We start from the raw sequence: 72,089 nt of genomic DNA on the forward strand, positions 1-72,089 counted from the left end.
GATATTTTAACCCTGAAAGCTCTCCACTCCCATGGTGACAAATGACTTCCTCTCATTAGAGCAAATCTTCTCAAATTAGAGGTTGACAAGTGATCATTCTTGATTAGTGGAAAATCCTCTTCATTGGGGAGATGACCTGTGGATCTTCATGCATTCCTTGCCTATGCTTAGGTGGGCTCCTCATACTTCTTATGCCATGTTCACTATTTACACTCTTTTTTTCTATTTATACCATACTCTACTAGGTCCAATACACACTTCATGACTACTTTTTCTCTTTGTAAATATGTCATGCTCATTACTGTTGTTGCTATTATATATTCTGTTATTAATGAATAATCAACTCTAATAATTGAGACCTCCATCGCATTCAATTATGACCAAATTAGAATTTGTCCACATGACGCTAAGACTGTTACTCGAGATTTCATCCCTCACATCAAGTTCTATTGGTGATTTAGGATAGATGAAAAACACATGATATTCATATTTGACACGAATAGGAGTGGTGCAAGCATAAAAAAAATGAAAATGAAAATGGGTGTCTTAATTTACCATTAGTTGATGAATTTTTCTGTTTTGTTTATTTTACCTTAAAAAATTGTTGGTCTTTAGTTGTGGGAATACTAAGGTGCACTTTACTTCTTCTTCAGTCAGTGGAGGACGTCAGGGATTTTGTTTTGTTGAATTGAAATATGCTTGCAAGAATGCTGATCAGGAGTTTACATTGTAGCAAACTTCAGTGTCTGAGCCTAAGGGGCTTTACATCTGTAACTCCTCAACAAGTACTTACACCTGGGGATGCCTTGAGAAAAGCAAGGGCTTTTACTGAGGAAGACGTTCTTCAGTACTCCAAGGTGAGTTTTGATTCTAATCCTTTGCACATTGAGTCTGCTGCTGCCAAAGATGTTGGATTTAAGGTCTAGTGTTGCATGGGATGCTTGTGGCTTCTCACTTTCCTCTTATCATCTCAACACATTTTGTAAGTTTAAATGTATTCCCCTCTTCAAACTTTTATTGCTTCCTATGGAAAACCAAGAGATTGGCATTTAACTCTATCATTTCAACAAACTAAATTTTTTACCTCTCTGAACATTGATACTTGTCATTAGATTGGGTCAACTTGAATGATAGACTTTATTATAAAGTGCTTGACAGATGTGAATTAAGACAATAATATTGAATCATTCTCATTCTTTGTGATAACTTTCTTAAACTCCTCTCCTTCCCTGACCCCTTCACTTTTCTAATATCACGGATAATTGCAGCCTGGAGCTGTGTATGTATCTCAAAACTTGAATTTTAAGTTCCCGGTCTATATTGGAGATGAGATTATTGGTGAAGTGCAAGCTACTAATCTTAGAGAAAATAGAAATCGATATCTGTAAGTTTATCCCTGTTGGTATTTTTGTGCATTCTTTTTTAAGCAAAGACTAGTTTTTGTTTCTAAATAAATGTTTATCTATGTTCAGTGCAAAATTTAAGACAAGGTGCTTCAAGAATGGTGAACTTGTTGTCATTGATGGTGAGGTTGTGGCTTTGTTACCAACCTTGACGGTGGAGCAAGAGCAACACAAGGAACCTTAAACCAAGGGAATGGTTGACATATAAGTAATACAGTTGTTGTTTTTGTGTTTTAAGGGAGACTTGTAGTCATTGATGGTGGGTTGTAAATTTTTTTTTTTATCAGTAATGAATAAATAAAATTAAAGGAGATACTTTAGGGGTATCCCAACCCATATACATTATCCAGAAGTGGATTTCCTAAAAATAACCAACATCGGCGACCACCGACTACACCTATGGGTAACACCGTTTCATCGATCGGCGATCTTGTTGACAGAACGCCACTTCATCAACCGGCGATCATGGTGACCTTTGCTTACCTACGGCGACCACCGACTACACACATGGAGATCGCCGTTTCATACCCATAGATGGGTTGTAAATAGTATTTTTTTTTGCAAAGAATTAAAGAAATTAAATTAGATGGGACATTTTAGGGGTGTCCCAACCCTTATACAAACCCACCTAAAGTTGGGTTAAGATACCTGTAAAAAACCAATCCTATTACTGCGTCATACACAAACCTTGTTTAAAGCTTCTTACAAAGTCTGCTTCTAAACAAAACCTAAGCATGACAACAACATAACCAAACACTAAAAACAGGACCCCCCATAAACTTTCACAACCCAGCAGCTTAGAGCTCGCTTTCAAAAGCCACAAAACTAAAATACTATATGTTCAAGCTCTTACTTACTCTAATAGCAAGTGCTTTGTACAACAGAACATTGTTATTAAAGATTCCATATGTAACCAAATAATTTAACATGAAACCTAATTGAACAGAATCATCACTGGCAGCAATGGTGCCAGGCATAATACCACAAAGAATTGCCTTGGCTTTATCTAACTCCAGAAGGATTTCGGAAACCTCCTTTCATCTTTTCAGCCCCATCTTTTTAGCTCTGAGGTGATTTACCTATTTAAATCTTCACATACCTTGAATGATACAATCTTCGGACCCCCACTTACTCTTCCATCTACCTTCCGAGATCTTTTCACACTTCATTCACCCTTTATAGGATTAATACAATGTTCCCCACCAGCTATACCTGCACCAATAAAACAACCTTCTCCACCTCTCAAACTAAATCATAGAGACAAAAAAACCATAACCTTAGCCTTGAGTAAGTTATGCAATATTTATTACAACATCCAACAAAACATGCAGAAAAAAATTGAAGGTTGTAATGGCACCTGTGATATACATGTTGCAATTATGAAAAATTAAAAGCACATTTATTCACTTAACTAGTTACCATGTTAACACAGGTTACAGGTGATAAAATCCAATCAGAAAAGGAGAACATAACTTTCTTTTCTTTATGTTTCAACCATACCCATGATTGTACTTGTGCCATGGTAAAAATCTCCTCTGCGTCTATCTTTGCTTGGTTAAAGATAACCATGTTTCTATGCTTCCATATACACCATACTATTGAGACCCAAAGACTTTTCCATAACCTATTGCCTTCCTTGTTAAAGCACATACAAGAGAATTGTTCAAAATGATTAATCACCTCATTGTGGTTCACTGAACAAATTCCCATCCAGCTGAAGCACATGTTCCAAACTTTACTTGATTCCCTACATGAAAGGAGGATGTGTGCAATTGTCTCCTCTTCCCTTCCACATAAAACGCATAAAGTATCTCCTAATGACACTCCCCTTTTGTGCAAATTCTGTTTTGTTGCTAACCTATTCGAGAAGGCCCTCCAAACATAAAACATGGCTGAGGGCATGACCATTAAATTCCAAAGAGAACCAAACACTGATACCCCCCCAAACCCATGGTTACCTAACTTATTATAAGCAGATTTTACCGAAAAAGTGTATGATGGAGGGTCGTTCCATGTCCTTGAATCCTCTTTATTAGGTTGTAATGACACCTGTGATATTATTGACATAAAATCCTCTACCATAGTTTTTTTCCCATTCAAACCAATCTCTTCTCCAACTGAATTTCCACTCCCACCCATCTGCGTTCCAACTTCCAAAACTATCAATGAGTTTGCCTTTAAGCTCAAAGTTATTGTATATTCTTTCATATCTTACTTTAAGTTAACCATTGGCTAGCCATTCATCTTCCCAGAATTTGACCTTCACCCCTGATCCTACTTTCCAAACCATATTCTGATTGAACCAGTTGTCTCCTTGGTCTGAAATACTAACTTTGAATAAATCTATCCACCATCTAGATGTGAACCTGTTTCGTTTCGGTACATAAGAGTTTAACAACCACCTCAAACTATACTTAGATTCTAAGACCTCCTTCCAAAGTCCATACTTTGTGGAACCCAGTCTCCATAACCATTTTGCCAAGAGTGCCTTATTAAATAAGTCGATACGCCTAATACCTAGACCTCCCTCCTCTTTCGCTTTACAAATATTATCCCAGCTAGTCCAAGCAATTTTCCTCCCTTCCGTTCCCCACCCCCACAAGAACTTTCTCTGTAATTTTGTAATCTCCTTGCACACTCTGATTGGTGCTTTAAAAAAGGATAGGTAAAAATGTGGTATAGCATTGATAACAGATTTTATAAGACACACTCTTCCCGCAAATGATAGGTTCCTCCCCTTCCATACAAAAAGTTTCTTCCTTATCTTCGATACCACAGGCTCCCAAAAAAGAACTCCTAAATGGGTTACCACCTATAGTTAAACCTAAGTATGTGAAGGGTATATCCATTAGGCTGCAATGAAGTATTTCTGAATACATTTTCACCTCATATCTATCAACTCCAATTGCGCCTATCTTGCTCTTAAAGAAGTTTACTTTGAGACCCGAGCTTAATTCAAAACATCTTAATATAGCCTTAATGCATTTAATATTTTGCACGTTTGATTCACATAAAAAAAGGGTATCATCAGCAAATTGGAGTAGATCCACCTCCACCTTTTTATCCCCTATTTTAATACTTGATAGCAAGTTTTTTCTTGTCGCTTGTTTTACTAGCCCAGATAAACCTTGTGTGACAATCAAAAACAAAAACGGCGCCATCGGATCCCCCTGTCTAAGACCTCTAATTGGTTTGAATTCTTTTGTCGGGCTACCATTTACCAAAACCGAGACAGTAGTTGATTCAAGGCACGCTCTAATCCACTGAACCCATTTTCCGCAAAACCCTATTCTTCCCATCATGTAGAATAAGAACTCCCAACTTACCGAATCATATGCCTTCTCAAAATCAAGTTTCACAATCACCCCCTTTTCTTCCTTCTTTTCAAATCGTCAACGACCTCATTCACAACAAGGACACTATCTAGCAATCCTCTATTGGACAAAAAGGTTGATTATGATCCATCTATCACCTTCCCAATTACTTTTTTAATCCTATTAGATAGCACTTTTATCAGAATCTTGTACAAGCAACCGACGAGTGATATAGGTTTGTACTCTTCAAGGGATTGAGGATTCTCAGACTTTGGGATCAACGTTAAGAATGAAACATTACAGCCCTCCGGAATCTTTCCCTCTCTGTGAAAGAATTGTACAACTCCCAACATATCCTTTTCTAATACACACCAGTTGTTTTTAATGAAACTGAAAGTTACTCCATCCGGGCCAGGACTTTTATGACCATCGCAATTCCAAATGGCATCCTTTATTTCTTTTTCATCGAACGGGTCTGTCAAGAGTCTATTATCAGATTCAGATATCTCCTTAAATTCCACATTATCCAGCCTAACTCCAATATCTTCAATAGCCGACATCTTGTTTTTGTAAAACTCTTTAACCTTCTCCTTAACCTTATTTGTTTCTTCCACCTAGTTACCAGAGTGAATACAATGTGCTCCTTTTATCTCATTTCTCATCCTCCTCCATTTGATAGAAGCATGAAAGAATTTTGAGTTGGAATCCCCTTGCTTAATCCATAGTGCTCTTGACTTTTGTTGTAATAAAGATTCGTTCCTCTCATTTATTGCCTGTAACTGGCTCAAAAGTTCTCTTCTTTCCCTGATCTTATTTTCATCCAAACCATCTGCATCATCTCTCATATCCAACTCTTGTATATTCCTCAAGATATCAACTTTGATCTTATCAATATGTCCAAAGACCTCTTTATTCCATCCTTTCAAATCACTCTTTAACATCTTCAGTTTCTCTTTTAACACAAAAATTTTGTTACCCTGAACCAAGTAACTTTCCCACTTGCTTTTAATAAAATTTTCAAACTCCTTATTTTCCTGCCATATGTCAAGAAACCTAAAAGGTTTAGGACCCCAATCTACCACATTTGATTTTAACACTAATGCACAGTGGTAAGATATTTGTCTATCTATAACATATTGTTTACATCCTGGCCATTGTTGTAACCATTCAAAAGTAATTAAGAATCTGTCAAGCCTACTCTTTGCTTTACCATTAGGTCTATACCAGGTATATTTTCTTCCAATACAGGGTATATCCACCATTTTCATATTATCAATGAAGTTATTAAAACCTTGCAATTCTCTCTTGTTACCATTGGAACTATTTATCCCCCTACGTTCCCTTTCATTTCTTATGGAGTTGAAATCCCCCAATATGCACCAAGAGTTACTAGGTTCCCTTTGCCTAATCTCTAATAAATCTGCCCACATTTGCCTTTTCACGTGCAGATTACAAGAAGAATACACATTTACAATAACAACAGGAATATTTTTCTCCTTAAAAAACCCCAAGAACACTATAAACCATCTATTGATGAAGTGATTAGAACACTGGAAGAACTTTTTATGCCAAATAGTAAGAATACCCCCTGACCTATTAGTTGGTTCGCTATAAAAATAATCAATGTCATTATCTCCCCATAACTGACAGTAATTATTTAAACTAAAATTTGCCATTCTTACTTCTTGCAAACACAACATTCTAACATCTTCCTTTCTAATCAATTCCTTAATATACCTCCACTTCACTGGACTCCCAAACCCTCTCACATTTAACGTAAGAATTCTCATTGGTGACCCATATCCTCCCCACTTCCCTTTGGATTTTCATAATCCTATCTCTTTTTTCTAATTCTTCTAAGCTTACCATCACATTTCTTTCTTACCTGCATGTAGCCCCTAACTGTTTACCCAGTTCCCATACTCTAATTGTTTCTAGACTTCCATGTTTTAACCAAAACAAACGATTACATTTATTTATAGCCATATCAGAAACAAAATTACTAATTTGGGATAGAGTTGACCTTACATTCTTGCGTTCTTCCCGTTTGCTGCTTTTGCTTGACTCGCCCGCCCAAAAGACTCTTCTTTCCGTTGGAGCGAATGAATTTGTTGTGAACGGTTCGTTACCTTGTTTTGTTTGGTTGTCCATATCATCCGCGAACAATTGATACCCTTTTTTTGTTGGTTTGTCGAACAGTACATATGTGTCTCTTATTAATGGGTAGAGCGATGACCGCGCCGTTGCCGATATTCTCATGATGTGCGGCGGCGATGTCGATCCCAGGTTGTCCACCCTGATCTGATTTGTGAAGATCGTAAAAAATTTCAAGCCTGATATTTTGCGTAAATCCCATACTCTTCTAATATAACAATTATTTAACCATTCTCTGGGAGTCTCTTCTGCTCTAAAGTGGATAGCGTGCAAACTTTCTCTGTTATGCAATTGTGCTCTGTTTCCATTCTCATACTTGACCATGTTTGCATACATGTTTGTTCATTTTGCCCTCCACACTTTTTTAATTTCTTTCTCTAGCTCTAATGCCTTCTCTTTCAGCTTTGCATTTCACTCCTTTCTTGTTTCTGCTGCTCTGTTGTATTTTGGTCTATTAACATACAATTTCCAGCTCCCAATCCATATTGTATTCAGATGATATTCCAGCTTCATAACATTATGTACTCCCTGAAATCTAACAAATTCAAACCTTTGCTTCTTTATGTTTAATCTGTTAGAAATGAAAACATCACTCACCCTTCCCATTTTCGAAAGATTTTCCACAAATCAGATTCTTTGAGATCGATGGGGAAGTTAGAGAAGAAGAAAGGTGTTCCTCTTTCTATTCAAAAGTTAGCTTCATACCAGTACCTATTTTCTTGCACAATGGTGGGTTCTAAATAGTGATCCCTATCCTGAACAAAAAGAAATTGTTCTTTGTTATTTTGTTGTTGATGAAAACACTATTTTTTATTGTTTGGTAAGTGCCTTTTTATCATATTTTACAATGCACATTGCTGTTCCAAGTCAAATGGCACAAAGAGACGAACTTATTGATAAATAAGTGATAAATAATAATATTTGAATTAATGTAAATCTATAAAGTTTTATAATAACAATAAAATTTTAATCTAAAATATAATGGAAAGTACCAAACTCCTCAAAAGTAATGCAAACCACTTTAAATGCCACAGTTCAGCTTATCACTACAAAATAAAATGAGAATAAGAATTAGAGTTGATAGTATGATAATGCACTTTTTTAGTGTTTGATGTTCTATTTGAAGAGATACACTATACCAACACACAGATAAGTACTATTTGAAGGTTTAGTTTCTTAGTTTTTTAGGTTGTTTTTGCTTTTATTTTTAGACTTCTCTATTTTTCTTATTTTTACTTCACAAAAAAGTTTTTTAAAATACAATTATTCTTCGTTTTAAAATCACCCTTACATTGAGAGTTTACTCATATTGTAATTTTTTAAAGCTTTGTCCAAAACATAACCATATTCTGGTGAAGGTGTTGTTGGAGCAGCACTCTCTTCCTTGTGAAGTTAAGTTTTTTTGAGAGTTAAGACTTAACATCGACAACTAATAAAATACAATTGAAACGATCTATAACATACTATTTTTCAATATTAATGAGGTGACTGTTGTTAATTTTTCATTATATATTTTTGTTATTTTATCTTTCCAACCAAAACATTAATTAAATAATATTAAAATATTCCAGGACATATTTTAAGAAATGAAAAAAATAATTTTTTCCTTTACTATCTTAAAATATCTTCATTTTAAAGAAACAACTAAATTTATGACAAAAAAAATTCAAAATAATCTCCTATATTAAAAAAATGTAAAAACTTGTGATTTTTTTTTTAAATTAATTATTTTGGAAAGAAAGTTATTTAAAAAAAACTTATAACCACCGATAATCTTTGTTCTCATTTTATCTCCCCAATCAATTTTCTTGCTTTAAATAAATAATATTTTTAAAAATCCAGGTATTATTTTTTATAAATTTAAAAAGAAATTGATTTTTTTTACCATTATAGTTTTTTAAAATAGAAACTACTAATTCTATCGTAGAAAACTCTTAAAAATGATTTCATTTGTAAATTATAGTATTAAATAGTCTAGATATTACGTTTTAGAAACTAATTACACGTACTTATTAAATGATTATAAATCATATAAAATTTGAACAAAATTAATTTATGTTCCTTTTTTCTCATAAAATTTAACTATTATAATAATTTAGTAAATATATATAACCAGTAATAAGATACTATTAATATATTGATATACTTTTGTAATCAATTATTTTGATATAGAAAGATTAAGATATCTAAAGAAAACCTATGTCTACTGCGAAGAATGTTTATATACACAGTAATCTACTTGGATAACATTCTCTCAATATTTCGACCAAATTATACTAATTCTCACTGTTTTTACTGTTTTTACTGTTTTTAACATTTATAATAACTTTATTTCTGATGTTTCTTCTTTTACAATTAAACCATGTTAATATAACAAAAAATATTATAATAAATACTTTTGAAACAATTAAATGTGTATAAACAAAAAAATAGATTTTTTGTCATTCCCTCTATCTTTCTTCATAGACAAAAGACTAAAAAGAAGTAACTCCCAAAATCATAGGAAAGAAACTGTTCCATTTTATTTGTACCAAAAAAATCTTCATTTTTAAAGCATATACCAATTTGGTGAGAGAAGAAGTGAGATAAATGAAATGAGGAAGCCATGTTACAGTAAGAAGATTCTCACTCTTATTGTTAAAGTTTGGGCAAGATATATAATAAATACAACCCTTTCCCCTCTTTTGATCCCACCAAAAATAAAAACAAGAACCTCTTTTTCTTATCCTTTCTAGTCTGTCATCTTATGTATGTACAACATCATTTGGAGACAAGAAAATGTGTCTCCCAAAGTCTGCAAGATCCACCAAAGGAAGGATGCAGTGGTGTATACCTACCATACAGAATCATCATCAAAGAAACCTCAAAACACTAAGCAATCACCAAATCCTCTTCATGAGGCATCATCATTTCTCACCAAATATACAGAACAAACAAACAATCTTCCTCTTTCCATTCAAACCAAAATGCAGGCCTGTTACTTCACAACAACTCATATTCTATGTTGTCAAGACTTGTCATCAAGATTGGGGATGCCATCAAAACTCTATGCCATGTGTATTTACCAGGCATATCACCACATTCAAAACTGCACTTATTCATGCCCTGCCAATGCCATATATAAGAACAAAGCTTAAGTCCTAGACTGGAGTGTGATAATCATGTGAAGAAGAGTGCAAAAGCAATACAAGAAACTGCACTTATTTCTTTTTCTATATCTAACATAATCTAACAGATGTGTAAGGAGACAATCAACTTTTGGATTGTGGCACCTCCACTTCCTAAATTATAGAAGAGCAGTACTATTTAAAAACAGGGTAGCATTGTTACAGTCCATCTAGCTAGTGTTATAGCATGTACATTCAGAACAGTTCAACAGATCTACCCTCAAGAATAAACAAAATGCTAAATTTGATAGACCATTGGACAATTTTGATGAAGATCATTGAACTTCAGCCCATCTCATTTTGACGGACAGCTTTTGCTAATGATGTCATTTAATTTAAATAAAGAGAAATAGTTGAGTACTGCAAATTAATATAAAAAATGCCAAAAGTACTAACTCTGCAAAATTTTGACTCCACCAAACATCCATACAATCAAGTAATGAAAAGGTGAGAAATAGATCAAACAATAGGTACAAACTGCGTAATAGAAGTGAACATAATGAAGCATTAGTATTTGAGAATGAGTTCAATCTTTGTACTACCAAATGTGGACCCACAAAGCATTCAATCTTTCCAAATATTATTTTTCGTAGAAATTAAGAAATGATGTTTGAAACCAATTCCAAGTTTCTTTCTATCATTTAAACACCGTTTATGATACTTCAAATACCTGAATGAAGAACAATCACATGAGGAATTTTGAAAATGCAAACTATATGGCTATATCTTACTACTGCTTGTGGGCAGAAAGAGTATTAAGCATTATCACTTACTTCTGCTGTTTGAAACCGTTTTCTTCCAACCCCAGAACCCCCCATGAGGAGAACTACTCAATTTGGAAGGCTTGAAACTGCAAAATTAAGATAATTAGTGAAATAGTTGCTCATCTCATGCTCACTGAAACATCTATTACTTTATAACTTTTAATAAATATTTACTTGATATTCTTCTAGTAAAGAACAAAAGTGAAAAAAGGGCTAAGAAAAGCTATATAACAGAAATTAGCACCGGGAACAATCATTTTGAACTGACCTGTGATCTTCAGGAGGCGTAGAAGCAAATAAAAACCCAATCGAGTTAGAACTTTTATTCCTCCATACAATTGAACACTTTTACAGCACAAGGTTCGGAATCCTCCTTAATATTCACTTTACTTTTTTTACAATAATTACGTTCCATTTTTTACCATTTCTATTAATATCTATTTCATACTTACATCTAATATCCGATTTATTTCATAAAATATTTTTACTTCTATTAAAAATAGAAGATGCACTTGGATTCACCCACTCTCATAGATTTCTTAAAAAATATACTATTTCAAAATCAATTTTTGAAAAAAAAAAATTTACAGCAAGTTTTCTCAATTAAAAAAAAAATAAATATTCCAAAAAAAAATAAAAAATCTGCACCTCAATTAAATAAAAGAAAATCCAATTTAGTGCAGCCCAATAAAATAGAAACAGAACCCTAATTCCTTAGATAAGAACACTAACAATGGAACCCTAATTCCACACCACCCATCTCTAATCTTATATGATGAACGACACCTCCGTCACCACCGTCGACCTGCAACCGGCGACCACCGTAATCGCCGCTCGAACGTACGAACCGCCACCACCCTGCGACCTAACCGCCACCACCGCGTGACCACTCCGCTCGATCGCCACCAACACCGCACTCGTTCAGAGAAGAGGAACCACCTCCGCGCACTCCACAGAAGACGCAAGGTGAAACCAAAACGAAAACAAAACGCGAAATCCTAAAGGTCAGTTTATTTCATTTAATTTTCCCCATTTAGAAGGACACCGTTTTGGGTTAAACCCTAAACTCAGTTGAACTCGCTAACTCGGAGCAAACTCGCGAGTTTGAGCGAGTTCACTCCGATTCTGTCAAGTATACTCAGAAACCGAGTCTACTACCGAGTTAATTCGGTAAGATATGTAAAAACGTGAAGTCGGATGAGTTAACGAGTTGACTCGCGAGTTTGACAACCAGTAACTCTAACTGATCATAGAAGTAAAGCCCATCATTTATTGCATATTGGAAATGGATTTTGATTCTTTGCCACCCCTCTATATCCTTGTTTAGGATCACCACTCTGTACATTAAAATGCAAAATTATCAAATAATCAGTTCACAGTAATAAACATTCCAACAAAATATGTTTAAATCAGTTTTGAACTTGTTCATTCAAACCAAAAAATAGACAGTACGTAGTCTTTTTAGTTATAATAGTGTATAGTGCATTAATAGATATGTGGTTCCAGCCTCTGACAGCAATCAAACCAAAAAGACCCTCAATTTTTTTAAAATTTTCATCGGCGTGAATATTTGGGTAATCAAAAATATAAAATTGAACCTTATTTGAATGATAACCCACAATAGAGGAAAGGATAAACATTTGAAGTTATTTTTAATTAAATTAGCAATACCAATACCTGAGTGACAATTACTAGTCTCTGAACATCCTGTTCAATGACAGCCATCTCATCATCTTCATCGTCAATCCTTTTAGGCAGAAAAAAATCATCAGATAAATGTTTAAACAAAAGAGAGAAAATGCAAAAAATGACACGGCACAAAAATCTCTTAATACTATTCCGCATCAGATAAGAGAAGTATTTTAACATCTCAAACAGAATATAAACACAATGTTTTGTCAAGGGGGGAAAGAGAGGAATATTTGAATTTCATATTACATAGGAATAAAGAAAATCGTCTTTAATTACCTTCAAAGAAAATGGTGTAAAATATACAAAGGAAAACAAGCAAATTAAGTTTCAGAATCTATGAAAGACACTTGTTGCATATTCCTGAAGAACATTATAATCTGAATTTTAAAAGATGTCTATGACTTATTTTTGAAAAATCATCAATGTTATATAAATAATATACTGACCAAATTAAAAGGGAAATAGGAATGAGCTGATTTAAGGTCCATGTCAATGTGGGAAAAAAATGTCATTACTTGAAAAAGATGTAGAATTTGAAACTCCCAACAAACATGAAACTGCGTCTCATTACTTTTAAAATGTTTCTTAAGAAAATCTATGTACATAAACATTTGAAACTACCAACTCCCAAGATTAATATCTGAGACAAAGAACAAAAATAGAGTACAATCACAGAAATCTGCTTATGAGCAAAAGTAATTAAAGCAACAAACTAGATTCTGCTGCTAATAAAAAAAAATAAAAAAATAAAAAAATGTCCTTAATGAAAATATAGGCAAAATACAAAATGTTAAAATAATTTTTAAAATTAAAAAAATTAAGAATAATTAAAATATTAATATTTAGTGGGTATAGGGTGGAGCAATGTCAAAAAATCATTTTCCCTTTTAAAATCAACAACAGTGCAAATGGGAACCCATCCTTGGTCATCCATCAAGGAAATAAGGTAAAGGTCATGCTGCAGATTTTTATCACTGCCAAGAGATGGCTTCATCAGAGTCAGCAGTTTGCTCAATAAACTATCTCTATCATATGAATTACTGACTCACTTGAAAAGTAATGGAATCAACAGGTATTATTACAGGATTTCCAAAGAAATTTCTAATGTTCATTAGCTAGCTCTCCCAAGTTCAAACACTAAAAATCAGTTCCACTTTGTCATCTCTGACAATAATTCTCCAACCATACCATCTAATGCAATTGTTGAAATCTAAAAGGCTTGACATCTATACTACATTATATTGTTGTGAGATGTCTTCAACTATTGGCTGCAGCGTAGCTGTTTGTTAAAATGTTTCAAACAATAATCTAAAAGAAAATTTACCTATTTGTTCTGTGTTTTTTTTTGCAGTAATGACGTACACTGCAGTTTATAATCTCTTTGACTCTCTTTTAAAACTGTAGTTGCTACATCAAACAAATGAAAAAGGGTGTCTTAATTTATCATTAGTGGATGAATTTTTCTTGTCTTGTTTGTTGGTCTTTAGTTGTGGGAATACTAAGGTGCACTTTACTTGATTTCCAGTCAGTGGAGGACGTCAGGGATTTTGTTTTGTTGAATTGAAATATGCTTGCAAGAATGCTGATCAGGAGTTTACATTGTAGCAAACTTCAGTGTCTGAGCCTAAGGGGCTTTACATCTGTAACTCCTCAACAAGTACTTACACCTGGGGATGTCTTGAGAAAAGCAAGGGCTTTTACTGAGGAAGACGTTCTCCACTACTCCAAGGTGAGTTTTGATTATAATCCTTTGCACATTGAGTCTGCTGCTGCCAAAGATGTTGGATTTCAAGGTCCAGTGGTACATGGGATGCTTGTGGCTTCTCTCTTTCCTCATATCCTCTCAACACATTTTGTAAGTTTAAATGTATTCCCCTCTTCAAACTTTTATTGCTTCCTATGGAAATCCAAGAGATTGGCGTTTAACTCTCTCATCTCAACAAACTAAATTCTTTACCTGTCTGAACATTGATACTTGTCATTAGATTGGGTCAACTTGAATGATAGACTTTATTATAAAGTTCTTGACAAATGATATGAATTAAGACAATAATATTGAATCATTCTCATTCTTTGTGATAACTTTCTTAAATTCCTCTCCTTCCTTGACCCCTTCACTTTTCTGATATCATGGATAATTGCAGCCTGGAGCTGTGTATGTATCTCAAAACTTGAATTTTAAGCTCCCGGTCTATATTGGAGATCAAATTATTGGTGAAGTGCAAGCTACTAATCTTAGAAAAAGTAGAAATCGATATCTGTAAGTTTATCCCTCTTGGTATCTTTATGCATTCTTTTTTAAGCAAAGACTAATTTCGCTTCTAAATGAATGTTTATCGATGTTCAGTGCAAAATTTAAGACAAGGTGCTTCAAGAATGGTGAACTTGTTGTCATTGATGGCGAGCTTGTGGCTTTGTTACCAACCTTGACGGTGGAGTTAGAGCAACACAAGGAGAACCAAGGGAATGTTTGACATGTAAGTGATACAGTTGTTGTTTTTGTGTTTTAATCGAGACTCGTAGTCATTGATGGTGGGTTCTAAATTGTGATCCCCTATCCTGAAAAAAAAAAACTGGTCTTTGTTATTCTGTTTTGCTGATGAAAACACTCATTCTTGATTGTTTGGTGAATACCTTTTTGTCATATTTCACAATGCACGTTGTTGTTCCAAGTCAAATGGCACAAAGAGATGAACTTATTGGTATTCTTGCCTTTTCAACCTTCTCTTACTAGTGATTTTGAAGCAAGTGTTTATGGTATTAACAAATAAGATTTGATAAGTTTCGCACCAACATGGTTTATATCTTTTTCTGTATCCTCTTCTTTTCTTCTTCTTTATATAGGATTCATTTTAATATACATTTGCAGCAGTTATTTATACAGACCTAATGGATAAATTTGTGTTTTTTTTGTAATTTTTTAGTGAAAATACTTCATCCAAAATTATTTCATTATAAACTAACCCCCCTTTTTGTTTTCCTTGTGTGATAAATAATAATATTTGAATGTAAATCTATAAAGTTTTTATGTATATAGTAACAATAAAGTTTTAATCTAAAATGTAATGGAAAGTACCCAAATTCCTAAAAAGTAATGTAAAGCACTCTTGTTCTTGTTGGTTGACTCCAATCACAACCTCTAGCTCCGTCTGTATCTTGTTGTTCTGGTTCGTAGCTTCGCTGAAACAGAGGGGGTTCTATCTGTTGATGGTGCTCCAACAATCAAGTCAGTACAAGACTTATAAGAATTTAAGAAGTAATAGGTTTCAGTCTTAGAAACAACATACCTTAACTTGGGGTCTCAAACCCCTTTTATAGTTTACCTCTTGTAACAACTTTCTATCACGAGGATTTAATCTGAATTGAAAGCCTACTCAATAGGAAAATATTCTGTTCAAGGGCATACTCTCATGGTGCTGCAACCAGAACGAAATCTTTACTTTAGGGAGTGCATAAAATAATAACAGAATAACCACTAGGGTACCAACTCGTGTACTAGCATCAGGGTTCAGTCTGTTTAGGCACCCTCTTTGTGGTGTTATGCTAATTTTCATTATACATGCAACCTAACCTCTACATGCTCTAAAACACATGGGTTTAGGTTTAAAAGAAAATACTTACTTGACCTATACTCCATACGCACTAAGTGCACCCTTAGGCCCGTAACTACCCTTCATTAGCCACTTGGGCTTCATGCACGAAGGATTATCTTAGTTATACAGAAACAACTTACTTACACAACTGCACCCCAATCACATGACCTACTACACTAGCCCATTAGCCGAGCTGACTTGCATGTCGTCACATACCGAGATCTGACCACTGAGCTCTGCTCTAGTCCAGTACAACTTCAATTTCACAGGTCAGCTTATCTCTGCAAAATAAAATGAGAATAAGAATTAGAGTTGATAGTATTGTAATGCACTTTTCTAGTGTTTGTTCTTCTATTTGAAGAGATACACTATACCAACACACAGATAAATACCAATACTATTTAGCTGACCTTAATGTTACAAGAAACATAATCCTACAAATTTATCAAAATGGTCCAATTCAATGGGCATTTTTAAAAAAAAAAAAAAAACTGAGTTTAAAAACTTTAAAAATGAAAAAAATTGTTCTTCCAAATGCTTTTTCGTTTGAATTTCTTTTCTCTTTCCTACTACGAAAGTCTTTTATATTTTTTAAAAACGTATGATTTTTTTAAGAAAATCTTTTAAAGTTGGACATATGTGCACGTTTTGATTATTTTTAAACTTTTAAGTTTAGAAACCGTGCTCAGTTGCACGTTTTAGGTTTAGTTTCTTAGTTTTTTTAGGTTGTTTTTGCTTTTATTTTTAGACTTCTCTATTTTTTGTAAAATTGTGTTTTAAAAACATTTTTTTTTATATTTGGGTGTGTCTTTTCAATTTTATTTATTTGAATATTTTTTTTAAATGGCTTGTGCTTTTTTATTTATTTATATCATAACAACATTTTTATAATTTAGGATGATTTGTAAATTAATGAAATTATTTTTGTTAATGAAATGAATTTGAGAACATTTAAACAATAATAGTAAATGGAATAATAAAATATTTATTGTAATAAAATAAATTGAAATAATAATAAAAGTTGAATAATAACAACTAAAACATTTATGTGATAGTTAGTGATAGGAGGTATTCTTAGGTGTCTTTGCCACTTCTACCACAACACCTATATATTCATATTCAATGTCAAAGTGTTACAATGACTCCATAAACATTTGATAACAGAAATAATGATGAAGAAGATGAAGATGACAATGATGATATGCTACTATGAATTCATACAAATTCACACACTAGTTGTAATATTACCTTAAGTATCTGTTGAATAAAACACATGGAAAATCTAGAAGACAATGCTATCTTAAGGATTTCAAAATTTTAAATAATAAATTTTCTTAAAAAAATCGTACTTTAGATAATGATTTCAAAAGAAAGTTTTTAAAAATACAATTATTCTCATTTTAAAATCACCCTTACATAGAGAGTTTACTCATATTGTAATTTTTTAAAGCTTTGTCCTTTTACTATTTGCAAAACATAATCATATTCTGGTGAAGGTGTTGTTGGAGCAGCACTCTCTACAAAAAGCACTACAACATCTCTTCCTTGTGATGTTAAGTTTTTTTGAGTTAAGACTTAACATTAACAACTAATAAAATACGATTGAAACTATATATAACATACTATTTTTCAATATCAATGAGGTGATTCTTGTTAATTTTTCATTATATATTTTTGTTATTTTATCTTTCCAATCAAAACATTAATTAAATAATATTAAAGTATTATAGGAAATATTTTAAGAAATGAAAAAATAAATTTTTCCTTTACTATCTTAAAATATCTTTATTTTAAAGAAACAACTAAATTTTTCCTTTACTATCTTAAAAGTGATTTCATTTGTAAATTATAGTATTAAATAGTGTAGATACTACGTTTTAGAAACTAATTACACGTACTTATTAAATGATTATAAATCATATAAAATTTGAACAAAAATAATTTATGTTCCTTTTTTTCTTATAAAATTTAACTATTATATTATATATATAATAACCACCTATGAAGGAAGGAGAAAGTGTGGATGACATGTTTAGAAGAATGCAAAATCTTCTTAATGGTTTAGAAGCCCTTGCACAAAGCTTCTTTAAAGCTTAGATAAATCTTGAAACCCAAGGAAAAACAACTATCATTGAGGCTAAAGATATTAAGAAGCTTACATGGGAGGACCTTCTTAGAATTATGAGAGTTCATGAAGTCCACCTATAGGACTGAGAAAAGAAAGAGTATGTGATTGTTGTAGAGAAAGGACTACAAGCAAAATCGTTCTCAAAATAGATGATCACCAAACAAAAAGAAAATAAAGAAAGCATATGTGGAGAGTAGTCAGATTATTCAACAAATTATGAAGTATCTCTCATATCCAAAAGACTTAAGCAATATCTTAAACCAAAAGGCTTAAGCAATATCTTAAACCAAGGGGACAGGGAAACAAAATATTTCTTATTAAAAAAAGAAGTTTTTATAGTCAAAAGGATGAAGATTCATCACAAGACTTCGTTTGCTTCAAATGTAACAAGCCTAAACACATGAAACATGAATGTCCCAAGCTGAGAAGAAAGCAAGGTCAAGTAAAAAAAATTTGATGGCTAGTTGGGGAAGACTCAGACTCAGGATCATACTCTGGCACAAATGAACATGCCAACATCTCTCTTATGGTGGACACAAAAGAGGTACCATATAAATTGATTTATATCCTGATCTTGTATCTGATACATCATGCTCATCATCTGACGAAGATGAGAGCATTAATATTTCTTTTGATGATCTCCTTGCTAGTTGTAACATTAATTCTACAAAATATCTTGAGTTCAAACAAAAATTCAAAACTCTAACTTTGGAAAAGGATAAACTAAAAAATGATTAAGGTACAACCAATGAAAATATATTATCTCTTGAATAGACGAGAAAGGCAGATGCTAAGAAACTAGAAATATTGTAGGGACAATAATATGTAATAAGCATGATTTTCAAAAGTTCGTTGAGAACTCTAAATCTTCACTTTGAAAAATCTAGACACGCACATGATATGTCTGAACTTGGATGTGATCTAAAAGAAATAAAACAAAAGAAAAATATTTTTATAAAATGTTTCAAAAGTAATTGTCAAAACTATGGGAGATCTGGACACACTCATGACAAATGCAGTCAAAGAGAGATATTACACTAAGCTAAGAAGAAATAACCCAAAAAGATTTGGGTACCTAAACAACTCATAATTTCCATTGTAGATCTGTTGTATAGGAAAATATTAGAAACAAAGTTGGTTCCTCAACATTGGATGCTTACGAAACATGTTGAGCACCAAGTCTACATTCCTAGACCTCCAAAAATACGAAAATAGAAAAGTAGCCTTTGGTGGAGTTGGAAAAGGTAAGATAACAAGTATTAGACAAATAGGTATATCCTCCTTAGTCTGCATTCAAAAAAATTTATACGGGAAAAGACTAAAACATAATCTACTAAGTATAAGTTAATTATGTTGTAGTCGATGTAACCATAAATGGAGCATCACCATCTAAACTAACCCAACCTTATAAGAAGATGACCCAGAGCAAGAAATAATATTAAAGGCTAGGTCCAACATATCAGGACAGGTTACAAGGCCCCACCATTCCTCAGAAGATCATCAAGAGCAGAACACCAGAGCATGGGCCACACTACTAGCTATTCTTTCTTTTAATTTTTTAAAGATGAAGTGTTAAAAAGCATAAAAATTGGGCTTATTCATGGCCTATAGAGAAACCCTAACATCTGGAAGGTCTCCCATGTGCAACCCCTAGTCACACTTTCCACATTAAACACGTGCTTAAATGTGAGAAGCATGACTATCTTAGATCCACTTTTAATGACACGAAATTAGGAACCTTAAGCATGTTTAATATGAATTTGAATTTCTCTCCACGCTATAAAACTCACGGAACCTACACTATAAATAGGTTGCCACCCCCTCATGTAATTCTCAACATTGAATTTTGAGTAAAGAAACTCTCTTTGAGTGAATTTCCGAGCATTCTAAAATTTCCTCAAAGTCTTATCTTGGATGGCTTCAAGTGGTGACTCCTCTTCACTTATCTATAATCCCTCCTCCAAGTGGTTTGACTACCTCCATGCTTCCACCTTCACGAATCCTCTTCACCCATCTACGTGTCTTCATCCTTGCTATCTTGTCTTGTGCAATTCATTTTATTCAATGTCTTTACTTTTTGCTTCTTTTCATTTCTGCAATTCATCATTGATTAGAGTGTGTGTATTTTTCCTTTTCCTATTTGAAGAGAACCTTCAAACTTACTTAATCACATGGTTAAGTTCATGTCCATTGGAGATCCTCATTGAGTTGTCACCATAATTATCAATTTAATTCCTAATCCAAGTGAAACCTATAAAATTATGTGCAATTCTCAAATAAACTGATTTCATGTGGTATTCAGTGCATGGTTTATTTGAGCTTAAATTTTGAGTTGGTTTATGCCTTACAATTCATTGTCAATTTAAATTCTGCCTTTACAATTCATTGCCAATTTCAATTCTGCTTTACATTTTCTTGTCAATTTCAATTTCTCCTTTACCATTCTTTGTCAATTTTTATTTAGCCTTTACAGTTCCTTGCCAATTTCAATTCGGCTTATTAAATTTTTGTCATCTAAATTTCGTATATGTTTGTCTTTTAAATTTCTATTGTCTACTTTGCTTGAGTGTCTTATGTTCTTAGTATTCTAGGATTGTTTTCTTACGACTTATTTGATTTTAATTGTGAAGAATTAAAACAAATTTGAAGTTGTCTTAAGTAGTGGTTGATTTAATTCCAAACATAGAATGCAAGTGCTCACATAAATTGAATCCAAATCCAAATTTAGTTTTAGAGTTTGAAAAGTGAATAAAAAATTTGCATGAAAAGAATATGAAAAAAATTGAATCAATAGAAACAAAGAAAATTATGTGCATTCACATTTCAAAATCAAGTTGCTAAAAAGGATACTATATGTGTGAGAAATTGTTTTCATATATTGTGGAGTTTTATCCTTCTTACTTTGTTTATTTCTAAATGCTTCATAGTTAAAATTTAAGTTTTCTTAGAGTCTTTAAAGTGCTTTGTTGTTTGTCTTCATGCTTTCGTCTACATTCAATTCCTATTTTGGTTTAGCTTTCTTGAATTAGTCATTTTCTTGTTGGTCTCTAAAATTCCTTAGTTTTGTGTGGAGGAGGTTCATTGCTTTCATTTTAAGTGCATTGAAAAGTTTTATCCCTTTTCATTTGAAGTTTTTTCAAGATTTTCACTTGGTGGTTTAAGAACACTTCTTGCTTTATTTTGAGTGAAGAGTGATCTTACCTTATCTTTTCTTTTATTTTACTAAAATAGTCGAGTTATACACTTGAGAGAGTTGTGTTTTAATTTTTCCTTATTTGTGTGATAAATTTGTTTGATTCATTTTGTGAAAACATGTCTCACAGTCATCCCGAGATTCTTCAAAACCACCATCTCCTCACAAGGCCAATCTAATGGTGGAGCTTAAAGAAACTAAGAGGGATTTGACTCAAAATGAGGAGAACATGAGGCAAACGATGGAGAGATTACAATGACTAGAGGACTCCCAAAATAGAAAAAATCATGGAAGAAGATGGGAGCCTAGAGGAGCAAGATATCAAATGCATTATGAGAGCCGAGAGGAAGAAGATGAAGATTAGAGAATGCAACACTATGGAGAAAGGTGTCATCATCAAGATCACAAGAGCCTAATTTTAAATTGCCTTCTTTTAATGGAAATAATGATCCTAATGTATACTCAGGATGGGAAGCTAAAGTAGAACAAATTTTTAGTGTGCATGATGTAGATGACAAACAACGTGTAAAATTAGTTTTCCTAAAATTTGAGTTCTATGTCATGCAATGGTGGTATAAAACTGTAATGGACATTGGACTAAACAAGAGGCCAAATGTAGTTTCTTGGAAAGATTTAAAGCAATGTATACGGGAACGACTCGTTCCTTCTCATTATAGGAAGTAACTCTTGTTAAAGCTACAACAACTTCAACAAGAAAATATGAGCGTAAATGAATATTTTAAGGACTTAAAAGAAATTATTTTGAATAAAGTAAATATGCATGAAAGTGATGGGTCAATGATAGCTAGATTTGTGAGTGGCTTAAGGAGAGAAATTCAAGATGTTGTAGAATTGTATGAGTATACCACTTTGGAAAAATTGGTTCACCTAACCATCAAGGTTGAATTACAACTTTTAAAGAAAAACTATTTCAAAACTACTGATAATGATGAATTTTACAAATCATCTAGGTTTAACTCTCCTACCTCTTTAAAAACTCCAAATGAGGATGAATGTGAAGTACCTTGTGAAGGCGACTTATTGGTGGTAAGGCATATGTTGGGTAAACTTCAAAACATTTTGATGAAACTCAAAGAGAAAACATTTTTCATACCTGTTGCCTAATCAACATCGAGTTATGTTGTTTAATCACAGATGGGGAAAGTTGTGTTAATGTGGCAAGTACAAGAGTAGTGGAGAAACGTGGATTATCCACAATCTCTTATACAAAGTCCTATAAATTACAATGGCTTAGTGAAGATGGTGAAATAGTTTTAAACAAACAAGTCTTCGTAACATTTGTCATTGGAAAATATAAAGATAAACTTTTGTGAGATGTTGTGCCAATGGAAGTAACACATTTTTTTTGGGAAGGCCTTGGCAATTTGGTAGAAAAACTTTACATGATTGTCTTACCAACAAAATTTCTTTCAAATTCCATGGGAACAATATTATATTAAAACCTCTCTCTCCAAAATAAGTTATTGAGAATCAAATAAAAATGAAAAAAAAAGAGAAAATGAAAAAGGTGAGGAAAGTAATAAAATCAAAACGGGTCTTATGATCTCACCACACGCAGTCAAAAAGGTAAGGTTGGCCTGTCTGAAATTAAATATTTCCTATCCTACTAGGTATTCTCCTTCCTTATCTTCTCCATCTTTTGATAGTTCTAAATACTTAAAGTACTTGCTAGAGAAGTTTGGGGATGTTTTTCAAAATCCTCCTAAAGGTTTACACCTTCTAAGAGGCATTCTACAAATTCACCTTTTCCCTAAACATTCTTTTAAAAAACCACCTGTATACAGAACTAATCCAAAAGAGCTTCAAAAGATCAATGCACATAAGTTTTATTCACCTCACAAATCTATAAACATTATTATCTTTAATGTGAATAATCTAATTATGTTATTTATAGAAGTTCTAAATTCATGGATTAATTTTTTCTAACATGGGGAGCATGATATAACTATGAAAGAAGCATCACCATATAAACTAGCCCAACTTTACAAGTAGACGACCAAGATAAAGAAAAAGACTATTCAAGACTAGGTCAAGCATCTCAGGCTAGGACACGAGGCCCCAACATCCCTTGGAAGATAATCAAGAGCATAACACCAGAGCATGAGCCAGAATACCAACTATTCTTTCTTTTAATCTTTTTAATATAAGCAGTTAAAAAGCATAAAAAATGGGCTTGTTCATATAGATAAACCCTAACATTTAGAAGGTTTCCCATGTGCAACCCTAGTCACACTTCCCACATTAAGCACATGCTTAAATATGAGAACTATGACTCTTTTAGATCCACTTTTAGTGACACGAAATTAGGGAGCTTAAGCATGTTTAATTTGAATTTGAATTTCTCTCCACTCTATAAAACTCACGGCACCTACACTGTAAATAGGTGGCCACCCCCTCTTGTAATTCACAACATTGAATTTTGAGTAAAGAAATTATGCTTGATTGAATTTTCGAGCATTCTAAAATTTCCTCTGACTCTTATCTTGGATGACTTCAATTGGTGACTCATCTTCACTTATCTCATCTCTCTTCCAAGTGGCATGACTACCTCCATGCTTCCACTTTCATCGAATCCTCTTCATCCATCTAAGTGTCTTCATCTTTGCTATCTTGTATTGTTCAATTCATTTTATTCATTGTCCTTACTTGTTGCTTCTTTTCAATTTCGCAATTCATCATAAATTAGAGTGTGTGTATTTTTACTTTTTCTCCTTGAAGTGAATATTCACACTTAACCACATAGTTAAGTTCATGTCCAATGGGGATCCTCACTGAGTTGTCACCATAATTGTCAATTTAATTTCTAATCCAAGTGCCTATAAAAATATGCGCAATTCTCAAATTAACTCATATCAATAGTGGTTATAAGTTTCTTTTGACAAGAACAATTGCTTAGTATCATTTGTTGGACAGACAATCGTCTCAGTCAGATGAAAGGAAAACCTTTATGAGAATGATCTCTTGGATTTAACCAAACAAAATGTCACCTACTTAGTATCCGGAAAAGATGAGATATGGCTTTGGAACAAAAATTGTGACATTTGAATCTAAATTATATTTCAAAATTTTCGAAAGAAAAATCTTATTCGAGGTCTATAGAACCTCTATTGAAAAACTCATATTCTTTGCCAACCCTACTAGAAGGGAAAAAATTCAATAGCTCTTTTAAACTAAAAAGAAATTGTGTTTACACCTTTAGACCTCTTAAAGTGTTGCATATAGATCTATTTGGTCCAACGAGAAGCTTGAGTCTGGGTGGTAAGTGATATGGTCTGGTCATATGACTATTCTGGATATTCATGGGTTTTCTTTTTAGCTCGCAAGAGTAAGTCATTCCATGTCTTTTGAAATATTATGCAAAAGAGTATATACTGAGCATGATTATTGTATCTCTATCATAAGAAATCAGAATGGAACTAAGTTCGAAAATGGAGAATTTCAAAAGTTATGTGAATAAACTATATACAACACAAATTCTCTTCATCGAGAATACCTTAACAAAATGGGGTTGTGGAACGAAAGAACAAAACTCTCTAACAGATGACCAGGACCATGCTATGTGAAAACTCTGTAGTTAAACACTTCTAGGCATAGACAATCAACACTTCTTACTATGTACTAAGTATAATGTTGGCAAGACCAATCCTAGAAATGATAACCTATAAATTATGGACAAATAGAAAATTCAACATAAGTTATTTTCATTCTTTTGGATGCATATGCTATATCCTAAATACCAAGGATAAAATTGGAAAGTTTATTTTCAAGGTTGATAAATGAACATTTCTAGGTTATTCAAAAAAGTCAAAGGCTTACAGAGTATACAATTCTCGAACTTTGATTGTAGAGAAAATCATAAATGTGAAGTTTGATGATGTTTCTCAGATAGAAAACCGTCAAATCTTGAAGATGACTTTACATATATGCAAATTACTAATCTGAGTGAGAAAAAAGTCAATGTTGATTCATTTGTAGATGCAGTAAGGAGATCAATTGGAAGCAAAGCAACATATGTAAAGGATGCATCGAATGAAGAACCCTTTGTGCCATCTCACCTTAGGAAGATCATTCATAAGAATGGAAATATGTCTCCTCACACCCACATGATCAAATTCAAGGAGAAAGACACGGTGACATAAGAACCATATCTTCTTTCAGAAATGAAGTTGATGGAGATCAAGATCAAGATCAAGAAGAAATAGAAGCCAATAATCAAAGACAAGAGGAGGTAGAGGCTCAAGTTGAAGACGCTGAAAGAGTCATTAGCCCACCTCAGAGGCTTACAAGGAGCAAGTTTAAGGAATTAGGAAATAGTGGAATATTGTTTTCTCTTTTTATAGTATCTTGTGTATTAAAAGGTTCTTAGAGGGAAACATTAGACACCTCTTTTGTAAAAGCATCTTTTAGGCTTTAGTTTAGAAAATTCTAGAAGCTTGGGGAGTGAGCTTAGTAGGGGCGTGAGTGTAGGAGTCTTTTGGGTAGCTTACAGAATAAGCTTTGTAAATGACCGACCCTTGCTCCTATAAAATGAGGGCTTAGGTCCTTCTTAATTCAGATTTGATAATTGAAGTAGCAAAACTCTCCCAAATTGGTGATTGAGTGTGTGAGAACTTGTCTTCTCCTCTTCCTAGTCTCATCTTGAGAGCCTTGGTTCCCTCAAGTGGCAGCATCCCACACTTATCTTGGAGCTTTCATACTTCAAGTGGCGTTTTCATCAACCAAGTCTTCATTCACATAAGTTTCCTCTCTTCTCCATGTCTTCCTTTCATCTCCATATTCATACGAATTCAAAAACATGTCTAGTTTCCTTCTATTCGGTGTTTTGAGCTTAATTTCATATAGTGTTCGATTCTTATTCTCTTTTGTTGGATTCCATTGTTTCTTCTTCATTTCTTACTGATTTGTTCGGTGCTTTTCATTTTCTAAGCAATTTAATCGGCTCATTTGCCTCCTTATCTCTTTTAATCGGTTCAATTGGCAAGAATGGGTCTTCCATGTGAGTTTGGTGTTTGGTGCAAGTTTTGGTGAGTTCTTGAAACATAGAACATTGATCCATTTCTATTAAAAGGGCCTATTCAATCTCCAACTCAAGTTGATTCCATAAAATGTCAAAGAATCATCTATATCTTGCTATTGGAATCATATCATGTGGTATCTAGAGTTTAGGTTTATTCTTGTTTAATTTTGAGTTGTGTTGCACTTTTAATTCAAGAACTCTATTTTCTTGTTGTTTATCTTTCTATTTTTAGGCTTAATTTTGAGTTTTATTGTTGTTTTCTTAATTGTGCCTATCATGTGTTTGTGTCTTTTCCTTTTTGAATCCATACAAGTTTTGTCATAGTCATGTTTTTCCAAGAATGTCATCACTTCTTGTAGTCCTTTTATTGTATTTTTTGTTTCTTGCTTTGGTGTAATACAATTTTTATGAACTTGTTTCTTAATCCTTTGATGTATTTAATTTTTAGTATTGAGTTCATGCTTGTATTTTAGATCTATACAAGTTCTTATACATCACTTCTATTATGTCTTTGCTAGTTCTTAAATTTGTTTTTCATTTCTGTTAGGATTCCTCTGTTTTCCAGAAAATGTGTTAAACTGTTTTGCCTTATTGCAATTGATTTACTTACTGGAATATTCTGAAATTCTGGATTTATGTTCTTCAAAGTGTTATAAAAGAATAGAAAAAAGAAGCACTTCAAAATTCAAAGTACAAAAAAAAATGATAAATCAAAAACAAAAAGTGTGCAATTCTGCCGAAAAAAATACGGTAATCTGGCAGCGATTTTAGAAAATTTATCTCAATTAATTGGCTTACTGTTTCCATTGTTGAGCTAAGGTCTTGAACTTTCTGTGGTTACAATTTCATAATCCAGTTCGCTTTATATCATTCCAAATAAATCGGTGAACATCAAGCACAGTTTGCACAAAAATATTTTCCAGTAGTTCTGTTTTTGTTTTCTTCATCTACTCTAGTGCTTTTCTTTAGGTCTCTTTTGTGTGCCTTCTATTTCATTGAGTACCTTATTTTCTTGCTTGTCTTTTCTTCATTACTCTTTGAGTTTGTCATATATCTTGTTTTCCTTTTGCTATAGCCTTTTCTTGCTTATACCTTTTCTTGTTTGTCTTTCATTGTTCATTGGTTTTATGGTAATTTGCTTTGAGATTGTGTGCTCTTGCTTTGGCATCTTTCATTTGAGGTTACAAAAGGCCTCAAGATCAGATTGGTAAAGGGGAGTATTCCTTCTTTGGAGTGTTTTAAGTGACACTTCACTTTGGCATTTTGCTCCAATTTCTTTTTGCTAACCTTGTTTTCTTAACATTGTTTGTTGTTTTGTTTTCTGTTTTCTTTTATAAATGGCTTCTTATTCTAGTGGTGATTCTTACAAACAGCATTCTCCTAGTAAAGCTTCTGTTCTTGGTGAACTAAAAGAAGCAAAACGAACCATTACTCTCCAAGATGAAGTTATTAGACGGTTGGAGGAAAAATTGCAAAGAGTTGACATGAAGCACCCTAGGTCCTCTCATTCTATCCATGGAGAACGTCATTCTCATAGACCTTCATCTAGAGGATCTTCCAATGATCATGGCCGTGAAGAGGAACATAGAAGAAGGAGACCTCATCCCCACTTTCATGGATATAGACCTCATGCTCATGGAGATAGACGACAACGTGACGATGGATATCACCAAGACTCCAAGGCTAAGCTTCCTTCGGTCAAAATTCCTAGTTTTAATGGGGATAGTGATCCTAATGTGTACCTAGATTGGGAGGCTAAACGTGAACAAATCTTTGATGTCCATGAGGTCCATGATGACAACAAAGTTAAGCTAGCCTCCTTAGAGTTTAGTGATTATGCCATGAAATGGTGGCATAGTGTTGTAAAGGACATTATCTATCACAAGGGTCCTCCTGTGGACTCTTGGGACTCTTTAAAGGATCAAATGCGCCTTAGGTTTGTGCCACCACACTTTAGGAAAGACCTCATGTTGAGACTCCAACGGTTTCAACAAGGCACGCTAAGTGTGGATGCTTATTTCAAAGAATTAGAAACGCTTTTGCTTAAGGTAGATATGCATGAGAGTTTGGAAGCTATGATAGCTAGGTTTGTGAGTGGTCTAAGGAAGGATATTCATGATATTGTTGATCTTCAAGAGTATTCCTCATTGGGTTCTTTGGTTCATCTTGCAATGAAGATGGAAGCCCAACTTGCAAAGAAAAATACTTTTAAAAATGTTCCCAATGATAGTTACTACAACAATTCTTGGAAGAATAAAAAAATCTTTTTCCAAATTTCCTTCTAAAGATTCTTCTTTCAAACCTAAGGAATCTAAGCCTTCCACTTCTATTCCTAAATCTCCAACTAAATCATCTAGTAAGAAATGTTTTAAGTGTATGGGTTATGGTCACATTGCGGCTATTGTCCTTCTAAAAGGAATATGTTTGTGCATAATGGCATTGTGATAAGTGAGCATGATTCGGATTCACCTAGGCATTCTTCACATTCTAGAGCATCTAGTGAGAATGAGAGTGAGAGTCCACTTGAAGAAGATTTGTTAGTTGTGAGAAGACTTCTTGAACAAGTTTCACAACCTTTTGATGAAAGTCAAAGGGAAAATATTTTTCATACACGATGTCTTATTCAAAACAACATTTGTTCTTTAATAATGGATGGGGGTAGTTGTGCTAATGTGGCTAGTACAAGAATAGTAGATAAGCTTGGATTTCCTACTATCTCTCATACAAAGCCCTACAAATTGCAATGGCTTAGTGAAGTAGGCGAAATTATTGTGAATAAACAAGTCCTCATCCATTTCTCTATTGGAAAATACAAAGATGAGGTATTATGTGATGTTGTGCCCATGGAACCAACACATGTTCTTTTAGGAAGGCCTTGGCAATATGATAGAAAAGTTTGTCATGATGGCTTTACCAACAAACTCTCTTTTGATTTCCATGGTCATAAGGTTACTTTGAAATCTCTCTCTCCAAGAGAAGTCCATGAGGACCAAATTCTTATGAAGAAAAAGAGGGAGAGTGAGAAAGTTAGAAGTCCTAAGCCTACGCTTCTTGTGTCAAGGCATGAGGTCCAAAGGGATATAATGGCTCACAATCCTATATTCTTAGCTATCCCTAGACCTTTTAAGTTAGAACCACTTGTAGATAGTCCTCATTGCTTGGATAATTTGGTAATAAAATTTCAAGATGTGTTTCAAGATCCTCCAAAAGGCCTTCCACCTTTGAGAGGGATTGAACACCAAATTGATTTGATTCCGGGATCTTCTTTACCTAATCGTCCGACCTATAGGACCAATCCAAGTGAGACCAAGGAAATTTGCCAACAAATTGAGGCTTTAATTGAAAAAGGTTGGGTTCAAGATAGCATGAGCCCTTGTGCTATGCCTATTATCCTTGTCCCTAAGAAAGATGGCACATGGAGGATGTGTTCGAATTGTAGGGCTATCAATAACATTACAATTAAGTATAGGCATCCCATACCTAGGCTTGATGATTTGTTGGATGAATTGCATGGTTCCAAATTTTTTACAAAGATTGATCTTAAAAGCAGCTACAATCAAATTCGTATAAAACCGGGTGATGAATAGAAGACGGCCTTTAAGACCAACTTTGGTTTATATGAGTGGTTAGTTATGCCCTTTGGTTTAACTAATGCTCCAATTACTTTCATGCGCCTCATGCATCATGTTCTAAGACCTTTCATTGGTAAGTTTGTTGTTGTTTATTTTGATGATATCCTCATTTATAGCTTATCTTTGAATAACCATAGGATGCATGTTAGACAAGTCTTAGAAACCCTTAGGAAGGAACATTTGTGATGTGATTCCACTAGCCATATAGAGAAAGGTTTTTGACTTTCTTAGGAATCACCTTGAGTTGGACATTATAGAGGCACTTTTCTTAGAGTTGGATCATTTGTTCTAAGACAAGAACTCACCAAAAACTAGTACCAAATCCCAAACTCATTTGGATGAACCAATTTTAGTCAAATTGAACCAACAAAGAGAGGTAAAATTGAAAGGACCGAACAGAATTGAATAAGCAAACATATGAACCGAACAAAATTGAAATTAAAAGACAAGAACAGAATATAGATGCTAGAAAAACAGAAAAACTGAACCAAACAACTCAAGAACACAAGACAACATGAACAATTGAAAGAGAAGAAAGGAAGGAGAAGAGAATGCTCATGAAGATGGAAGAATGTTGGATGATCTCGCCACTAGAAGTGTGGAATGCTCCTAGATGAGAGTGATGCCGCCACTTGAGGACTCCAATGATCCATCAAGATAGAGAAGAAGGCTCCAAAAGCTCTCCAAAGTTCACTCAAAATTTGAGTAGAGTTTTCTTAGATTAATTCCAATCTGAAATTTACAAAGAGAGCACCTCTATTTATAGCCTAAGGTGCTGAAATGTAAGCTACACAAATTCAAAAAAAACTCCCTCCTAAAAAGCTTCTAGAATTTGCGCCTAAAACAAAGCATGAGGAAGGTGTGATCCCTTCTCTCACTTTGACACCTCCTTATTTACTCCTACACCTATCTACTAACACACCCCCCCTAAAACTCCTAACTAAAGACTAAAAGATGCTTTAACAATAGAGGTTTCTAATATTTCCCTCTAAGCACCTTCAACAATATTCTTTATTATTTAATACTTGGCCTTGCTCTTCATGAGAAGAACTTGGGCTTTTTGGGCTTTGGCCTTCTTGGGCTTGGGCTTGGGCTTTGGGCCTCATCTTTTGCAAAGAATAATAAGAAGAACTTTAAATGTGAGGGCGAATGATCTTGTCCTTCATTATTAAAAGCCTTCTTTATTTGATTCGCATCAATTTGTATGCTAACCTTGCTAAATGTATGTTTGCACTTGATCATATAGAATTTCTAGGGTTTGTTGTAAGTAGCAAGGGGGTCCATGTGGATCAAGCTAAGGTGGTGGCCATTCAAAATTGGCCTACGCCTACAACTATGAATGAAGTCCGAAGTTTTCATGGACTTGCTTCTTTTAATAGAAGATTTGTACCCAACTTTGGTACAATAGCTGCACCTCTCAATGATATAGTGAAAAAGGATGTGGTTTTTCAATGGGGAGAAGCACAACAAAAGGCTTTTGATGTTTTAAAAGAAAAATTGACTAATGCTCCCATTTTAGCCCTTCCTAATTTTGCTAAAACATTTGAGATTGAGTGTGATGCTTCAAGTATAGGCATTGGGGCTGTTCTCCTTCAAGAGGGCCACCCCATAACTTATTTTAGTGAGAAATTGAAGGGTAGTCATCTCAACTATTCCACTTATGATAAAGAATTATATGCACTTGTTAGAGCTTTGTTTACTTGGCAACATTATCTTTTTCCTAAAGAGTTTGTGATTCATAGTGATCATGAATCTCTTAAATATTTGAAAACCCAAAACAAACTTAACAAGAGGCATGCTAAGTGGGTGGAATTCCTTGAGCAATTTCCTTATGTGATCAAGCATAAGCAAGGCAAAATTAATATTGTGGTCGATGCACTTTCTAGACGATATGCTTTGCTAAATCTTTTGGGTTCTCAATTTCTTGGGTTTGATCACATTAAGGATCTTTATCATGATGACCTTGATTTTTCTCTTATCTATCAAGAGTGTATCAAAGGAGGACACAAAGATTTTTTTATACAAGATGACTTTCTTTTTAAAGGAAAACGTCTTTGTGTTCCTCAAAGCTCCATTAGATTATCTCTTGTTAGAGAAGCACATGAGGGAGGTTTAATGGGTCACTTTGAGGTTGCAAAAACTTTGGATGTGTTGCATGAACATTTCTATTGGCCTCATATGCATAAACATGTTCATAGTTTGTGTGAAAAATGCATAGCTTGCCACAAAGCTAAATCTAGGTTGCATCCACATGGTTTATATACTCCTCTCCCTATCCCTTCAATACCTTGGGTTGACATATCTATGGATTTCATCTTAGGATTACCCAAGACATCAAAGGGAAAGGATTCCATTTTTGTGGTAGTGGATCGTTTTTCAAAGATGGCTCACTTTATTCCTTGCCACAAAGTGGATGATTCATGTCATATTGCAAACCTCTTCTTTCAAGAAGTGGTTCATTTGCATGGGATTCCTAGAACTATTGTGTCTAATAGAGATTCCAAGTTCTTGAGTCACTTTTGGAAAACCTTGTGGGGAAAGCTTAGTACTAAACTTTTATTTTCTACCACTTGTCACCCACAAACCGATGGTCAAACCGAAGTGGTAAATAGAACTTTGGGACAAATGTTGCGATGTTTTATTTCCAGGAATCCTAGAGTGTGGGAGAATTTACTACCCCATGTTGAATTTACTTATAACCGTGTAGTAAATTCTACCACCTCACATTCTCCTTTTGAGGTTGTCTATGGGTTCAATCCCTTAACACCTCTTGATCTTCTTCCTATTCCCATACTTGAGGATGTCTTGTGCAAAGATGGGGATGAAAAGGCTTCTTTTGTGAAAACTTTGCATAAAGACATCAAGATGAGAATTGAGAGGAAGGTTGGCAAGTATGTTGAACTTGCCAATAAAAGGAGAAAAGCATTGTTATTTGATGAGGGTGATTGGGTTTGGCTTCACTTGAGGAAAGATCGTTTTCCTACTCCAAGGAAGTCCAAACTAATGCCTCGTGGTGATGGACCTTTCCAAGTCCTAAAGAGGATTAATAACAATGCTTATGAGTTAGATATGCCTGATACATACCTTGGTAGTCATACATTTAATATCAGTGATCTAACTCCTTTTTCTGTAGGTCTCCAGAATTCGTGGTCGAATTCTCTCCAACTCCGGGAGTATGATGGAGATCAAGATCAAGAAGAAATAGAACCCAATAATCAAAGACAAGAGGAGGTAGAGGCCCAAGTTGAAGACGCTCAAAGAGTCATTAGCCCACCTCAAAGGCTTACAAGGAGCAAGTTTAAGGAATTAGGAAATAGTGGAAGATTGTTTTCTCTTTTTATAGTATCTTGTGTATTAAAAGGTGCTTAGAGGGAAACATTAGACACCTCTTTTGTAAAAGCATCTTTTAGGCTTTAGTTTAGAAAATTATAGAAGCTTGGGGAGTGAGCTTAGTAGGGGCGTGAGTGTAGGAGTCTTTTGGGTAGCTTATAGAATAAGCTTTGTAAATGGCCGGCCCTTGCTCCTATAAAAGGAGGGCTTAGGTTCTTCATAATTCAGATTTGATAATTGAAGTAACAAAACTCTCCCAAATTGGTGATTGAGTGTGTGAGAACTTGTCTTCTCCTCTTCCCAGTCTCATCTTGAGAGCCTTGGTTCCCTCAAGTGGCGGCATCCCACACTTATCTTGGAGCTTTCATACTTCAAGTGGCGTGTTCATCAACCAAGTCTTCATTCACATAAGTTTCCTCTCTTCTCCATCTCTTCCTTTCATCTCCATATTCATACGAATTCAAAAACATGTCTAGTTTCCTTCTATTCGGTGTTTTGAGCTTAATTTCATATAGTGTTCGGTTCTTATTCTCTTTTGCTGGATTCAATTGTTTCTTCTTCATTTCTTACTGATTTGTTCAGTGCTTTTCATTTTCTAAGCAATTTAATCGGTTCATTTGCCTCCTTGTCTCTTTTAATTTGTTCAATTGGCAAGAAATGGGTCTTCCATGTGAGTTTGGTGTTTGGTGCAAGTTTTGGTGAGTTCTTGAAACAGAAAACATTGATCCATTTCTATTAAAAGGGCCTATTCAATCTCCAACTCAAGTTGATTCCATAAAATGTGAAAGAATCATCTATATCTTGCTATTGGAATCATATCAAAAGTTGAAGTGGTCATGATATCACAAATTGTGCCAAAAAATATTGTCACTTGAATATGAGATTCTTGTCATGGAAGAAGAATTGAATCAATTCACTAGAAATTATATCTAGATTCTAGGGTCAAACAAAAACATATATTTTATCATACCTCTTAAATTGAAAGAAAACCCATAAATAAAGAAAAAAAAAGAAACAACTTAATAAAACTTGTTTAATTTCTACCATTATTTGTTTGAAATTTGAAATGAATCGAAATTGTCAAGGTAAAAGAAGTAAAAAAAAACAAACTTGGTGTGTATTTGTGAATATCTTTATTAGAAAAAGACATTATGATTTGTTATCATTGAGTAATTGCTTCTACCATTAAGAAAAGTTTTTTAAGACTAAAACATTTAGATCTTATTGAGATCAATGTTGTAAAAAAAATATTAGAATAGCTTAAATACAAACTTTGAAAATAATCGTATGATTCATAAACTTGATTTTAGACATAAATTGAACATAAGGTGAAAACTTATATAGGGCCAACAAGGTGTGCACAAAAAGAAGACTGTTTCTTCCTGCACCTCCATATCTTCTTCTGCCACCTCCATACACAACATGAAAATACATTTTTATCCTTTTCTGTCACCCCATATACTAGTTTTCGGATTATGTAATCCGAAACACATTTAAAAAAAGACTTCTGGATTACATAATCCGGAAGCTAAATAAGACTTCCGGATTATGTAATTCGGAAAGTAATCATGCATCTGAAAAAAAGTCTTTCAAATTACATAATCTGGAAGTTAATTATAAATTTGAAAAATGACTTCCAGATTATGTAATCCAGAATATTATAGAGGGACATTTTTGGAAATTCGAAAATATATGGAGGTGAGAGAAGAATGTATGGAGGTGCGGGAAGAAACAGTCCAAAAGGAATGTTGAAACCCGTGGGCCGTGAGGTTGGACCCATGGGTTTATGAGTGTATATCAGTCCAAATCTTTGGTCTGTCGTGAATGAATGAATTATTGTTTCTTCCTGCACCTCTATATATTCTTTTCCCATCTCCATACATTTTCATATTTCCAAAAATAACCCTCTGTAATATTCTGGATTATGTAATCCAAAAGTTTTTCTTCAAATTCATAATTAGCTTTCAGATTACATAATCCGAAAGTCTTTTTTCAGATACATTATTAGTTTTCGAATTACATAATCCGAAAGTCTTTTTTCAAATGCTTGTCTGGATTACATAATCCAGAAACTACTTTATAGAAGTGGCACAAAAAGGTTAAAAAGGTATTTTCACATTGTGTATGGAGTGCCAAAAGAACATATATGGAGGTGCGGGAAGAATCAGTTTGAATGAATTTGTGTAGATTTTTGAAACATGTGGGTTTTAAGTTTCAACAACTAATGTCTTGCCATCTTGCCCTTTCAAAACCTTTGCCGACTCTATCGCTTAGTTTATTACGCGTGAAAAGCGAGGGAGGACGTAAAACGACGTTACTTTCAATCCTTCTCTCCTTTTGTTATCAACATTTAGGCTCAACTGACCCGAATTCATATATGTTCACTCGTTTTAATTCGGTTTATTTCTTAGTAATTTAAACGTTTTATAATTTTATTTGAACTACCACATGTTAGTGAGTTAAGTAGTATCTTATTTTTTCAACTTGCTTCATATATTTGTTCTAATACAATTAAAGTGAATTGATGCATGGCACTATAATGAGAATATTATCTATTGTACTAAACATTAATTACAATTAAAAATATTACAAAGATAATAAGAAAACTATATAATTAAGAAAACAAATAAATTAAATATTTAAATTATTCAAAATATTTATTGAACTATACACTTTAGTTTAAAACAATTAAAAAATAACACATCTTTTTCTTTTCCATATCATATAACAATTTATAATTATATAAATTTCAAATCAAATATCAAATTATAATTACATATGTGGTGTGAGTTGATTTTAGGATTGCACATTTTAATTGATTGCTCTTGTTTATGATTTTAAGATTAGCAATTTAAGGTGAGAACCCTAAGAAAATTCTCACTGGACACGAATTTAACCAAGTGGTTAAGTAAGTGTGAAGGTTCACTTCCCAAGGACAAAGAGAAAACGACAAGAATAAGGTGATTATGATGCAAGGAGCGGAATTTGAGAAAAATGGAAATAAAGGATGAATGAAGGTGACCAAAAGGAAATGAAATAAATAAGAACATAAACAAATAACATAAATGGCGCAAGGAAGGATAGAAAAAAAGATGAGTTGAAGGAAGCTTATGGTGAGAATGGTGAAGATGAACACGCAACTTAGATGGTGGGAACTCCAAGATAAGTGAGGAAGAGCCGTCACTTGAAATGCTCACACACTCAAGATAAGACCCAAAATATTTAAGAGACAAAGCTCACTAATCACTTGAGCAGAGTTTCTTTACTAGGTGAAAATACAAGAGGCAAGGCACCCTATTTACAAGAATGGGTGCCTTGGTGGGCAAGTTAAGGAGGGGCATAAAAGTAATATGAAGAGGGCAGCCAAGGGGGTTGACCATGGTCAAAATCGCCCTTTGGCTAGGTCTTCTAGAAGGTAGGGAAACCTTCCTAAACCTAGATGCCTTGTCTTGAGAAAGTGAGTTTTGTACCAGTCCATTTCGCTAAGCACACTCCCTTTTATGCTCTATGAATCTACTTTAGCCTATTTTTCTATTTGGATCCCCAAAGTGAGCCCAAATTATTTACAAACATATTTTTATCTTTTAAGAAGATCAAAAGAAAGAACAATTGATGTTCTGGTCTATGCCCAGTTCTTCTTCTGGTGAGGTCTGTTATTTGGTGAGGCCTTGACTTGATTGCTGAGATGACTGCTCTCAATGTGAATTATCTCTTGAGTCTTTGGTCATCTGTTTGGCTACTTGGATTATATCAATATGTATTTGTGAGGTGGAAAAAAGAAGATTTTTTCCGTGGACTGAGCTTTGTAGTTTGATGTTTAAGTCAGAAAGAGAATTTAATATTTGTGAACATAAGGATATATTTAGTTGACTATACTTCCTGGATAATATTGACTTTTATAGATCTTGACTAGGTAAACCCTTGATAAGGCATTAAAATGGTTATTGTGACCTTTGTGGAGTTATTTGATTGTATAAAATGCCTTTATTGCTCGGTTATAGTTTTAAATACTCGACTATTGAGTTAAATGCATTGTAACGAGCATGAAATGTATTTTATTTTCATTTAAGATAGGTACATATGTTGAGTCAATAGACGAATCAATATCCATCATATGATCTCATGAAATGAGCATCTATATGTTTTGATGATAACAAACACTATAAGGTGTGTTGTGATATGACAAAACTCATTCATGTGCAGTACAAGATCAAACAAAAACAAAAAAAAGTGAGCAAAACACATTAGATGAAACATCAAGAGAGAACTTGTTAGACAAAATAATGATAACGTTTATTAGATGATCTAGTCTTAATGTTCATTTTATAAAATGGATAATTCAAAGAGAACATTGAAAAGAAATAACCGTTATGTAGAAAAGACCATCAGATGTAAAAGCATCACATAAGACAAAGCGCTTCTCAAACAAAGGACGTAGCATACGAATCTCGCGTCATATAAAGGATCAGACAATACAGTTGAGAATGATCTCAATACACGATCGTAGTGTTGATAAACTATTTAGAAAATTACATCACACAAAACCCCTTTGGGCAACACAAGACAAATGCACAAGTTCATAAGCATCAAAATCACACCGGAGACTATACATATCAAACGATACAAGAATCGTCCAAGCATCCGATAGAAGACGATAACAAGGAAGTGTTCACGCTTGAACTTTAAACTTTTAGAATATTTATGACACTGAAATTATGTTTTCCAAATATTATTTGGTATTAATAAATTATAGAAAACATTATTTTCAAATAAGATTAATGGATTAACAAGTATTCTAACATTATTTGAGAAGACTAAATCTAACCTCTACAAGTACAACGAGTTTTAACACCTCTCCAAAAATAACTAGTATTCTAACATCTTTAAGTACACCAATCTTAATATCTCCCCGAGACGAAGACCTGTCAAGATATGAGAAAAACACTTTCAAAGAGATAACAATGAAAGCTCACTGGGTATAATTCACAAAGTGAAGTATTTACAATGGTTAGCTCACAAATGATAAACTAGAGGCTATAATTACAACATATGTGAATCTTATGTTTTATGCAAAAAATCATTTTCTTGAATTGTTTTATTTTCGTTCTTCTTGTTCTTCAACTTTGATCTCCTTATATTTAGAAATTAGGACCCTTGATGTTTAAATTTGTAAAATCATTTTGGTATTAGACATTCTAAAAGGAAACTTTTCCTTTGCAGATTACTTGCACTTTAAGCATTTATATGTTAATGTTGGACTTTGAAAACTTTTTATACTGGTATATATTTGAATCTTGAAGCTTGAATCTTCCATACTTGAAGTTTGCTTGAATCTCACACAGTAACACTTTATAAGGAAACTTCATATTTAATCTTATTTGTTCATGTATAGTGATGAAATTATTTCTATAAACAATTTGAATGTAATTGAAAATAATAATCAACATTAAAATAATTGGTTCAAATCATAATCATATACATTTAAATTCAAAATCTTAATTAAAAAACCCTCTATACCAGTAACCAACTGGTAACATAGATTCAAAAACTTTCTATGTCTTTATAAATTCAAAAGGTTAAATTGTATCAAAATATATATTAGAATTAATTCATCAAAACATAATCTTGAAATTGAATCAAATCTGTAATCAAACATGTTTCTATTTTTCAAAATCTTTCTCGTTTAACATTGCATTCTGAAAACTTTCCAGATTGGCACGACTTTTTAACGTTGTAGCATATCAATATCTAAAATAGTTTATATTTCATTTAGAAGATATATTTCATTAAAATATAATTAAGAATGATAATATACTAAGTTTTCAAAAGTCTTTGTCTTTCATACACATTATGAAAACTTTCTAGAAATAGTTCATCAAGTCATTGAAACAACTCTTTGCTTAAAGAAATTAATTATAATCATTGTGGGTTTAGTACAGGATTAAGGAACAATCAGAAATCATATTTAAATCAAGAAAATTAAGTTTAAAAGGCTCTTGATGCATTATATCCTTTATCACAAAAAGGATGACAAGATCGTCTAACACGAAGATGAAGACTAAGTCGTCTAACATGTTTCACGTTTAGATATCGTCTATCTATTTGCATTCCATAGAAATTTTCTAGCAAGTCTAACAAAAGGAGACCGTCTAACATGTTTATCACAACAAGACTGTCTAACACGTTTTGCATAGTTAGACCGTCTACCAGATTAGACACTATGAGATTGTCTAGCATTCTAATATTGTAGATCTCTATTAAGTGTGGCTTTTATACATGTACATCAATTAACTTTGTTATACCTTTAACACATCTTATTGAAAATTGTCATGAGACCGTCTAATAGGTATTAGATAATCTAGCAAAGACTATATCGTCTAGTTCCTAACCAATTTTCAATTTTCTTATTTGTTTGCATTTTCTATCTTTACTTTGTTGTTTTTAATTTTGTAGTTTTTGTTTCTTTTATTATTTTTATTCTAATTTTATTTGTGGATATGGATTTAACTTCTTTGATTAACCAACTTTCATATGGTTATTATTCTTCATTTCAACATAATCAACAAAAACAATTATTAAACTAATTATGAGCGATAATTTCAATGAGTCATATTATAAACAACCTTATTATAAAAAATGTGTGCCAACCATCCTTTCAACAAATAACGTCTTTAAAGGAGCTTATAAGGTAATTGAGTGAAACTAACATGAAATTTCAACGAAGTATGAAGGATAGACTCATCAATTTACAAAAGCAAGTTGATCTATTGAACATTCTTCTGCAAAAAAAATTGACCCTCCAAGCGATGAAGATATCATGTCATTTGCTACAAATGCAAGGGTTAAAGAACTTTCAGAAGAAGAAATTTTTTAAGATACTCAAGACTACACTATAAATGAAGATTTTTCTAAGGAAAAGCTAAATTCATGTCATAATTTTAATTTACATGCTTTACTAGTGATTTTGGATATAGGTTTCTAAAAGCTATGAAACATCACGTTGAGGACCACTTTAACATCCTTGATGGCATTGTGAATGATAATGTGCTTCAGTTTCTAGAAGATTTTACTCTTTTTTTATCTTATTTATTGTATTAATGTTGAGATAGAAGAGTTTACACTACTATAAAATCATTAAATAAAAACTAATTTTAGAGACAAAAAGTAATTAGTTGTTAGAGTGAACTAAATTATATACAGAGACTAAAAAAGTTATTAGCTATCAAGGTTTTGACTTCCAATTATTTAGATTCTAAAGTTGGTAGTTAAAACATTGACAGCTAAATAGATACCAATTTAGAAACTAATTTAGATATCAATAATATTTTATTCTCTATTATAAAAATTATTTATTTATTGTTTCTAAAATTAGTTTATATTTAATAATTTTTGTGTGTGTTATATCATCTAATGATGTAGATTCTAATAATAGTTGTGATGCAAATTCTGATAATAATACATTAATAGATACCATTAAGCCAAAATCCACAACTTCAACCATAGCAGCTACATATGCATACGATGGAATGCTTTGTAATAACAGTTGTGATGCATGTTCTAAAACTAATACACCAGTAAGTACCATTGAGTCAAAAGGAACATGCTTAACCATAACAGCTACAAACGCATCTCAATAGATTTATAGTTATTGAAGTCTCGTGCTAGACTGGCACCTCACTCTCCAGCCACCTTCTATAGAATTAAAGCCTTGCACTTATTTGGATAGAATTTAGAGGCTTCTAGTTATCATGTCTAGCAACCGTTTGGAGGATCAAAAGTAGGAGAAGTGGCTACAAGATTTCAAAGAACACCAACTCAGTGCATAAGAAAAAGGATCAGATCCAACCTCACCTAATTCTCAATCTTTACAACCCAATCTAAAGATATGGCTAAAAATAGAAACAATGAAAGAGGGAGGATTATTAATCCCACTAGAAGAATTTTGGGAGATTATGCTTTGAAACAATAACCAATATAATTTTCAAGCATAGCCATTTCTGTTGCAACCAAATCATTGGAAATGAAGTCGTGTACTGCAGTGTACTGCAAGATGTTGTCGGGAGGATCAAACGCCGTGTACTGCAAGATGATGTTGTCGGGAGGATCAAACGCCGTGTACTGCAAGATGTTTGTGAGCACACTCCAGGGAACGGTGCTGGAATGGTTTGTGAGCCTGCCTACAGGTCACGTAACCAACTTCCAACAGTTTTCAAAGATCTTCGTCGAGCAGTACATCGTGAACAAGGCACCGCCCAGGGTGTCTTATGATTTGTTCGATATAAGGCAGTATCAGGGAGAGTCCCTCAGGGATTACCTGAATCGTTTTGGGGCGCAAATGGTCCGATCGCCGGCCAAAGATGAAGAAATGCTAGTCTATGCATTTAAGAAGGGCGTGCTGCCGGGACCATTCTACGAAGCATTGATCAGGGCTCACCCTGCCACGTTTGCTGAGGTCCGGCGACTTGCGGTGGCCCACATCGCCGATGAGAGTGAAATCGCCGAGAAGAGAGGAAGCGTGGCTCCCGCTAGGCCACGCGCCCAGACCAGGATCCAGCCACAGAGGGTGTTGGAGACAGCGGCGGCCAGGAGGGATCAGAGGACTCGCCATCCTTATGATCCAAGGAAGAACAAGGGCAGGGGCCAGAGACGCCCGCAACCAGCACGCCGGGAGTACAATCGCCCGCCTAAGCACAAGTTTGTCATGGGATTAGCGGACCTGATCGCCATTCCCAATATATCAGCTAGGTTGAAAGCGCCCGAGAAGGTGGGCGACAAGGTGCTGGGACCAAAGCCAGACGCCTGGTGTGAGTTTCACCAGGGCTTTGGCCACACCGTGGATTCATGCTTGCTTTAGGATACCAGCTCGACGATCTGGTTAAGAGCGGGTTCCTAAATGACTACTTGCTGGATAGAAGGACGGGGGGCGCGTCGAGCTCCCAACCAACAGGTGGAGAGGCTCAGCAGCACGAGATGCCTACACACTGGGAAATCCAAACCATTGCAGGGGGTTTCTCGGGTGGTGGATGCACCGCATCACAGAGGAAGAAGTACGCAAGGTCTGTGATGACGGTAGATATGTTTGAAGACCACTCGCCGGATGTGGACATTACGTTCACCAGGCAAGATCTTCGGGACGTTGTGCCTCATGACAACGATCCCATAGTCATCTCGTTGATCACAGCAAGAAGGAAGGTCCACAGGGTTCTGGTGGACCAAGGAAGCTCGGCAGACGTGATGTTCTGGCCGACTTTCACGCAGTTGGAGCTACCCCTTGACCAGCTGAGGCACTATGGAGGGTGTTTGTATGGTTTTGCTGGTGACTAGGTAGAGGTCAGGGGGTACATAGAGTTGAGGACTACGTTTACAGATGAGGCGGGTTCGAGAACAGAGAAGATCAAATACCTTGTCGTAAATGCTCCCTCAGCATACAACATTCTGCTGGGAACACCCACGCTCAACAGAATAGGTGCTATACCATCGACACGGCACATGAAGGTGAAGTTGCCGTCTATGGACAGGGTGGTGATCACCATCAAATCCGACCAGAAAGAAGCGAAGAAGTGCTATGAGAATAGCCTGAAAAACAAAAGGTCTGTGAGTTACGTGACAACCACCCCGCCTCCTGGTGTGAAGCCCAGATCGACGGTGATAGAAGAGACCGCCGGAAGAGACGTGGAGATGGTGGATGCTGAGCTAAAGGAGGGGAACGCTGGTCTGGAAGAAGAGGAGGCAAGGAATCGCCCTGAGGAAGCGAGGGAGCTGGGAATCGCCAGGGCGGTGATCGCCAGAGAAACCAGGCCAAAACCTGTCGAGCAGTGGCTCGAGAGAGAGATCGGAGGAAAGATCTTCAAGCTGGGAAGATCTCTGGAGGTCGAGCTCCAGGACCAAATCGCCAAGGTGATAGAGCGGCATCTGGATGCGTTTGCATGGTCCGCTTCGGACATGCCCGGGATCGATCCCGACTTCTTGTGCCATCACTTGGCGATGGACAACTTGGTGAGACCAGTGCGACATAGGAGAAGGAAGTTCAACGAGGAGAGGAGGCAGGCGATTAGAGAAGAAACGCAGAAACTCCTTGCTGCAGGCCATATCAGGGAAGTCCAGTACCCTGAGTGGCTGGCCAATGTCGTGCTGGTGAAGAAGAGCAACGGAAAATGGCGCATGTGCGTCGACTTCACCGATTTGAACAAGGCTTGCCCAAAAGATTCGTACCCTTTGCCAAGCATAGACGCCCTGGTGGACAATGCTGCAAGGTGTAAGTTGCTGAGTTTTCTGGATGCCTTCTCGGGGTACAACCAGATAAAGATGCATCCCATGGATGAAGAGAAGACTGCCTTCATGACCGAGAGATCGTGCTACTGCTACAAGGTGATGCCTTTTAGGTTGAAGAATGCGGGGGCCACGTACCAGAGGTTGATGGATCGAGTACTTGCACCGATGCTGGGAAGGAATGTGCAAGCGTACGTGGATGACATGGTCGTGACCTCGCCAGAGAAAAGCAAGCACGTCGCGGACTTGGAGGAATTGTTCACCACGATCGCCAAGTTTAGGTTGAAGCTGAATCCGGAGAAGTGCATCTTTGGCGTGGAAGCTGGGAAGTTCTTGGGTTTCCTCTTAACTGAGAGAGGAATAGAAGCCAACCCTGATAAGTGTGTCGCCGTCTTGGTGATGAGGAGCCCAGCCACTGTGAAGGAAGTACAACAGCTTACAGGTCGGATGGCCGCCCTGTCTCGGTTCGTGTCGGCTAGCGGAGAGAAGGGCCATCCATATTTTCAGTGCTTAAGGCGGAATAACAAGTTTTCCTGGACGAAGGAGTGTGAGGAAGCCTTCGTCAAGCTGAAGGAGTATCTGGCGAGCCCGCCGGTTTTGTGCAAACCGCTGGTGGGAACCCCTCTCAGGTTGTATTTTGCTGTAACTGAGAGGGCGGTGAGTGCGGTGCTCGCCCAAGACCAAGATCAGGCTCAAAAGCCTATTTATTTTGTTAGTAAGGTGCTGCAGGGGCCCGAAACGAGATATCAGGCCCTGGAGAAGGCTGCGCTGGCTGTGGTATTTTCGGCGAGGAGGTTGCGCCACTATTTCCATAGCTTCACGATACTGGTGATGACCGACTTGCCCATCCAGAAGGTCTTGAAGAAGCCTGACGTCGCTGCGAGGATGGTGAAGTGGGCGGTGGAGCTGTCGGAGTTTGATATTAAGTATGAGCCCCGAGGCCCGATCAAGGGGCAGATCTTCGCAGACTTCGTGGTCGAGCTCTCATCTGAAGCGACACGAGATGAAGGGGATGATATCGCCAAGAGCCTTTGGCGACCAGGAGAAATTCAAGCAATGGCAAGAAAGTCAAAGACCCGTTTTGATAAAGCAGATCGGGTGAGCGGTGTCTTAAGCCATTAATTGAGTTGAAGTTCGTTATTTGAAGAGCGATTTTACGCTAAGGTTCATTACCTTGGGGTTACAAGTTGTTAGAGTGATTGTTGTTCGAAAGTCAGTGGTTCGAAGCAGTTAAGTATATATCCGCGCCTACGAAATTGCTAAGTTAATTTCTTTGAAGTAAATCGTGCAAGGAAAGATAAAGCAGACAGAGAAGTTATAAGAAGAGGTACAAAGACTTTATCATCAAGTAAACATCAGTTCCAGGTACATATACAGAAAAGGGGAAAGTCTATTACAATCATATGTAAGGAGAAAGCATAAAAGTAGTGGATGGAGGGACTCAATCAGTCTTCAGCAGGAACAACCTTCCCATCCACCACCTCGTTGTTGAGAGACACCATGGTAAGATCTAGGTCGGGGTACAGGCAGGCGAACTGTTCCCGGGCGGCCTCGAATCCAGCAGCAAGAATCTGGGCAGAGCTTAGCTCAAGTTCTTCGATCTGTTTCTTTAGCCCCTCGTTCTACTGCTTCAGCTCTTCAGCTTGTTTCTTAAGTTCTTCAATGGTTTCCTGAGCTTGAAGAAGGTCTTCAGCAACCTTCTTGGATTCTGCCTGCACCTGGGCCAGTTCGGCGGCGATCTTCCCGTTTTCTTCGTTGGCTTCAGCGAGCTTAGCCATGATGTCGTCTCTCTCCTTTTCCACCTTCCCCAGGAAGACCTCCCGATCGGCTGACCTTTGTTCGAGCTTCTTTAACTTGAAGGCGTCAGCTTTGATCAACGTCTCCATGTCAGCCACTTTGACGCGATAAGGTACTAGCTTGCTCTCCAGCTCAATCTTCTCTTGAGCCAAAAGCTGCACCTTATGGCGTAGATCGGTGGCCTCCTTGCGCGCCACCCGGAGCTCGGTGCTCATGGCATCTTCTACTCGGGAGTGCTCAATCTCGGCGAGTGTCAGATTGCAGGATAACCTCTCCGCCTCAATCCTTATGGTGTTATTTTCAGTTCGGAGTGCGAAGAGGTCATCCTGGAGCTTCCTGGTGGAACTCTCCACAGCTTTAGATATGATGGAGGGGAAATCCTCCGCCATCATCTTCAGTTTTGCTGAGAAGGGCTCCCACATCCTCTTGACCTCAAGAGAGAGGTTTGCTTGTGGAGGCACCGGGTGGGCTTGTTGTTGGTTTTCGCCGCCACCTTCTTGAGTTGGTTGTTCTTTGGGTGCTTCTTGGCGTGGCAGCGACGTCGGGGATTCAGTAATAAGGATTGGAGAGTGATGAGCACCTTCATCCCCGACTGGTGCAGCGTTTGCGGTTGAGGCGTTTAAAGGAGGACCCCCTCCAGCTGATACATAAGGCGTGGAGGCGCTCGGGGGGTGTGGATGGTGGTGTTGATGTTGGAAGTGGGGGTGGAGCAGATGGTGAAGAAGGCGCCACCCTTTTCCTCTTGATGATGAGGCCATCTTCAGTCGCCTCATCATCTTCTTCTTCTTCCTCGTGGACTACTTGGGGGGCTTTCCTCTTTGGTTTCCTGAGGATAAGCTTTTTGCGTTGGTTGGCGGGCTGGGCCTCGGGAGGAGTTGGGCCTTTGGGTGGCGATCTGCCCTGTGCAGCGGCGATCTCCACCACCGAGTTCGGCACGGTTTGGGAACTCGTAGGAGATGAGTGTAGTAGTGAGGAAAGTGATGTTGGCGTCTGCCACACTCTTCCAGAAGAAGCATAGGTCCTTGTCCAAAGCACCCATGCTATCAGGACTCCTTGGCCTCCTGAAGCTGCCTTTGGACTCTTTGTTCCCCTTGTTTACCCAATACAAGGGGAAACCGTTGAGCAGAGAGGCGTCCTTGTCGTTCGAGCGCACTTGGACAAACTTGCCCTTCCAGTCTTTGTAAGATTGCTGGAAGATAGAGAGGATTGACCTCCCAGCAATCCCATTAAGGCTCACCCACAGGCGATCTCCTGGGTGTTTGGCTTCGAAGAGGAAGAGAAAGACGTCCACTGACGCTGGCAACCCCAGGTGGTCGCACATTATCTGGAACGCCCGCACGAACGCCCAGCTGTTGGGATGGAGCTGGGCGGCGGCGATGTCGAGCTCGGTAAGAAGCTCCCTTTATAAACGAGTGAAGGGAAACCTAAGTTTCACCTTCTTGAACAGAGTGGTGTAGACGAAGCAGAACAACCCGCCGTTGTTCCCTTTGTCATCGGCGCACACTGCATGTCGGGGGGGCAAGGTAGCACCATCATCTTTTCGTCGTGCTCCTTGTGGAACGATAGGTGAGGCTCGTCCCCTTTCGTCAATCGAAGAACCGCCCCTGCAGAGTTTACTGAGGAGGTTTCCTTCAGCAAGGTCGAGGTAGCCCATGGGTATAATTTTTTGAAGTCGGGGGAAGGAACGGAGGCTCCTCCGGCGACGGGCGGAGTAGCCTGAGCCAAGTTGGCGCGGGAGGGTGCAGGCCTCTCATTTAAAGAAGTCAATATGTGTTTGATGTCAAAGAAGAAGATGATGCAAGTAGTGTATGTTCCTGTACTTCTTTAAATGCTGAATATTATAGTCAACTTCTTCAAGCCTTTAATGAAACTCATAAGGAAGCTAATTGGTTGGCCCTTTTAAATAAACGGTTTAAAGGTTTAAACAACTCATTGGAAAATAGAGTCGAGATCTTGGAAGAATAGTTGAACCATTAAAAAATAGATTTTGAAAGTTTGGAAATGATTTACAAAAACTTTTCTTGCAAGTGTGATTCTATCTTTTGTGAAAATTGTGAATAACTTGAAAAGAAAGTCCACTACCTTTTAAAAACCATGAACAAGTTTTCCAAAGGCCAATCCAATCTTGAAACTGTTCTTGCTTCTCAAAAATGTGCTTTTGGCAAGGCTGGGTTGGGGTTTAATCCAAACAGCAAGAACAAATCTGTTTCAAAACCCTTTTCAAGTTTCTTTGAAAAACAACTTGTTGTTTTATCGAAACAACCGGTTGAAATTTGTCATTACTACATGAAAAGGGGCCACATTATTAGATTTTGCAGAGTAAGAAGGTTTTTGTTCCTAAAGGTATTTTAAAATGGGTTCCTAAGGTTTCTAAGGTTCCTCAGACTCCTACTAACATCATAGGACCCAAATTCATAAGGGGACCAAATCTTGCTTCTTAATCTTTTCTTGTAGATATCTTTGGTAGCCAAGAATTATCTTTGGACTTGAAGAATGACTACTAAAGGGAAAATATTATTTATGGACTTCCAATTACTGTTGTGTACAAAGCCTAGTTTTCTTGAAGGCCAAGAGAAGTTTCTTGATTATGGACAATGACTCATTGAAAGAACTACATTGTCAAAAGGATAAGACTTTCCTTGTTTTTATGTTCTTCTCTTGAATTTTTCTTTAATTTTGTAGTATGAAAAATATTGAATGATGTCTTTATCTTTTATCTATGTAATGTGAATATGAAGTCTATCCTTCTTGTACCGCCCTGATAGTCGGAAGTGATGACGTGGCATCAAGCTGTTGTATAGGCGTGTTGATGAGACGCCAGGTTGGCAGAAGGGAAGGAGGTCGGGGGGCTCGTGTAGTCGCCAGTTATTAAGTTGGCGTGCTCCGATCTCCAGCACACCAGAACCGGCGGTCACCGGGTTAAAGATGAAGTCGCCAGATGTAAACCCAGGCGACCAAGTGATCAGAGATCGCCGAAACAAGGACATCGCCGGAGATGAAGGCAGGTAGACATTTCCCAGCTGGCCAGAGGATGAGGTCGGGGGATAGCTTACATGGCATACACGGTGAAGCAAGAAGAGTAGATGATGAAGGCGGCCGGCGAGACCACAGGGAAGCTGTGTACGAAGACACCCTAGCTCGCCAATCCAGTAGAGATCGCACTCCAGGACAACTATGCACTGAGTAGTATCATGCATAAGTAACTTAGCCAAAAGAGAGTCAGAAGCAGCGCCCAAGTCAAGGAGGCTCCAGATGATGACACATGTACAGCTGGATGCGAGCCACGTGTCCAGGTCTGTAACTGCCAGGAGAGAGAAAGTGTCCAGGTATATAAGGGTTTCCCAACGAACTTCTGGGGTACGCACGTTCAGATTGTCTTCTTTACGCTTGCGAGTTTCTTGAGTATACTGAGAGAGAACTGGTTCACGGTTCCTTGAGAGTTCTTGAGTGTTACTCTTAGTATTTGGTGGTTCGGTCACTGACTTGGGCGTTGGAGTGCGATCGGCCGCAGCGGCGCCGCTCTGTTCTTTTGCAGGTTCTTGAGGTGGATCGTGGCGAAGGACGGAGGTTGACACGGTGCACACGTCGATCCAAGTTTGACGAGGCAAGCTCCAACGTTTTGGTCAACAGGCAGGATCACTTCTGATTCATCTTTTCTTGTCAATTCTGAATCTGTGAAATGCTTAAATTGTTATCACAGAAAAACAACCAATTGTTTCCCTCTGACAACACTGCATTAAATTGAATTAATTTGTTTTTGCATTTTGTCTGTTGCAGATTCTTTCCCCAAGTTGTTATGGGTCAAAGTGCATTTATCATGGGTCTGATTTCGTTCAGAAGAGGGTTACTTTTGTCATAAATGGAATATATTCCATAATGTCTTGGAAAATTAAGAATCTTTATGACTAGTCAAAGTCTTCATGTGCTTCCATGTGAAATATGCCACTGAGTGATGTGCCACTGTGTAGTCTTGGACCAAATTCTCTTTCTTGAAGACTGAAACCCACTAAATGCTAAGAAGATCAAAACAAGGGCTTGAAGAATGTCTGTTAAAACGAAGAACATCAAGAGCATAGTCAATCTTTGTATCTACACTTTTCATTTGCATATGTCTTACAAAGGTCTTTAAAAGTCAAGAGTCATCCTAGGCACATGCACAATGGTTGCTCAAAAAGAGAATCTTCAAGAATAAACAGAGTGAACCTTTTGGGGTACTCTTTGCTAAAGTATGAACAGATTGCATACTGCACTTTTCATCGCTTTAAAAGGTGATTACTTGGTTATGGAAAATATTCTCTTTGTTGTCACAGAAAACAACCAGTTGAAAGTACAAAACAACCAGTTGTTTTCCTTTGACACCTCTTAATGAAGCTGCTATAATTGTTTATGAATGGTTAAATTTGTTTCTCCTTTTCACAGTCGGTTGTTGATCAAATATGCAATATGTATGCCTAAGAATCTGGTCATAAGGGTATATGTCTGTTGTTTTCTTGGAAGTTCAGTGCTTTGTATGAATGGCATCTTCATTGGCTATTCTTCAACTAGCCATGCATATAGAGTCTACAACAAGAGACTCATGACTGTGGAGGAGTCTGTTCATGTGGTGTTCGATGAAATCAATCATACAGATCAGGGTTCTACAAAGAATTATGTAGAAGAAGATGAGTAGAACATCATTTTGTAAAAGCTGGAATCTTGTCTAGAAAAACAACCGATTGAAATTCTGCAACAGGGTAGAAGATTCTTGGATTGATGATAAGCATTAAATCTGAATTCATAGCTCTGTGAGATGGTTTAACTACTGCTCAGAATGCTCACGTTTTGGTCCTTACTGCTACTAATCGTCTTTCAAAACTTGATGAAAGCAATACTTTGATGTCTCCCTCAAGCATTTGGAATTTATGTTTCGGATCAAATGGAAAGGGCTGAGATATTAAATGTTATCTTGAAGGGTGAGAGGATTGAAGAAAACATTGACTTTGAATGTATAGCCTTCTTATGTGAAGATTACACTAGTTCGGATCTCTTTGTCTTGTGCAAGTGACTTTTTCTTTTATTAAGAGAAGTGTTGGGTGAAGAAAAGAAAGGGGGAGAAATTGTGGTTTCTTGGACTCTTTGGTGCTTTAAATTTTGTGTAAATTTAGTTGTTGTCATAAGCTTTGATGCCCTACAGATTTCTGCTGCAATTTTTTATATGGTAGCAAAGATTTGTTATTGCAATGGTGCTGCTACACACACTGGTTTTCTGGTTTATTATGTTGTTGCTATATGCAGTTTTCAATGCTGAAAATTTTGTTGTTTGTATCCCTTCTTTCATTCTATTTGTGAAGACAAATAGAGGGAGAATTGTGTGGTCTTATGTGTTGTAGTGTTGCTGCTACACTCTGGTCTTATCTGGTTTTATCAAGGTTTAAATTTTGTTGCTGCCATGCTCTTATTCACCATAGTTTTGTTGCACACAAGTCTCATTTTGGCATTAGTTTTTATGGTTATTTGACTGGTTTTTCTGCTTAAAGGCTTATGCAGAAAATTGGTTTTGTGTGCCTTGGTATCCTGCTGGTATACTTGCTTTGTATATGCACAAATTTTGTTTTGCAGGACCTTTCAAGTTCAAAAACAACAACACAAACAAACCAGGGATTTGTTTTCATCAAATAGGGGGAGATTGTTGAACAAGATGCTTTGATGTCTCCAGATCCAAGAGAAAAGCTTGAAGACCTTGTTGTTGGGTGTGTGTGTGTTGTCTAGTTGATTGGAACTTGTTAATTCACTCCTTAAGATGATCCAAGTTCATTTGAATCTTTAACCTTTTGAAAAGATGAGTTTTCTAAAATGTTGTTGAAATTTCAACAGGATGTTTGAAACAACATGTTGTTTTACCTTAGCAGTTTTTGAAAAGCTTGACTTTGCTGTCAAAGTCAATTCAACCGATTGTTTCAACAAAAAAATCGATTGTTTTCTTGTAAACCCTAACAGAATTATGTTAAGTGGTTTTAATATGTTTCAAATGATCTCAACTAACTTGGCTCCTTTATTAAATGTTTTTGACCACTTGGTGGGTCTATATAAAGGTGGTTTTACGCTCCTAATCTTGGAATAAGAGAAAGAGTTTATCAAAACATTTTTTCCAAAACTTGAAAGAGCTTTGGATCATTCTTAAGTGTGTGAAATAGGATTGGGTTGTAATTCTGAACTTTAAGCTTTGTAATACCCAGGTGTATTCTATTCCCTTCTTCCTTGATTATTGTATTTATGTAGTTGTGTTGCCAAGGAATGTTGTGTGTTCTTGAGGTGTTCAAGATCAACATTCTTGGTATGGTTTGCCAAAGGTAGTGTGTTTCTTGAGGGGTTCAAGGTCACTACTTTGGTGTGTGATGTGTGTAATCTGGTTTTGATTGCATAGTGGATTACCCAGTGGTTTTTGGGGATTGGATGTGGCTCTTGGTGTAAGAGTGAACCAGTATAAATATGTTTGTGTGATTCTCTCTTTCTCTAATCTCACATATCTGTTTTAAGTTGTTTTTATTAACTGCTGATAAAAACAACCGATTATTTCGACAAAGCAACCGATTGTTTTTCTGATATCATCTTAAAACAGTTTTGGGTATTTGTTTCCTTGATTCTTTTCTTTGTAATTCAGCATTGAATTTCATTATACCTTCAAAGTTTGCAAAAATCCCTCTTAAACAATTCACCCCCCCCCCCCCTCTCGTTTAAGGCCATATATTCTAACAGAAGCCACCACTTGAGAGCTCTCAAATTCCCACAAGATAAGACTAAAGATTAAGAGAAACAAGCCTCACTAGCATCTCACACAAAATGTGAAGAGTAATTTTTCTCTATTTCATTCAACTTGTAAAATACACTAGGTAGGCCTCTTATTTATAGGTGAAGGAGCCTTGGAAAACAAGCTAAAGGGGTACGATGGGAAAAGGGAAAAAATGGGCAGCCATAGGGTTTGACTAAGTCAATCCCGTATCCTAGGCTAGTCCTTCTAGAAACTATGTCAAAATGCCTTCAAATGGACTAGGAACAAGCTAAAATGCTACCCACACCCCCAATTATACTAAAGGTACCTTATCCAAGCCTATATTTGCTATTTGGACCCCCAAAGTGAGCCCAATTATTTACAACATATTTGTAATCATTTAAAAAGACTAACAGGAAGAAATTTAAGTGCTCTGGTTTATAGCGTCTTCTTCTATTGATGCTTTCTCGAGGGTTGGTGGGGCCCGACTTTGTATACTGAGATGACTGACCCTTTTGGAAATTTCTTGTTGTGTCCTTAGTCATCTGTCGATTTTGCTCCTTTTATTAATTGTAATATCACGGACAAAACATTGTGGCACTATAGATTGGGACACCTTTCACTTGAAAGACTATATGTCTTAAGCAAACAATACTCTTTTATTACTGTTGATACTCATCATGTAGGTGACACTTGTAGTCGTGCAAAACAGATAAAACTTCCTTTCACCTTAAGTAATATTGCTACCTCTGCTATTTTTTATCTTGTACACTTTGATATTTGGGAACCATGTTCCATAATTTCTATGCAAGGTTTTCGTTATTTCTTGACTATTGTTGATGATTACTCGCATAACAAATCTGAAGTGCGTCAGCATATCATTAACTTCACTGTTTTCATTCAAAATCATTTCAAAACTAATATAAAAACGATTTGTACTGACAATGGTGTTGAGTTTGCTATGTCAATTTTTTATGCTTCAAAGGGAATTATACATCAGAAATGTTGTGTTGAAACTCCACAGCAAAATGGCATTGTGGAACGTAAACAACAGCATATACTAAATGTAATCTGGGCTTTACTTTTTCAAGCAAATCCTCCTCCTATTTTTGGGAATTTGTTGTAAATCATGTTGTTTTCTTAAGAAATGTTATTCCTACTCCATTACTAATAATATCACTCTTCATGAAAAGTTGTTTGGAAAACCGTATGACATTTCCTTTTTAAAAGTATTTGGTTGCCTCTGTTATGCTAGTATCATTACTGCACATAGGAAGAAATTAGATGATAGATCTGTCAAAGGTATTTTTCTTAGCTTCTCGTAAAATACAAAAGGTTATATTGTCTTAAATTTAAAGTTTCATAGCATAGAGATATCAAGACATGTAATCTTTCATGAAAACCATTTTCCATATAAATTGGATAGTGGCTTGCCTAGGGACCCCAACACTTTATCTCTCCCTATTTCTGATGGCACTATTGAGCGCCACAAAGCTAGAGTTGTTTTCAAAGGGTTCACTCAACTTGAAGGACTTGATTTCTTAGACACTTTTACACCTGTTGCTAAACTCACTACCCTCCGCCTTCTCCTTGTTGTTGCCACTACCAAAATTTGGATTTTAAAACAACTTAATGTCAATAATGCCTTTCTTCATGGTGATCTCCATGAAGAGGTATACATGACCCCCCCCCCCCCCCCCTTCCTGTCAAGCTAGTCACCAATGGTATGTCAAGCTTTCTACTTTTCTTTTATCAAATAATTACTCTTTTTTTGTTATTGATCACTCTTTTTTTCTTAAATATAATAACGATAAACTCATTGTTATTCTTGTTTATGTTGATGACTTGGTCTTAACTGGTGACGATACGAAGGAAATCAATACAATTACTGCATCCATTCACCATCACTTCAAGATAAAAAATTTGGGTCATCTCACTTACTTTTTGGGACTGGAAATTGCTCACAACAGTGTTGGTCTTCATTTAAGTCAACGCAAGTATACTCTTAATCTCCTTAACAACACTGGCATGCTTGACTCTGCACCTGTGGCCACTCCTATGACACACCTCTCATCTCTCTCCCGACCAAGGCTCACCTCTTGATGTTGATGCCATTTCCCAATACAGAAGACTCCTTGGACGTTTAATCTACTTAACCAACACGCGACCAGACATCGCCTTCGCTGTCCACAATTTAAGCCAATTTATATCTGCACCCACAACTCATCATTAGCAAGTTGTCTCACATATTTTGCGTTACCTCAAAGGCACCCCTGGTGAAGGACTATATTTTTCTCGTACTAGCTCACTTCACCTTTGTGGCTTTAGTGACTCTGACTGGGCAACATGTCTTACCACACGTAAATCTGTCACTAGATATTCCATCTGCATAGGAGACTCCTTAATATCATGGAAATCAAAGAAACAGCTAACTATCTCCCGCAGCTCCTCCGAACCCGAGTATAGAGCCCTTGCCGCCACGACATGTGAGCTACAATGGTTGTCTTATCTCCATCAGGATTTACATCTTCCTCTCTCTGAGCCTGCAACCCTGTACTGTGACAACAAATATGCCCTTCAAATAGCTTCCAATCAAGTTTTTCATGAACCCACAAAGCACGTCGAAATTGAGGGGGGTGTTAACATATTTATATTTTATATTTTAAGTTTGTTTGGCCCAACTTTCCTTTTCTGTTTCAGCTATGTCTTAGTCTTTTTCTTATATATACACCATGTATTTTACTCTCTAATACACAAGTGAATAAGAATTTTCTTTGTATTTTCCTTTCTCTACTTTTCTCTCTTTTACGCTTAAATCATTGTCTCTTTTTCATTTGTAATTAGGGTTCATCAGAACCTCTCTTTTTCCATTGCGATTACGTGCTTTCCATTGAAGCACCACATCAAGAAAGCAATATTCATCTTCATTGACTGTAATAGGACTAGGCATCTTTAGATTCATGTTGTTTGATCATCCTATACATTTAAACTATTATGTTATTTCCACCTTAATCAACTTTTGAGTTTGCATGAATACTTCAAAGGTGGATAGTACATGGTTCTTCAAAACAAATTATGATAGAAAGGTATTGATGCCCTGTATTGATCAATCATGCATGCACCGAGGATCTAGTAGGAAGGAAAAGGTATTCAATTTGTGTTTTCTAAAATTAGTGGTAGGAATTTGCATATGGAAGATCACAGCAGGTTCACTCACAACATCCCACCTTCAAGAGAAAGGAAGGAGATCATCTCTTCTTCAGGAAATATATGGTTCAATTCCACATTCTTTATAGGAATAGAGGGGGCTCGTAGGGAGAGAGGTGGAGTAGAACAGTGGGACAGAAAAAGGTTCTTGACAAAGAGAAAACAAGAGTGATACTTTCCTACAATCAATAACCATTTTGGTTGAAAAAAGGGTCAAACTATTACCTGAAGATTTTAAAGATTTTAAAGATAAATTCTATATAATGCAATGGGAGAAGTTGATCACTCCTTATCCTTATTTTTGAGGATATGGTCGAACTAATTGTTGAAAAGATTCATAAACCTGTGATCTCACAGATTAGTGCTAGAAGTACTGCAAAGCCTCTAGGTTTTCTCAGTCTCATTTCTGAACTATGCAATGAATTTGGAGTGCAAGTACCGACTATCCAGTATGTAGGATCAGGCCTCCCATCAGCAAGTCCTACTTCTTATGAGACTACCCAGCCCCAGTCAAGATTACAAGATACACTAGACCACATAAAGCATCAGCTGGTTGCAAATTACAAGGCTTACACTCTAGTTTTTTAAACCTTCTTTTTGATTTCTCAGTATCACCACCAACATCTACTAATAGTTCCTTTCCCTTTGATGACATTTGAAGAGATCAGAAGATTTGTAGATTGGCCTGTAGATTCTATTAGCTTCCAAAGGAGGAACACCTTTGCTGCAACACCAACCTTCAATGAAGCACTGAGACCTAAAGAAGAAAAAACAAAAAATGTTACAACTATTATGGAAAATACTACAGAAAGACAACAACAACAATCTACACAACTTTAAGGAGCTTAAGATATTTAAAATATTTATCAACCACTAACTGCATTAGAACCAGAAGAAGATGAATCCTTTGCCACATATAGTGAGGAATTCAACAGTGCAAAATTTGTTGACAGTATCCTTGAAAAAATTAGGACACCTGGAGAAGTGGCAGATTCGACTAGAGAAAAAGATAAATGAATTAGTATCTTACTTTTAACTATTTGAGTGAATTGTAACTAACTTTAGTTGTGTATGACTATGTGTAATAGAATAGATAATGTATTAGTAGTATATGCTTGATAAGTTTGAGTTGCTAGACTACAAATTTTCGATAGCATTAAAAGAAGCTCCAAAGTAAAGAACACTAAAGTGCAACACACATTGTAGTAGTTTACTCAAGATTCTAAGTCATGGCACCGATTGAGAACTCACCTGAAAAGTTGAGAGAGTCACAAAGCAAGGACACAACATAAGTAACTGATTTTAGAATCTTGAACTAGTTTTGTGTTGATTTTACAGTTTAGAAGAGCACACAACATGGATCACAAAAATTTGGTCAAATAGTTATTTCCAAAACTTCAAAGCCTAAATAGCCTACCTGAAACTACTTAGAAACTCATTGTGCAAACTGAAAAATGCTTGACTCATACCCTAAGCTTAAATAGAATCATACCTTGAAATGTAAGGAAATAGTAAGAGCAACAGAAAAAGGAAATAGTTGGTTGAAAAACAAAAACAAAAGAAGCAACAAGTGTCCTAAAAATAGAAAATGTAGACCAAAAAGGTATAAGTGAAAAGGTTGATACACCTATAGAGGCCAAAAAACACCTTCATTGTAACATGATTATTATGTTATCTATAGAACTATAAATGATATACCAAACTTTTTGAGAATTCTAAATATCACTGGAGAGTTAATAGCTAGTTAGGATGGGAATGGAACTAAATTGGGAGAGAGAAAAATTAATTGTGTCCATGACTTAGCACCTTGTTTGATACAATTGCATATGTTGTCACTTAGTATACATAACTTATGCTAAATGCTTAAGTATTGAAGTCTTTCAATTATAAATTAAATCTGGAAAATTCAAGCTAACCATTACTACTCAAGACCTGCACCTATAAGAAATTTGCTTGAGCAAAAGCAAAGAGTTAAGTCGGGGGATTTGATAAGGGCCAAGATGTTGAAAAACTCATGGTACATTAGCAATGCATTTTGCATAAAATATGGGGAAGATTGACCTAAAAAGCATGTCAAACCCCTACAAAGCTAGTTGAGCTCAAAAAAGAAGAAAAGAAGAAGAAATTTGCATAAATCTTGCAAAAAAAACAACAAATATATGAAAGAGCAAAAAAGGACAATTCGCCCAGTGCATAGAGAATGACCTAGCGGATTGAGTCCAGAGAACAAGACTCGAAAAATACTTAAAATGATGATTGCTTTGCCATGTGTTGAGCGTATTGAGGCCAAAAGAAATAAAGATATCCAGAGTACTCAGAGTTGAGCAAATCCAAATGGGCTAAGCGCGAAAAATCTTTCACCATGAAGAAAGCTCAATTTTGCTCAAGAAGACCTTGAAGCCAAGCCAAGCCCAAGCCAAAGAATACTTCAAGGCTAAGAAAGGAAAGTGTTGGGCTCAGCTTAAAGCAAATCCTTGGCAAATCCCTGCATCTTAGAATCCCAAGAAAGGAGCTTGAAGCCCAAAGATTACTTCAGCATGAATAAAGTTAATCCTCCAAGCGGATTGGACTACATTGAATCTTTTAGGGCTCCTTTCTAAAATTCAATAAATAGGGACCTCAGGGCTTCATTCAAAACCATTGAGGGGGACAAGAGGAATCAAGAGGCATAGAGATCTCAATTAAAGGAGAAAGCCTCAAGGCTAAAGCCTAGCCAGAACTTGAGGAAAGGATCAAAAGCCTAAGTTGGCCAACAACATTCAGGGATCCATGTTTGTTGTTCTTTAGCTTCTCATACTTGAGCTTTCACTGTAAGATTTTATTGAGTTGCTAAACTTATTTTGTTGAATTGAAAAGCAATTTTTTATGAATGTGCATTTTCATTTGAGATTCAAATTCCTTTAGTTTAGTAGTATGCTTAATGCTCAATGGTGAAGAACAACCTTTGATGTCCTTTGAGTATGAATGATGTCGGAAGGCGAGTTCATGTATCTGAACCCTAACAAACCAACCATAGATCTTAATGGCCACACAGCATGAAGCTAAGAATATGATTAATTGTTTCATCTTAATGTAGAAATAAGCTATAGCAAAGGAATTGATTGGGATAGTTCATGGTTCTAGATAACCTCGTGTGAGGAATCAACTTGGTTTGGCCATAAGGAACATGGAGTTTCAACAAACATAACATATATAAACAACAATAATAAGAAAAATTCACAAAGCTCTTTCAATCCCAACATTTGTGTCATATCGTTATCCCTTTACTTCAGTGTCTGTCAAAGTTTCACCTCTCAAGCTAAATATTATAGTAAGACTAGTATAGTTAGTTATTTATAAATTATATCTAATCAAATATTTGTTTTCACATCACTTTGTCTTGAAAATTATCTCTACTATGATAAGCATTGATCCTGCCTGTTGACCAAAACGTTGGAGCTTGCCTCGTCAAAATTGGATCGACGTGTGCACCGCGTCAACCTCTGTCCTTCGCCACGATCCACCTCAAGAACCTGCAAAAGAACAGAGCGGCGCCGCTGCGGCCGATCGCACTCCAACGCCCAAGTCAGTGACCGAACCACCAAATACTAAGAGTAACACTCAAGAACTCTCAAGGAACCGTGAACCAGTTCTCTCTCAGTATACTCAAGAAACTCAGAAGCGTAAAGAAGACAATATGAACGTGCGTACCTCAGAAGTTCGTTGGGAAACCCTTATATACCTGGACACTTTCTCTCTCCTGGCAGTTACAGACCTGGACACGTGGCTCGCATCCAGCTGTACACGTGCCATCATCTGGAGCCTCCTTGACTTGGGCGCTGCTTCTGACTCTCTTTTGGCTAAGTTACTTATGCATGATACTACTCAGTACATAGTTGTCCTGGAGTGCGATCTCTACTGGATTGGCGAGCTAGGGTGTCTTCGTACACACCTTCCCTGTGGTCTCGCCGGCCGCCTTCATCATTTACTCTTCTTGCTTCACCGTGTATGCCATGTAAGCTATCCCCCAACCTCATCCTCTGGCCAGCTGGGAAATGTCTACCTGCCTTCATCTCCGGCGATGTCCTTGTTTCGGCGATCTCTGATCACTTGGTCGCCTGGGTTTACATCTGGCGACTTCATCTTTAACCCGGTGACCGCCGGTTCTGGTGTGCTGGAGATCGGAGCACGCCAACTTAATAACTGGCGACTACACGAGCCCCCCGACCTCCTTCCCTTCTGCCAACCTGGCGTCTCATCAACACGCCTATACAACAGCTTGATGCCACGTCATCACTTCCGACTATCAGGGCGGTACACAAGGCCCCCAGTCTTAAGCGAAGACTTGTCCAGCGAAAAGACTAAAGGAGTCACATCAATACCGATCTACGTGGCGCTGGCGCAGAATTCCAAGCGGTTGTACTTTCTGCTTTCCTGACGCTCCACCAAACACTCCTCCCATCGCTCGACACGTGGCTTCATCAACGGTTACCTTCAATTGTCGTTTGCGCTTCCCAAACCCATTTCGAAAAACCCTTAAACCCATTTCTCATCACTCTTCCATCACTTCTTCGTTTTCTCAGACACTTCAACTTTCTTCTGCAAAAGCTCTCGACACTTTTCTACCTCCTGAATCACCAATTTCCTTCATCACTCTTCCGATCATAAAAAGGTACTTCCTTTACTCCTTCTGCTGGTTTTTCCTGCATTTTAACCGATTCGCATCATCCTTTAACTGTCTGGTGCATACGCTGTGGGCTGTTTTTCTATTTCTCCTTTCTCGTAACTTAGGGCTTCGTCTTCGTTACAACGAACCTTCGTTCGTTCGTTTTTCACCCTTCTTTCACGATCGAGTCAGCCTCTGCGAACCCTGATCACCTTTTCTTTTCTTTTTCCTCTGCAGCTTCCGCAATGACTCGCTCAAAGATCACCCCAAATCCTCCTCCCTCGTCACGAAACCCCTCCTCTCAAGCACACAACCCACCGCGAGCACGTGGTGCTTCTCCTTCTCAGGCTGAGAGGCTTGCACCCTCCCGCCCCAACTTGGCTCAGGCTACTCCGCCCGTCGCCGGAGGGGCCTCCGTTCCTTCCCCCGACTTCAAAAAATTATTCCCATGGGCCACCTCGACCTTGCTGAAGGAAACCTCCTCAGTAAACTCTGCTGGGGCGGTTCTTCGATTGACGAAAGGGGACGAGCCTCACCTGTCGTTCCACAAGGAGCACGACGAAAAGATGATGGTGCTACCTTGCCCTCCCGACATGCCAATGTGCGCCGATGACAAAGGGAACAACGGCGGGTTGTTCTGCTTCGTCTACACCACTCTGTTCAAGAAGGTGAAACTTAGGTTTCCCTTCACTCATTTTGAAAGGGAGCTTCTTACCGAGCTCGACATCGCCGCCGCCCAGCTCCATCCCAACAGCTGGGCGTTCGTGCGGGCGTTCCAGATAATGTGCGACCACCTGGGGTTGCCAGCGTCAGTGGACGTCTTTCTCTTCCTCTTCGAAGCCAAACACCCAGGAGATCGCCTGTGGGTGAGCCTTAATGGGATTGCTGGGAGGTCAATCCTCTCTATCTTCCAGCAATCTTACAAAGACTGGAAGGGCAAGTTTGTCCAAGTGCGCCCGAACGACAAGGACGCCTCTCTGCTCAACGGTTTCCCCTTGTATTGGGTAAACAAGGGGAACAAAGAGTCCAAAGGCAGCTTCAGGAGGCCAAGGAGTCCTAATAGCATGGGTGCTTTGGACAAGGACCTATGCTTCTTCTGGAAGAGTGTGACAGACGCCAACATCACTTTCCTCACTACTACACTCATCTCCTACGAGTTCCCAAACCGTGCCGAACTCGGTGGTGGAGATCGCCGCTGCACAGGGCAGATCGCCACCCAAAGGCCCAACTCCTCCCGAGGCCCAGCCCGCCAACCAACGCAAAAAGCTTATCCTCAGGAAACCAAAGAGGAAAGCCCCCCAAGTAGTCCACAAGGAAGAAGAAGAAGATGATGAGGCGACTGAAGATGGCCTCATCATCAAGAGGAAGAGGGTGGCGCCTTCTTCACCATATGCTCCACCCCCTCTTCCAACATCAACACCACCATCCACACCTGCTCCACCTCAAACATTGCTTCCTCCACCAGCTCCCGCCTCGCCAGTCCAAGCGATTCCTCTGGCGTCTGCACCTCCTGTGGTTGAGGCCGCCGAGCCTAACTTCATAGAGAACCCCCCGAGCGCCTCCACGCCTTATGTATCAGCTGGAGGGGGTCCTCCTTCAAACGCCTCAACCGCAAACGCTGCACCAGTCGGGGATGAAGGTGCTCACCACTCTCCAATCCTTATTACTGAATCCCCGACGTCGCTGCCACGCCAAGAAGCACCCAAAGAACAGCCAACTCAAGAAGGTGGCGGCAAAAACCAACAACAAGCCCACCCGGTGCCTCCACAAGCAAACCTCTCTCTTGAGGTCAAGAGGATGTGGGAGCCCTTCTCAGCAAAACTGAAGATGATGGCGGAGGATTTCCCCTCCATCATATCTAAAGCTGTGGAGAGTTCCACCAGGAAGCTCTAGGATGACCTCTTCGCACTCCGAACTGAAAATAACACCATAAGGATTGAGGCGGAGAGGTTATCCTGCAATCTGACACTCGCCAAGATCGAGCACTCCCGAGTAGAAGATGCCATGAGCACCGAGCTCCGGGTGGCGCGCAAGGAGGCCACCGATCTACGCCATAAGGTGCAGCTTTTGGCTCAAGAGAAGATTGAGCTGGAGAGCAAGCTAGTACCTTATCGCGTCAAAGTGGCTGACCTGGAGACGTTGATCAAAGCTGACGCCGCCAAGGTAAAGAAGCTCGAACAAAGGTCAGCCGATCGGGAGGTCTTCCTGGGGAAGGTGGAAAAGGAGAGAGACGACACCATGGCTAAGCTCGCTGAAGCCAACGAAGAAAACTGGAAGATCGCCGCCGAACTGGCCCAGGTGCAGGCAGAATCCAAGAAGGTTGCTGAAGACCTTCTTCAAGCTCAGGAAACCATTGAAGAACTTAAGAAACAAGCTGAAGAGCTGAAGCAGTAGAACGAGGGGCTAAAGAAACAGATCGAAGAACTTGAGCTGAGCTCTGCCCAGATTCTTGCTGCTGGATTCGAGGCCGCCCGGGAACAGTTCGCCTGCCTGTACCCCGACCTAGATCTTACCATGGTGTCTCTCAACAACGAGGTGGTGGACGGGAAGGTTGTTCCTGCTGAAGACTGATTGAGTCCCTCCATCCACTACTTTTATGCTTTCTCCTTACATATGATTGTAATAGACTTTCCCCTTTTCTGTATATGTACCTGGAACTGATGTTTACTTGATGATAAAGTCTTTGTACCTCTTCTTATAACTTCTCTGTCTGCTTTATCTTTCCTTGCACGATTTACTTCAAAGAAATTAACTTAGCAATTTCGTAGGCGCGATTATATACTTAAGTGCTTCGAACCACTGACTTTCGAACAACAATCACTCTAACAACTTGTAACCCCAAGGTAATGAACCTTAGCGTAAAATCGCTCTTCAAATAACGAACTTCAACTCAATTAATGGCTTAAGACACCGCTCACCCGATCTGCTTTATCAAAACGGGTCTTTGACTTTCTTGCCATTGCTTGAATTTCTCCTGGTCGCCAAAGGCTCTTGGCGATATCAGCTTCTTCCTGGCTTCATAACTTGGCCATTGTTCCTTCATCTGGGGGTAGAGGCGCCTTTCGAATCCTTCTCTACCTCCCTGATCTTCAGAACAAGAGACCGGGTGGCTAGGCGTTCTCTTCGAACCTGCCTGGGCCACCCGACAAACTTCTTCCACCCTTCACACCATACCTGAACTCGTTCGAAACGAGAAGGATTTTATCTTGCCTGAACTCGCTCATCGGCGAGAAGGTCTTTAACTTGCCTGAACTCGCTCATCGGCGAGAAGGTCTTTAACTCGCCTGAACTCGCTCATAGGCGAGAAGGTCTTTAACTCGCCTGAACTCGCTCATAGGCGAGAAGGTCTTTAACTCGTGTCTCTACATTGCCCCAGGGGTTACATCTTCTCTCCCCCAGAAACACTGAGGACTTTTTGCTGGTGCCTCTACCTTGCCCCAGGGGTTACATCTCCTCTCCCCCAGAAACACTGAGGACTTTTCACTGGTGCCTCTACATTGCCCCAAGGGTTACATCTCCTCTCTCCCAGAAACACTGAGGACTTTTCACTCTTTCTCGCCTGCACTCGCTCGACGGCGAGGAGGTCTTTATCTCGCCTCTGGACGCGCGAGGGCGTTGAGGTCTTTTAACTGGTGCCTCCGATCGCCGAAAGACGATGAGAACTTTAACTTTAACTGGTGCCTCCAAACGCCGAAAGACGATGAGGACTTTAACTTTAACTGGCGCCTCCAACCGCCGAAAGACGATGAGGACTTTAACTTTTTAGAAAGCATGCAATATATCTTTAACTTGCCTTAAATCACATATAAGTGACAAGGTCTTTCTTCAAAACTTTGGAAAACAGCAGGCATGCAATCTAAACAACTTTAAGCTTCGAAAACTCTTCTTTATTGGGTGACCTCATTAAAAATCCTCCTTAGGGAAAAAAGAGTGCCCCCTTCAAACTGTTTTAACAGAGACATTGTAATATAACTTCGTGTTTGTTTTTACTTACAAAGTTCTTAACTGTAATATAACTTGAGGTGCGTGGCGTTCCAGGTGCGAGGAATCGCCCCTCCTTCCAATGTCTCTAATCGGTAGGTGCCGTTCCCGAGCGCCTCGGTTATTCTGAACGGTCCCGTCCACTTAGGCGACAGCTTATTCTCCATCTCGTACTGGTGGGCTTTCCTCATCACCAGGTCGCCTTCTCTGAACTGTCTCGGCATCACCTTCGAGTTATATCTTCGTTCAATCCTTCTCTTCACCGCCTCAGCTTTTAATCTCGCCTCTTCCCTAACTTCATCCAGTAGATCCAGGTGCAACCTTCTCTCCTCATTCGAGTCTTCCTCCACGAAGTTCTGGAATCTCGGCGAGCTCTCCTGGATCTCCACTGGAATCATTGCGTCGCACCCATAAACCAAACTGAACGGGGTCTCATGGGTTCCTGACTGTTCTGTGGTGTGGTACGCCCAAACTATACGGGGTACCTCCTCAGCCCAGCTTCCTTTTGCTTTCTCTAGCCTTCTCTTCAACCCTCTCAGCAACACCCGATTGGCTGACTCTACTTGGCCATTCGTCTGAGGGTGCTCGACGGATGCAAACACTTGTTGAATTCCCACCCCTTTGCACAGCTTCTTCAACAGGTGACTTGCAAACTGAGTCCCATTGTCTGACATCAGGCGCTTGGGCACACCAAATCGGCACACAATGTTCTTCCACACGAAACCCTCAATCTTGTGTGCGGTGATCTGGGCCACTGGTTCTGCTTCGATCCACTTGGTGAAATATTCAATCGCCACCACCAAGTACTTCATCTGCCTGATCGCCAGGGGAAACGGTCCCAGGATGTCGATTCCCCATGTATGAAACGGCCAAGGGCTGTAAATCGACTTCAACTCCTCGGGAGGCGCCTTGTGCCAATCGGCGTGCTGCTGGCATTGCTTGCAGCACTGCGCATACCTCTTGCAATCTTCTCTCATCGTTGGCCAGTAGTAACCTGCACGGAGAGTCCTTGCGGCCAGAGCTCGACCCCCGACGTGGCTTCCGCATATCCCCTCATGGAGCTCTGCCATAATTCTCGTACATTTCTCGCCATGCACACATTCCAGGAGTGGGTGAGTGAACCCAAACCTGTACAACTCGCCATCAATCATTGTGAACTTGCTAGAATTCTTCTTTACCTTCCTAGCCTCCGTCGGATCCAGCGGGAGAAGGCCATCCGCCAGGCATCGCTTGTACTGTGTTACCCAGGTGTCTGGCTCATGCGTAGCGCAGACCTGCGTCATGTTCACCCTCTCCCCCTGACATGCCCTTATTCTTGGCGACCTCAAAGTCTCTTGAGTCAGGGACCTATGACTTCTCGCCGCTTTCTCTGTCGACTTGCTTATCTGAAGAACCAGGTGATCTGCCACAAATGCTCTCGGCGTCTTCAGAGTTTCTTGAATCACCGTCCTCTGCCTACCCCCCTTGCCTGAACTGGCGAGCTTAGCTAGCAAGTCAGCTCGGGCATTCTGTTCTCTGGGCACATGCACCACTTCAAAGGAGGCAAAGGAACTCTTCAATTCCTGTACATACTCCAGGTAAGCCGCCATTTGTGGATCTTTAGCCTGGAACTCGCCTGTTACTTGCCCCGTGACTAGCAGCGAGTCACTCTTTGCCATCAACACCCTAGCTCCCATCTCTTTGGCCAGCAAGATCCCGGCGATCAGCGCCTCATATTCTGCTTGATTATTGCTGGCCTTGAAGGCAAACCTCAAGGATAGTTCGATCAGCACGTCGTTGGGTCCCTCCAAAATGACTCCAGCACCGCTACCCTGCTGGTTCGACGATCCATCCACTGAGAGTACCCAACGGAAGTCATCCCCTTCAACTCGTGTCGCTTCAGATGAGAGCTCGACCACGAAGTCTGCGAAGATCTGCCCCTTGATCGGGCCTCAGGAATCATACTTAATATCAAACTCTGACAGCTCCACTGCCCACTTCACCATCCTTCCCGCAACATCGGGCTTCTTCAAGACCTTCTGGATGGGCAGGTCGGTCATCACCAGTATCGTGAAACTATGGAAATAGTGGCGCAACCTCCTCGCCGAAAATACCACAGCCAGCGCAGCCTTCTCCAGGGCCTGATATCTCGTTTCAGGGCCCTGCAACACCTTACTAACAAAATAAATAAGCTTTTGAGCCTGATCTTGGTCCTGGGCGAGCACCGCACTCACCGCCCTCTCAGTTACAGCAAAATACAACCTGAGAGGGGTTCCCACCAGCGGTTTGCACAAAACCGGCGGGCTCGCCAGATACTCCTTCAGCTTGACGAAGGCTTCCTCACACTCCTTCGTCCAGGCAAACTTGTTATTCCGCCTTAAGCACTGAAAATATGGATGGCCCTTCTCTCCGCTAGCTGACACGAAGCGAGACAGGGAGGCCATCCGACCTGTAAGCTGCTGCACTTCCTTCACTGTAGTCGGGCTCCTCATCGCCAAGATGGCGGCACACTTATAAGGGTTGGCTTCTATTCCTCTTTCAGTTAGGAGAAATCCCAGGAACTTCCCAGCCTCCACGCCAAAGATGCACTTCTCCGGATTCAGCTTCAACCTAAACTTGGCGATCGTGGTAAACAATTCCTCCAAGTCCGCAACGTGCTTGCTTTTCTCTGGCGAGGTCACGACCATGTCATCCACGTACGCTTGCACATTCCTTCCCAGCATCGGTGCAAGTACTCGATCCATCAACCTCTGGTACGTGGCCCCGCGTTCTTCAGCCCAAAAGGCATCACCTTGTAGCAGTAGCACGATCTCTCGGTCATGAAGGCAGTCTTCTCCTCATCCATGGGATGCATCTTGATCTGGTTATACCCCGAGAAGGCGTCCAGGAAGCTCAACAACTTACACCCTGCAGCACTGTGCACCAGGGCGTCTATGCTTGGTAAAGGATATGAGTCCTTCAGGCAAGCCTTATTCAGATCAGTGAAATCGACGCACATGCGCCATTTCCCATTACTCTTCTTCACCAGCACGACATTGGCCAGCCAATCAGGGTACTGCACCTCCCTGATATGGCCTACAGCAAGGAGTTTCTGCGTTTCGTCCCTGATCGCCTGCCTCCTCTCCTCGTTGAACTTCCTTCTTCTCTGTCGCACTGGTCTCACCAAGTTGTCCATCGCCAAATGATGGCACAAGAAGTCGGGATCGATCCCGGGCATGTCCGAAGCGGACCACGCAAACGCATCCAGATGCCGCTCTATCACCTTGGCGATCTGGTCCTGGAGCTCGACCTCTAGAGATCTTCCCAGCTTGAAGATCTTTCCTCCGATCTCTCTCTCGAGCCACTGCTCGACAGGTTTTGGCCTGGTTTCTCTGGCGATCACCGCCCTAGCGATTCCCAGCTCCCTCGCTTCCTCAGGGCGATTCCTCGCCTCTTCTTCCTCCAGACCGGCGTTCCCCTCCTTCAGCTCAGCATCCACCATCTCCACGTCTCTTCCGGCGGTCTCTTCTATCACCGTCGATCTGGGCTTTACACCAGGAGGCGGGGTGGTTGTCACGTAACTCACAGACCTTTTGTTTTTCAGGCTGTTCTCATAGCACTTCTTCGCTTCTTTCTGGTCGGATTTGATGGTGATCACCACCCCCTCCATAGACGGCAAGTTCACCTTCATGTGCCGGGTCGACGGTATAGCGCCTATTCTGTTGAGCGTGGGTCTTCCCAGCAGAATGTTGTATGCTGAAGGGGCGTTTACGACAAGGTATTTGATTTTCTCTGTTCTCGAACCCGCCTCATCTGTAAACGTAGTCCTCAACTCTATGTACCCCCTGACCTCCACCTGATCACCAGCGAAACCATACAAACACCCTCCATAGGGCCTCAGCTGGTCAAGGGGTAGCTCCAGCTGCGTGAAAGTCGGCCAGAACATCACGTCTGCCGAGCTTCCTTGGTCCACCAGAACCCTGTGGACCTTCCTTCCTGCTGTGATCAGCGAGATGACTATGGGGTCGTTGTCATGAGGCACAACGTCCCGAAGGTCTTGCTTTGTGAACGTAATGTCCACATCCGGCGAGTGGTCTTCAAACATATCCACCGTCATCACAGACCTCGCATACCTCTTCCTCTGTGATGCGGTGCATCCACCACCCGAGAAACCTCCTCCAATGGTGTGGATTTCCCCGTGGGTGGGCATCTCGTGTTGCTGAGCCTCTCCACCTGCTGGTTGGGAGCTCGACGCGCCCCCCGTCCTTCTATCCAGCAAATAGTCATTTAGGAACCCGCTCTTAACCAGATCGTCGAGCTGGTATCCTAGAGCCAAGCACGAATCCACGGTGTGGCCAAAGCCCTGGTGAAACTCACACCAGGCGTCTGGCTTTGGTCCCAGCACCTTGTCGCCCACCTTCTCGGGCGCTTTCAACCTAGCTGATATATTGGGAATGGCGATCAGGTCCGCCAATCCCATGACAAACTTGTGCTTAGGCGGGCGATTGAACTCCCGGCGTGCTGGTTGCGGGCGTCCCTGGCCCCTGCCCTTGTTCTTCCTTGGATCATAAGGATGGCGAGTCCTCTGATCCCTCCTGGCCGCCGCTGTCTCCAACACCCTCTGTGGCTGGATTCTGGTCTGGGCGCGTGGCCTGGCGGGAGCCACGCTTCCCCTCTTCTCGACGACTTCACTCTCATCGGCGATGTGGGCCACCGCAAGTCGCCTAACCTCAGCAAACGTGGCGGGGTGAGCCCTGATCAATGCCTCGCAGAATGGTCCCGGTAGCACGCCCTTCTTAAATGCGTAGACCAGCATTTCTTCATCTTTGGCCGGCGATCTGACCATCTGCGCCCCAAAACGATTCAGGTAGTCCCTGAGGGACTCTCCCTGATACTGCCTTATGTCGAACAAGTCGTAAGACACCCTGGGCGGTGCCTTGTTCACGATGTACTGCTCGACGAAAATCTTTGAAAACTGTTGGAAATTGGTTATGTGACCTGTAGGCAGGCTCACAAACCATTCCAGCGCCGTCCCCTGGAGTGTGCTCACAAACATCTTGCAGTACACGGCGTCTGACCCTCCTGACAACATCATCTGCGTATGGAACGTGGTGAGATGAGCCTCAGGATCCTCCACGCCGGTAAAAACAGCCTTAACAGGTACCACACTCGCAGAAATGGGCGTGTCAGTAATCGCCTGAGCGAAGGGCATAGGAAAAACACGAGGCGACGTTGACGGCGCGACCTCTTCAGCGACTGGGCGCCCTCGCTGCTCCTGAAGAGCTTGACGCAGTTCTTCAGTTACTTTGCTAAGCTCATCATTCCTGGCCCGAGAGGCGACCAGGTCCTCATGCATTCTCGCCTGCTCTATACGCGAGGCTTCCACATTCGCCTGCAACGAACGCATGATTTCCACCATCTGCGCCATAGTCATGGCGCTGGCGCTTTCAGCAGCAACGGGCGCAACTGGACTTGAACGGTTGCTTCTCATTTTTCTCATGAAAACTTGGCAAATCACAGAGTGCAATGAACGACACCTCCTTTAGCAACGATCAATTCAGCGATCAATCGGTCAGAACTTCGCAAAACTCCGAAAGAAAACTCAAGAACACAGAAAACTCTCCACAGAAGCCTGCGACTCCACCAGAAACCACCGCTTCTTCCACGAAAAACCAATACGAGTCAAAGAACTCAGATCTCACCAAACAAATCTCGCGTAAGCAGCAGAAAACTTCACCTCACCGAACAAAAACCCAAACGAACGGTGGAAAACGCGAAATCACCGAACAAAACCTAGGCGAAACAGCGAACAATGGTTGCACCAGCACACAACCACACAGAAAATTGCAAAAACCTCCAAGAACTCACGTTGTGGATGGGAACAGGTTTTACACGGCCCCACGGTGGGCGCCTGATGATCCTGCCTGTTGACCAAAACGTTGGAGCTTGCCTCGTCAAACTTGGATCGACGTGTGCACCGCGTCAACCTCCGTCCTTCGCCACGATCCACCTCAAGAACCTGTAAAAGAACAGAGCGGCGCCGCTGCGGCCGATCGCACTCCAACGCCCAAGTCAGTGACCGAACCACCAAATACTAAGAGTAACACTTAAGAACTCTCAAGGAACCGTGAACCAGTTCTCTCTCAGTATACTCAAGAAACTCGCAAGCGTAAAGAAGACAATCTGAACGTGCATACCCCAGAAGTTCGTTGGGAAACCCTTATATACCTGGACACTTTCTCTCTCCTGACAGTTACAGACCTGGACACGTGGCTCGCATCCAGCTGTACACGTGCCATCATCTGGAGCCTCCTTGACTTGGGCGCTGCTTCTGACTCTCTTTTGGCTAAGTTACTTATGCATGATACTACTCAGTGCATAGTTGTCCTGGAGTGCGATCTCTACTGGATTGGCGAGCTAGGGTGTCTTCGTACACAGCTTCCCTGTGGTCTCGCCGGCCGCCTTCATCATCTACTCTTCTTGCTTCACCGTGTATGCCATGTAAGCTATCCCTCGACCTCATCCTCTGGCCAGCTGGGAAATGTCTACCTGCCTTCATCTCCGGCGATGTCCTTGTTTCGGCGATCTCTGATCACTTGGTCGCCTGGGTTTACATCTGGCGACTTCATCTTTAACCCGGTGACTGCCGGTTCTGGTGTGCTGGAGATCGGAGCACGCCAACTTAATAACTGGCGACTACACGAGCCCCCCGACCTCCTTCCCTTCTGCCAACCTGGCGTCTCATCAACACGCCTATACAACAGCTTGATGCCACGTCATCACTTCCGACTATCAGGGCGGTACAAGCATTAATTTCCTTTGGATACAACGACTATCAATTGTACTATAGGTGACTTAGTCCTCTTGTCGAGAAAAATCCACTCCCATCATTGACTAAATGCATGTAAATCTAACAATTTTTTGTTGAAAGTATGACATAATCCCATTTGAAAATATTCACTTTTATTATAGTTTAATGGTACATAAATTTTAATCATCGTCTTTATATTTCATGAAATTTTGTCAACATTTCATGTTGGTCTTCAGGTGACATGAAATTAAAGTGGTGAAACGAAATCTTCACAATCAAATATGCATCCGAAAATTAACACAAAATACAATGAACTAAAATTAAGTAAGATATATGAAATGTAGATTATAAGTTATGTATTAATCAACTAATAAAAAATTATTACTCTTCCTAAACTCTGAACCGAATAATTCAAGATTTAATACAATTAGTGTTAGTATAACTTCCATTACTTTTTATAAAAAGTTTAATCTCACATATGAACACTTCTAAAACGAGTTGATTTTAAGAGTTTTCATTTAGGTGACACTTTACTTTTAGGATTGAGATTTTTAGGCATTTATGAGTGAAAACCTTAGGAAAATTCCCACTGGACATTAACTTAACCAAGTGGTTAAGTAGATGTGAATGTGCATTTCTCAAAGGCAAAAGGAAAAGACAATGATAAGATGAACATGATGCCAAATAGGTGCGGAATTAAGCATGGAAAGCAAAGATAAAAGACAATAGCCAAATAGACATAAGGAAACCAAACAAGAACATATTATAAGAGTAAAATGGAATGACAAATGGAAGGAAAAGATGAAGGAAGAATGAAGCTTATGAGAATGGTAGCACGCCACTTGGAGGGTGAATTTACTCCAAGATAAGTGCCGCCACTTAGAGCTCTCAAAAACTCACAAGATAAGACCTAAAGGCTAAGAGGGACAAGCCTCACTAACATCACACACAATTTTGTGCAGAGTAACTTTTCTTCTATTAATTTCAACTTGAAAAATATACTAGGTAGGTCTCCTATTTATAGGTGAAGGAGCCTTTGAGAACAAGCTAAAGGTGTAGGATGGGTAAAGGGAAAAAATGGGCAGCCTTAGGATTTGAAGTCAAACACGCATCTTAGGCTTGTCCTTCTAGAAACTAGGTCAAAATGCCTCCCAAAAAGACTAAGAACAAGCTAAAATGTTACCTACACCTCCTGTTATGCTAAAGGTATCTTATTCTAGCCTATATTTGCTCTTTGGACCCCAAAGTGAGCCTAAAATATTTAC

The 72,089-nt window shown here is 38.5% G+C and overlaps 1 protein-coding gene and 1 pseudogene across 5 annotated transcripts; both read left to right on the forward strand.

Annotated features, from left to right (window-relative positions):
- The first annotated feature begins 652 nt into the window (after nucleotides 1-652).
- Nucleotides 653-1,587, forward strand: LOC137825270 (3-hydroxyacyl-[acyl-carrier-protein] dehydratase, mitochondrial pseudogene; annotated as a pseudogene). Its single transcript, XR_016514937.1, has 3 exons — nucleotides 653-982; nucleotides 1,269-1,384; nucleotides 1,473-1,587. The product of XR_016514937.1 is annotated as a 3-hydroxyacyl-[acyl-carrier-protein] dehydratase, mitochondrial pseudogene (transcript).
- Nucleotides 1,588-11,481: 9,894 nt separating this feature from the next.
- On the forward strand, nucleotides 11,482-22,082 carry LOC137824280 (3-hydroxyacyl-[acyl-carrier-protein] dehydratase, mitochondrial). 4 transcript variants are annotated; one of them, XM_090293913.1, is made up of 5 exons: nucleotides 11,483-11,806; nucleotides 14,020-14,349; nucleotides 14,639-14,754; nucleotides 14,842-14,971; nucleotides 21,539-22,082. In XM_090293913.1, the coding sequence occupies exons 2-4, from the start codon at nucleotides 14,062-14,064 to the stop codon at nucleotides 14,966-14,968; spliced, it is 531 nt and encodes a 176-aa protein (XP_090150039.1). In that variant the 5' UTR covers nucleotides 11,483-11,806; nucleotides 14,020-14,061; the 3' UTR covers nucleotides 14,969-14,971; nucleotides 21,539-22,082. The 4 variants fall into 4 exon arrangements, with proteins under 4 accessions (XP_068485956.1, XP_090150039.1, XP_090150040.1 ...); XM_068629855.2 differs by lacking the exon at nucleotides 21,539-22,082 and having other exon boundaries at nucleotides 11,482-11,806; nucleotides 14,842-15,125; XM_090293914.1 differs by lacking the exon at nucleotides 21,539-22,082 and having other exon boundaries at nucleotides 11,519-11,806; nucleotides 14,020-14,223; nucleotides 14,842-15,125.
- Nucleotides 22,083-72,089: the final 50,007 nt, after the last annotated feature.

This window comes from Phaseolus vulgaris, chromosome 8, assembly GCF_051622355.1.
Source record: "Phaseolus vulgaris cultivar YP4 chromosome 8, ASM5162235v1, whole genome shotgun sequence".
NCBI lineage: Eukaryota > Viridiplantae > Streptophyta > Magnoliopsida > Fabales > Fabaceae > Phaseolus > Phaseolus vulgaris.

Coding starts and splice junctions, on each gene's coding strand:
- LOC137824280 (XM_068629855.2), top strand. CDS start 14,062: ATGCTTGCAAGAATGCTGATCAGGAGTTTACATTGTAGCAAACTTCAG. Junction 14,350..14,638: donor ATATCCTCTCAACACATTTT/GTAAGTTTAAAT, acceptor GGATAATTGCAG/CCTGGAGCTGTGTATGTATC. Junction 14,755..14,841: donor AAAAGTAGAAATCGATATCT/GTAAGTTTATCC, acceptor ATCGATGTTCAG/TGCAAAATTTAAGACAAGGT.